The following is a 70,215-nucleotide window of genomic DNA, read 5'->3' as shown; positions in this document are numbered from 1 at the left end:
TAAAGCCCTGTGAAGTGGTATATAAGTCTAAGTGCTATTGCTGTTGCTCTTGATGGTGGGGTGAAAGCAATTCAGAGGCTCCAAGAGGGTTCATTCCTTCTTCAGCTCTCTTCCCTGCTGCTCCCTTGCCCTGTCTTTCCTGCCATTGGTGGGTAGATTGTCAGCGTTCTTCAAAGGGATCTTCCCAACCAATTACCTCCGACAGGGTAAAGCATTTTCAGCCCCGCATTTTCACACACACAAAAATCAGGGGGGCTGGACTACAGCATCTTCTTGTTGATGGCATCTGTTATCACAGAAAACTTTCTGAACAAGGGGTCACCCTTGAAGTGTCCCTGGAACTTCGAAAGATACATACACCAGCACTTCTGTATACACACATATAGATGCTGGAATCCAGTTCAGTCCTTTTCTGAGTAGCATCTGACTTCTGAAAGTATCATCTGAGCCCTGCTCACTTCGACTGTGTTTACGCAACACTAAATCCCAATGTCTGATGAAAAAGCACACCTGTCTTCCCACTGTGCATAGTCAGTCATCAGCTTAATGCAGGGTTTCTAACCTTCACCATTTTTAGATCTCTGGACTTCAACTCCCACAATTCCTCAACCAGCATGGGGAATTTTGGGAGTTGAAGTCCAGACATCTTAATATTGCTAAGACTGAAAAACGACAACCTACTGTGTGGTAATCTGGAACAGAAATAGTCACCATTTGAGGTTTATTGAAAATGGACTTTGTAGCCAAGGCAGGTTACAGGTTTATGTATTCCGTAACCTCCAATGGTGCAGCTTTTTTTCTGAATGTGGAAAACACTTTAAAACTCTGTTAACAAATGGTATATAGCTATTGAGAGAATGGGTAAAGTGCTAACGTTTGTTCTCGTTCACCAGGCATTTCGTTTGGTGTGCCAGGCAAACCAAGATAATTTAGTACATAATGCTCCAAATGGTGCTTTTTAGGGAATGTTGTATCTGGGTGCAGTCAAGGTGGTTCCATTTGGGTTTTATTTTTTTAAACCCTGTGCAGCATGCCATGTGTGCCACATGGGAGACTCTCACATCAGCCTCGTGGATAACAGCAGCTGGGCCTTGCCTTCCCACAAAGAAGCTGTATTGTCCACTATAAAGTGAAGTTTCACTGCCAATCTTGGCCTCTTAAGCCCTTCAAATATACTGCCAGGGGCAGGGAGGGGGCATTAAATCTGCCCCCTCCTGGAGAGGGGGTTATGTGTCTGTCAGCTCTGTGTTCCCTTTCCCCAAAAACCTGGGAGACCCAGGTATCAGACCCTCTCCCTTTTTTACCCTTCTCCCATTAAAATTGGGGGAGGGAGGGAGGGAGGGGCGGTCTCTTTCCTTCATTTTTTGTAGATCTGTTCAGTATTAATAATCCAGTGTGTTTGCAGTTCCAGAAAAAAAAGAAAAAAAATGCCAGGGCTTATTTATTAGGAAGTGAAATAAAGACCGTGGATCGGAGTTTGCAGTGCCTTCGTGTGTGTCTTTTTGGGGAGGAATGCATTTTTAAAAATGTTTTGTCTAAATATGTTTGACTTGCTTTTTTTCCATTGTTCCTACATTTCTCTCTTGTCTGGCTTGCAAAATGGATGTCAGCCTTTCGAAGTAGGCCAGTTTGGGGATCAGACGCCACAAGAATTACTGGAAATTCACTTTATTGTTGCAGTGGGTAATAACAGAATCTTGAAAAGATATGAAGATAACTGGGGTTATCTCATCCCCTCTTGTTTTCCAAAACTTAGCAGACTTTTGTTTAACTGTTTTTGCATTCCGTGTCCCTGAGATGGACAAAAGCATGATTGAAATGCATGCCCCACTCCTTTTGCACATGTGCCGTGATGTCACAAGGCTATACAAAAGGGATGCAGCTCACAAAGGGATGTAAGAATGATATTGGAAGGCAGGAGGAAGACAGGCAAGACACTAATTAGACAAGGGATGTCTCAGCTCACAGAAGGGAGTGTAGAAAGCATCTCAAAAGGGACTGCCCCTCATTCTCTGGAAAATAAAAATAAGAGGGGAGAAATGCTTTCAGACTTGCAAGATTTTGTTATTATAAGCTTACAATAAAGGTAGTGTTAGTTGCAGGATCCAATTAGATCCAGGATCTATTGGAGAAAAATTCCCTGAGGGTGGACTCCAGCATAAGTCTGAAAGCTTGGAAGATTAAATCTCTGGTCCTGGTGACCAACCCAGATTGGAAAACATCCTGGGACACATAAATTTGCCTTCATTCATAGTGTTAGTACTCATCATTTTGGTTCCCTGTCTGGACTTGTTTGAAAGGCTGGTTACTTGATGATACGGCCCTGCTTTTATCTTGACGAAGGCAGCAAGAAAATCAAATGCGTTTATGTATATCTATACTACTGGTCCTATAGGGGAGATGATGGGAGCATGCAGTTCTTCTGCCCCGCTCCAGTTTTCCTACTTAAAACAATCCTACAATTAGATCAAGGTGAAAGACAACTGCCCAAGTTCTTCCTTTTTTTTTTTTGTTTGAGCTCTGCCCTTGTGCTTTAGTGAAAGAAATGTATTTATTTTTCAGTGGATCCCGTGCAAGGCCAAAATAGCTCCTTTGGTTTATTGTCATACGACAATACTGAATTATTTCTCTAAAGCCAGAACTGCATAAAAAATAAACATTGACTCATTACATTCTAAGTTAGTATCAGAAGGCTTCTCAAGAGAGCAGTCTGATGAATTATAACGGTTAAGGCAGTGATGGCGAACCTTTTATAGACCGAGTGCCCAAACTACAACTCAAAACCCACTTATGTTTCCTCGAATGCTAGGTGAGTGTGGCCCATTGGCTGGGTGTTGCCAATTGGGTGGGCGTGGCTGCGGTGGTAATGGCAGACTGGGTGGGACTAAAAAGTTAAATCAATCAGTTCCACCTTTGCAAGACCTTTTTTTTCCTGCGAGAAGTTGAAATTGACTGATTGATTGAACCTTTTTTTTTTTTTTGCACCCGGCAGTGGAGGCCTAAAGCGAAAAGGTTTTATAAAACCCAGCTGAAGGCCTAGAACTGGGGCGATGGCACATGTGCCCACAGAGAAGGCTGAGTGCCGCCTCTGGCACCCGTGCCATAGGTTCGCCACCACTGGGTTAAGGGATTAGGTTAGAAACCAGGAGACAGTGAGTTCTAATCCTGCCATAGGCATGAAATCTGGCTGGGTGACCTTGGATGGGGCACTCTCTCCCAGCCCTAGGAAGAAGGCAAAGGCACTTTTGAAAGATATTGCCAAGGAAACTGCAAGGATTAGTCTAGGGCTAGACAATCACTAGGAGTCAACAATACCACTTGGACACACACACAAACATACACCCAAATTTCTCTAGGTTTTCAGGATTGCCATCACTCATGGGACTTGTGCAGGCAAAGACAGACACAAAGCCTTTTAGACTGACCCCCCTCTCTGTCTGGAGCTAATTCTAAACACGCTGCAATCCCCTTCTAAGTTATCATAACTCTCCAGGGGTTCCTAACCAATAGGCTGAAAAGCTCTGCCATTTAGGATTTTTTTTTAAAAGCATGGTTTATTTATTTATGAGACTTATATACCGCTTTAAGTGCAAGCACTCTCTAAGCCAGTGGTTCTCAACCTGTGGGTCGGGACCCCATTTGGGGTCGAACGACCATTTCACGGGGTCGCCAAACCACGCTGTCCGCCATTTTTTTCCCTTTTCCCTAGCTGACCACTCCCTCTTATTGGTGGCCACACCCACTTGGGGGTCATCACAACATGGGGAACTGTATTATGGGGTCACGGCATTAGAAAGGTTGAGAACCACTGCTCTAAGCGGTGTACACCAGTAAGCAATGTATATATATATTTACATTGCCCCCAACAATCTGGGTCCTCATTTTACCACCCTGGAAGGATGGAAGGCTGAGTCAATCTTGAGCCGGTGAGATTTGAACCACTGACCTGCTGAACACAGTCAGCTAAAGTGGCATGCAGTACTGCACCCTAACTGCTGCGCCACCTCGGCTGGTTGGTAGAGGAGGCGGCCGGCTGCTGGGGGTAGAATTTGTGCCTCTGGTTGGTAGAATTTGTTCCATCTACGCACATAATCCCCATAATGGTACTTGCGCATTTTTGTCCAGCAGATGTGATCAAGTCAAGCCTTTATGGTCAAAGCCCAAGACCAGCATTCATGCAAAACTAAGACTAAACTAAAACTGTAATGGGGCAAAGAGCAATAGCAGCTTTGTTACTACTGAATGCCATTGCAACAGATAGCTGACCTTGGTTGATGGTGACAAAAACCTGCTCCTGCTTTATGGCCCATTACAAGGGTTCCTTGATAGGTAAAAGACGCAGAAAACATTTGCCAATGCTAATCTAGATTCTTGTCTTCGCCCCGCTACAGGTAGTCCTTGATTTACTATCATTCATTTACTGACCATTCAAAGTTCCAAGATTATTTACTCCAGAAGCTTTGAGCTGGCCATTCAAAGTATTTCCCCTAATAATTTGGAAAGTAGAATTTCATCCAGAGTTGGTCACATTACAGAAAAGATGTTGAGACTTTGGAAGAAGTGCAGAGAAGAGCAATTAGGATGATTATAGGCCTGGAAATTAAAACATATGAAGAATTATTGTAGGGTTTGGGTTTGGCTAGTCTAGAAAAAAGAAGGACTAGGAGTGACACGATAGCAGTATTCCAGTATTTGAGAGGCTGCCACAAAGAAGAAGGGGTCAAATTATTCTCCAAACCATCAGAAGTCAAGATAAGAAACAATGGATGTAAACTAATCAAGGAGAGAAGCAACCTGGAATTAAGGAGAAACTTCCTAACTGTGAGAACAATTAACCAGTGGAACAGCTTGCCTTCAGAAGTTGTAAGTACTCCATCACTGGAGGTTTTTAAAAAGAGACTGGACAGCCATTTGTCTGAAATGGCATAGGGTCTCCTGCTTGAGCAGGGGGTTGGACTAGAACACCCTCAAGGTCCCTTCCAGCTCTGTTCTGATTGATTGATTGATTGATTGATTGATTGATTGATTGAATTAATCTACAGTCAGGAGCTTAACTTTGCCCATGTGCAGTCATTCTCTCCAACTAGGCTAGGACTAGGATTTTGTCAACTTTGCAATTCAACCAAGAAAAAGTAGCAAAACCAAAAGGACAATATTGGGCTGGAGTGAGCATAAAGGAAGAGATCAGGAATTTAATCTCCCATGCAAGTTAAGCTACCGGAATTCCTTCCAGCCTTCTGGACCACCTCAATAACCAGGAGGCTCTCTGGGGATGTGCAAAGTGTTTTTCATACTCCTCACCCAGTCCTCAACAACTAGCAGTTTGGAAAACTTTCCTTCTGGTCAACTGGACCTCCACCCTCGTATTTTACCAGAAAAACTTCTCTAGGCCGAACCGAGGATTAGAACAGGGAGCAGAGCTGGGACTCAACGCTGGGGGGGGGGTGCCTCGGGACGGGCTCCGCAGCCACTGCGGAGAGTGACGCATCCCTCCTCCGCCTATGGTCGTGTTTCCATCCCCCCGCCTCCCCCCCCCGCGGCCCACGCTGCCTCTTCCTCGCTCACGTTCCGATGATCGCCAGATTTCGGAGGCGGGCGGGTGAAGCCACTGCGGGCCCAGCCCGGCTCGCCCGGCTTCCTACCTTTATTCCCCTTCCACCCTGCGTGGCTTCCCCCCGGTTACGCCGCCACCGCCGCCGCTGCTGCAATGCATCAAGTTTGGCGGCGCCCGCCTCCTCCGCCTGGCGCACGCTTTGATTCATCCTTCCTCGCCCTGTCCAGCAGCGAGTCAGAGCAGTTCCCGGGCGGCTCAGCCTCTGCCGCAGCGGTGCGCGCCGCCGGAGAAGGCTAAGGGAAGGGGGAGAGGGGTAGGTCGCCGCAGGGGCGAAGGAAAGAGGAGAAGGGGTGTGGGGGGGAGGAAGCGAGGAGTCGTCCAGCTCCCGGGCGGGCCCGATCCTTCCCTTCCGCATCAAGCGCAGGAGCTCCAACCGATCCTTCTTCTTTTAGCGGAGCCAGGCTTCGCGAGATCTGAAGGCGGGGACCGCAGTGGCTCCGACCCCCGTTGCGGCGCGACAAGGTTTCAGCCAGTCGGCCAGCCAGCCGGCGAAGAAGCTATGGATCCGGCCCTCTTGAGTCCCGCGGAGGCACCTGTCCGAGGAGGCGGCTGATCTCGGGCTCCTCCTGGGCGCCAGCGGAGAGCTTGCCTTTTGCAAAGGGCTTGCTTGGAAAAGTGGTCTTTTTTCTTTCTTTTTAAGAGGAGGCGCCTCATTTGGAGAGAAGCGACACCCTCCCCCGCCCCAATTGAGAAAAGGCTTCGGGAAGATCGCCCGGGGGCTTCCTCGCGGGCCGGGGGAGCCGCGACCTTTCAGCCGAGCAGGGCCGCAAGCCTCCACCTTGTCGGCCCGGGCGCACCTTGAAGCGAAAAGGACGCGGGAGCGCGGGTGGCCGAGCCTTGGGCGGCGCGATCGGGAGCAGCAGCCGCCGCCTTGCCCATGGCTGGCTGAAGAAGGGGACCCGCTTCCCACCGCGCCGCCGCTCGCCTTTCCTCGGGCCCATCCCAACTTTTATGGCTCCCCCAGCAGCCGGCCGCCTCCTCTGCTTCTTCGTGCCATCTCGCTCCCCGACTTGGGTCCCTCGCAGACCCGGGGCGACGGGAGCAGCAGCAGCAGCCGTCGTCGTCGGGGTCAGGAGCGGCGGAGCGCCTCGTGCGGCCGACGTCCGTACAGATCCCGGGGAGGAGGATCGGGTGTCCAAGGCAAGGGCAGTGGATCCGGCTGGGACATTCCGAGCCGCGGCGGGGTTTCCTTGGGGCGGCCGCTGAGCAAGCTATAAATACCCTCCCGGGAAGGTTCTTGCCCAGGATCGTCTGACTGTTGACCGCAAGAGGTTGCTTGGAAAGGGCGGGACGAGCCCACCGGAGCGGCCCACCTCCCGGCCGAGAAGGGAGCGCACCCTGGATCCGATCTCCCAGCATGGCCGCCCCGCGACCCCTCTCGCTGCTGCTCTGCCTGGCCCTGGGTGAGTTGGATGAACAGGGCGAGCATGGGGGGGGGGGCGTGGGGAGAAGGAGAAGAACACGCGGGAAGGGGAGGCGGTTGGAGAAGGTCCGAGCAGATGGCGTGGGACCCCGGAAGGTGCACGGGGAGCCCGGCATAATGGCGAGTCTTCTTTCCCCATTGAAGTTTCGCCCCTCGGGGTGCGCGTGGACGCCGGCGGGCGCAGGCCTCGCTGGGATAGGAGGAAGCCTTTGCCCCCCTCCCCAGCCCCGACCCAGCCCGTCTTTACTCCTCAAAAAGGCCTCTCGGCACGTGATTTGGAGGTTTTCTGAACGCGGTAAGCCTCTTGCCGCTTTGCGTTTTTTCGTGCCAAGAGAAGGAAGAGTTCAGTCCGGGATGTTCTCAGTTTTCTTGCTGGTTTTCTCCAGCCCAGGTTAGGCCTGGACTTTTAGGTCTATGTGATGTGTGGGCTTGGATGGAGCTAATGCAATTGCTTCCCCCCACCCCCCCAAAAAAACTTTTGCATCTTTTTTTTCCCTTTTACTTTTGGAGGGGGGGGGTTGTCCCCTAAAGCTCCTGATGCCTTAATCCAGGCCAGGGTCTCCTCTTCACTGGAGACAACCTGGAATTTCTTGCAAATGAATGAAATGAAATCACAGTGGGTGGCTGGAGGAAGAAAAGAGAAACTTAAAAAGATGCCTGGAGGTTTGAAGGGGGCTTCAAGGAGGAGCCCTACTGGAGACAGGGGACTTACACCATGTAGAACCGAGCAGAGTTCAGAGCAGGGACCTCCAAACACAGATTTCTTTCTGACTCAACAGAGGGAATTGTGTTTTGTAACCTTGGATTTCCAGAGATGGTGGATGGCAAGGTCCCTCTCCTAGCTGTGCAGGGATAGAGGTGTGCAGGGGTGGCAACCATGCTGCAGTCAGATTGGCAAAGTGATTGAAGAAAGTATGAACAGCAAACAGGGTGAACTAGAAATTTAGGTTAATGAGGGCAGATATGATATTGTTGCCATTACAGAATCATGGTGGGATAAAACCCACAAATGGAACACACAGCTAGAGGGATTTAAATTATTTAAAAGAAACAGACCAAATAAAAGAGGAGGTGGAGTTGCTCTATCTATAAGACATAACTACAACTCTACAGAAATAGAGCACAACAATGATGAAAACTGTCTTGAATGCATTTGGGTCAATATAAAAGGGGGGAGGGAAATGACATTGCCATAGGTGTATACTACAGGCCAACCAACCAAACAGGAAATAGATGAACTTTTTGCTAGCTAACTAAGGTATGTAGGAAGCACATCACGATAGTAATGGGGGACTTTAATTACCCTGACATCAACTGGGAGGCAAACTCTGCACCAAGTGGAAGATCAAACAGATTCCTGACAAACCTAGCAGACAACTTTGTCTCCCAAAAAGTAGAGAAGGGAACTAGGGGATTAGCCATATTGGATCTAATTCTCACTAACAGAGATGAAATGATAGAAGGTGTTGAAGCCACAGGAACCTTGGGGGGAAGTGATCATGCAGTATTAGAATTCAACATTATGGAAGCCCAAGCAATAGAACACAGTCAAGCTAGAGTCTTGGACTTTAAGAGAGCTAATTTCAATAAACATAGAGCGGGCTTGGAAAGGATTCCATGGATGAGAATCCTCAAGGGGAAAACAACTCAAGAAGCTTGGGAAGTTTTGAAAAGTGAGATAATAAAAGCCCAGCCTAGCACAATACCAACAAAGAAGAAAAATAACAGCTCTCAAAAGAAACCAGCATGGCTGCATAAAGAACTCTCTGATAAATTGAAATATAAAAAGGACAAGTATAAAAAGTGGAAAGAGGGGCACGTAACTAAGGCAGAATATCAGCAAATAGCCCGAGCCTGCAAAGATGAAATGAGGAAAGCTAAGGCTCAAATGAAGTAAGGCTTGCAACCAAAGTCAAAAATAACAAAAAAGCTGCTTTCAACATGTAAAAAACAAGAAAAAAGTGAAGGAAATGATTGGTCCATTAGTGGGGGAAGAAGGTGTCAAGCAACAGGGAGAAAACAGAACTATTTCATTCATTTTTTTTGCACCTGTCTTTACACAAAGGAAAAAAATTAGTTCAACTTATCAAAAACAGTACCATAAAAATAGATTAGAAACACAAGTTAAGATGGGCAAGAAAATGGTAAGTGAGCACTTGTCCAGCCTGGATGAGTTCAGGTCACCAGGACCAGATAGATTACACCCCAAGGTTCTCAAAGAACTGGCTGATATGATCTCAGAACTATTGAACTATATTTTTCAAAGGTCCTGGAGCACTGGGGAACTACCTGAGGACTGGAAAAGAGCTGATGTAGTTCCCATCTTCAAAAAAGGGAAAAAAATGGATCCAGGAAATTACAGACCTATCAGCCAAACCTCAATACCTGGGAAGATTCTGGAAAAGATAAACAACGAATCAGCGAACACCTAGAGGCAAACACCTAAAAGCCAACATGGCTTTGTCAAAAACAGATCATGCCAGACAAATCTTATTGCATTCTTTGACCAAGTGACAAAATTAGTGGATCAGAGGAATGCTGTGGATATAATTTACGTGGATTTCAGTAAGGCATTTGATAAAATAGATCACAACCTACTACTTGATAAGATAGAAAAATGTGGGTTAGAGTAGACAGCATCACCACCAGATGGATTCGTGGCTGGCTGACCGCCATACTCAACGTGTGGTCTTCAGTGGAACTGCATCTACATGGATGGAAGTGTCTAGTGGGGTGCCCCAGGGTTCTGTTCTCAGCCCCGTGCTCTTCAACATCTTCATCAACGATTTGGATGAGGGGATAGATGGGGAACTCATCAAATTTACAGATGACACCAAGCTGGCAGGAATAGCCAACACTCCAGAAGACAGGCTTAAGATACAGGAGGATCTGGACAGACTTGAACACTGGGCGCTATCTAACAAAATGAAATTCAGTGGTGAAAAAAGTAAGATTCTACATTTAGGCAAGAAAAACCAAATGTACAGGTATAGTATAGGGGGTACCTTGCTCAATAGTAGTAACTGTGAGAGGGACCTCGGAGTCCTAGTGGACAATCATTTAAATATGAGGCAGCAGTGTGCTGCAGCTGCCAGAAAAGCCAACACAGTGCATTAACAGAGGGATAAAATCAAGAACACGTGAAATATTAATACCACTTTACAATGCCTTGGTAAGGCCACACTTGGAATACTGCATCCAGTTTTGGTCACCATGATGTAAAAAAGATGCTGAGACTCTAGAAAGAGTACAGAGAAGAGCAACAAAGATGATTAGGGGACCGGAGGCTAAAACATATAAGGAATGGTTGCTGGAATTGGATATGTCTAGTTTAATGAAGAGAAGGACAAGGGGGGGACATAATAGCAGTCTTCCAATATCTCAGGGGCTGCCCCAAAGAAGAGGGAGTCAAGCTATTCTCCAAAGCGCCTGAAGGCAGGACAAGAAGCAACAGATGGAAACTGATCAAGGAGAAAAGCAACCTAGAACGAAGGAGAAATTTCCTGACAGAACAATTAACCAGTGGAACAACCTGCCTCCAGAAGCGGTGAATGCTCCAACACTGGAAGTTTTTAAGAAGAAACTGGACAGCCATTGTCTGAAATGGTATAGGATTTCCTGCCTGAGCAGGGTGTTTCACTAGATGACCTCCAAGGTCCCTTCCAACTTTATTATTATTATTATTATTATTATTATTATTATTATTATAGAAATTTCCAATGAAGGAGAATATTTGTAGCTCAGGGTTGAAATGAGGGGTCCTGGGTGTTCTCTGAGCCTGCTTGTTTTCCTGCAGACTCTTCATTACCTTAACTAGGTAACACCATCAGTGCTTAAGAAAACATAAGTTTTATTAATTCTGGAGGCAACATATAATTGAAATATATATAATTGGAAAATACAATTTTCACTAACTCTCATCTAAGGTTTTTTTAAAACTGTTTAAAGAAAATGATAAATAATCTGCATCGTTCCTGTTGCCTTGGCCTTGCAATTTCAGGTCTTCCCCCCTCCCCACTCAAATAATGTACACCGAGGGCCATCTCTTGCATCAGTAGAACCTGTTTTGCTAGCAAACTCTTAATGCATTTAAAGGTAGCTTTCATTTTCTTGCTTTTTTATGGAGCATGTATGGCGACAGGAGGCCATGCTTCCAATTTCTTTCCTCATTTTCTGCAGCTTCCAATCTCAGATATCCTTGCCGGTTTCAAAGGCTGCTTGGAACCTTCGTCTCATCAGCCCCCTGGAGAGATAAAAGTTATTTTCTGGTCCAGAGAAACATACTTTTCATTCAATGTCCTACAATGAAATTCAGCCTTCAGATGCCCAAGCCCTGTAGCACACAATCACAGGACCTTTGAGGCATTCTATAAAAGGGTGTGAAACTTTCCTTCATCTGTTGGGGGGGGGGGGAGAAGAATCTGGTTTTCCAATTAACAATTTTTATTAAAAGGCATATATTCCATGACGTCAGATGCATCTGATGCTACCATATCTGATCAGATGCTATTAGACTCTTGATTTTTTTTTGTCACCATAGATAAACACAGCTGTCCTCCTACAATGTCATCATCCTCCAAGAGTTGAAAAATAATTAACAACTTGAACAACATAACCTTCTCTTTCTCTCATCCAGGAATAGAATGGAAAATATATATAGTACCGTCACTTCCCAACCTGCTAGGCAAAAACAATTTTCAGCATCAATTTTTATTTATTTCCAGTTGTTCCTACTTTTTACAACCTACAAGATAAACCAATTCGTAGACAAAGAAACAGAATGAGGATATTACAGTAGCAGAGTAAATACAGTGGTATTTTGGCACTCAACTGTTTTGAAACACAACTCAATTTGGTACTCAACGCATTTTGATGCGAAAATTTTGTCCCAGTGTTCATTGTTTCTTTGGTACTCAAAGCACAGACTAGAACTTGTCATTCTCGGCTACCTTGTGAGTCACTACATTATTTCCCATGGGAAAAAAAATTGTTTGGTACTCATTGTGCTCCTGGAACCAGTTAAGATTAGATTAGATTAGATAACCGTTATTGTCATTTTTTCCTGTGGGCACAATGGCACGCATTAAAAATGAAATTTAGTTGCTTCCTCTCAAAGTGTACATGATGAGTACTGGAGGTGCCATTGTAGATAGATAGATAGATAGATAGATAGATAGATAGATAGATAGACAGACAGACAGACAGACAGACAGACAGACAGACAGACAGACAGACAGACAGACAGACAGATAATGACATAGCATAGGACTTTAAAAATAAACCCTCTTCAATTTAATTCAATTTTGTCTTCAAGACAAAAACGAGACCAGCAACAGCAAATAAAGAAGTGAATTAAAATAAAGCATGTCATCATCAGAAGATATGAAAGTAATTTGGCTAAAAGTTCTTGTACAACAGTACTTTTCAAACTTGGCAACTTTAAAATGTGGGGACTTCAACTCCCAGAATTCCATGCTGGTTGGGGAATTCTGGGAATTAAAGTCCACACATTTTAAAGTTGCTAAGTTTGAAAAACACTGCTTGAAGAGGCCTTTGAAAAGTCACAGCAAGAGCTATGTAGTTTGTTTTATGCTGCCCTTTTCTGAGAGGTTAAACGTGGTTCATTTGTCTGTTTCCTTGCATAACAACTCCTGAAAAGTAGGTTCATCTGAGAGATCATCATTTCCTTCATTTCCACTTCATTGTGGCTAAATATGAATTTGACACTTGGCTATTCTCAGTCCTAGTTCATACCAGTATCCCCTTTGCCTCCTAGATGTTCTTAATCAGCCCCCGGTATTTGGCAATTGTTCTTCCAATTTCATTCTGATTTTCAAACTTCCCTATCTGGTACCTGCAATTGTTTGTTTTTTTTCCTATTAGATGAGTCACCGTATATAAGAAACTCCTTCAGCTGAAGGACCTGGGTGTTTGGTAGAAGGAAAGAAGGAAAATTATATTGAACTCTTTTCTGGAAAGTACTAGAGTAATCTGGTTTTCTTTGACTTCAAGTGGTTTATCAATGAATAAACCAAATCAATGTTGGTATATTCCAGGGATCTTCAAACTTGGCCCTTTTATGACTTGTGGACTTCAACTCCCAGAATTCCTCAGCCAGGCTGAGGAATTCTGGGAGTTGAAGTCCACAAGTCATAAAAGGGCCAAGTTTGAAGACCCCTGGAATATTCTGTCAGGTCACCAGGATCTCCAAAGTGGAGTGAATGGCTTCTGTAAGCGTGGTTGAGCTTTTTGTCAGAAATTCAGAATGTGTTTCATTAAAAGTGAGATTCTTTACACTTGGTTGTTCAGAACTCGGCTTATGAAACCTGGCAACAAGGAAAGTGGACAGGCTCACATTAATTAGGCTTACAAAATCATATCGTATCATTAAACTAATTCATTAGAGCTATCTATCATCTGTCCTCTGTCTTCTATTTACTTCTATCTATCCTCCACCAAGTCTCATCCATCTATCTTCAGATTTTTATAGCTGCCCAACTCGCAGATGTGATTCTAGGCAACGTATAATAAAACAACCAGTTAAAATAAATTTAAAAAAACTATTAAAAACTGTTTACACACAAATATAAATACCGTAAGACTGTATGAGAATGGGCCAGCATCTTGCATGCACTGTAACCATCTTGCAGGCTCCCTGTTTCTGTGGGATCCCCAAGCCCGTTAGAGGAAGCAGGGATTTGAGGGATTTCCTAAATGCCAATAGGATCAGGACTAATGTCACTTGGGTGGAGGGATGTTGTTCCAAAGGGTGAGAGGCCACAGTTGAAAAGGCCTTGCTCCTGAATCCCATCCGAAAGAACTCCTTAGTGGATGGGACTTGGAACATGCCGTTCCTGCTGAACCTGATGGGATGGGAAGACGTAATTAGGGAGGGTGAGATTGTCCCTCAATTTGAGTTCATGTCATTTTAAATTAGAAGCTGAGTTGTGAAATGGGATAAAAGGTGTAATGGCTTAAAGCAGTGGTGGGATTCAGCCGGTTCGCACCACTTCGGCAGAACCGGTAGTTATTTTGTTGTTGGCCAGGCCCAGAATGGACTTCTGGAAGCGGCATCCACACAGAGAACTGGTTGTTCACTTATTTGAATCCTACCGCTGGCTTAAAGCCAGAAAGGCAACATGAAGCCATTTGCTGATCTCTGCACCAGATGTAAAAAGCTCCAATCCCTGTGCAGCATGTTGTACCTCCAAAATATGCAGTGTGTATTTTATGTAACAAGAATTTAAGATTACGTAGTCAATCGAGGCCTGATGGGATGAGTTCCAGTTACATGCCCCAGTTCCTGCTTAGCAGTTCGAAAGCGTTGCAAATGCAAGTAGATAAACAGGTACCACTTAGGTGAGAAAGTAATAGTGTTCCATGCACCTTTGGTGTATCGCCATGCTGGCCACATGACCATGGAAATATCTTTGGATATTAGCTCCCTCGGCTAAGAAACTGAGATGAGCACCACCCCTTAGATTTGGACAGGACTGGATAGTTGATTTATTTATTTTATTCTTATCCTGCCTTTTTTATTTTGTGTAAGTAACTCAAGGTGGAAAACATACTTAATACTCCTTCATCCTCCTGTTTTTCCCACAACAAGAGGAGAGGATGCCTGACCCAAGGTCACCCAGTTGACTTTCATGCTAAAGGCTGAACTAGAACTCACAATCTCCTGGTGATTAGCCCAAAGTTACCCAATTGGCTTTCATGCCTAAGATGGAACTAGAACTTATGGCCTCCTGGTTTCTAGGCCTGTACTTTAACCAGTATACCAAACTGACTCTCTAATGCAATCCTGTGTGCTACTTTTCTTTCTGAAAGGCAGTGTTCAATGGAGCCTCCACATCTGGTGGCAATATATCTTTAAATACCAGGTGCCCTGGAGAGACAATAGAAATATCCTGGAATATCTTGCTAATATTTCTTGACAAAAAGCTACTAGATTAGATGCATGGTAATACTAGCTAGGCTCTTGTGTTTTTCTGTGTTGGCCTCCATACAAAGTTGTCTCCTCAGAAGGCACAGAATTGTAATTGCTTGTCTGAAAGTGTTTCCTGTCCCTGGAATATTGTGTGTTCTTGCTTTGAATGACATAGCAAATTATTTCTTAGAATTGATAGGGTGTTCAGTATTCAATCTAGAACAGAGTGTCCAACCTTGGCGACTTTCAGACTTGTGGATTTCAACCCCCAGAGTTCCACAGACAGCATGGCTGCTTAGGGAATTCTGGGAGTTGAAGTCCACACATCTTCAAGTTGCCAACGTTGGGCAACCCTGATCTAGAATGTTTTCTCTCCTAATTTAAATCTAAATTCTAACTCTGAATATTGGGGCAATCTGAAATTACTTAATGGTTCATAAAATATCCTTTGCATATATTCAAACATACAATGCAGCTTCCATTCAGTTCCAGTTTCTGCTGCAGCTGTTTGGCTCTGGGCCTGCCTCCAGCTGATTTTCTGGAAAGCCTTTGGAATTAGAAGTTCCAAAGCAATTCCATTACTGAGCAAATCAATGGCCTCACTTTAGATTGTGTGATGCTCTTTGCAAATGACACACAAATAATATCCTCTAAAAAAACAGTAACCAAATTTGTAGGTGCATGTTTATATCAGGTGTGGCCCTCTCTGGCTCTTGTGCGCATTGAATGGAGGGGCAGTCTTCTGTTGTACAAACCAATGTGGCTGGAGTCTTTTGCTTAGGTGGCAGGATTGTAACTGTGCTGTAATGGGTTATAACAATAATTAATCTGTTATGAATGTTTCCAGCAGCTTAGAGCCATTGGCTTTCTTATCCTAGGTTTGCCCTATGTGGATTTATTGACGTAAGTTTGTTTCCTCTAAACATTGGACAGCTTTGTGCAGAAATTAATTTTCAGTGGGGCTTATTGCTAGATGCCCAGGAATTGCAGCTTTAAAGATCTAGAATCTAATAATAAATTCTAACTGGTTCAGTATTGAAATTACAGAGAAAATAACATCTTAATAGGAAATTGATTACCTTATTAGAGATGGGAAAAAGGGTCACAATTGTTTAAAAATCCCAGCAAAGTAGGCTGTTAGCATTAAGCAAGTTGAACATTGGTGGAAATGTTTGGTTTTGGATGCTGTTTAAAATGAATGCTCAACCCATTTTCCAATCATTAAATTTGCAGAGCTCTCGCTCAAGTGCTGTTTGACAGCTTGTGGGTTGAGGCCAAATGGTGCTTAGAAAGAAGGTACATTGCATCTCAAAATCTCCCAAGTTGACAATTCTATAAAATTCCCAAAGCGGTAAATGTTCCCCAGGCTCCTGAATATTGTGTTTCTCTGTCACCTTTGCAACTTCTGAGAAACCAAAATGGGGAGGAGCCTAGATTTTTATATATGCTTAGAGTTTTCAGTTTGGTGGGTATCTGTTGCCAAATTAAGCAATGAGTTACAGGTCATTCTCGATTTACAACCACAATGGAGAGCAGAATTTCTGAGGCTAAGCAAAGCAGTGGTTCACTGAGTTATGCCTACTATTACTTTTTCTTTTGACATGGTGGCAAAGTGGATCATTGCAGTTGTTAATTGAATAACATGGTCATTAAGCAAATCTAGCTTTCTCCATTGACTTTGCTGGCTGGGAAGATCACAAACAGTGATCATGTGACCTCAGGATACTGCAACTGTTGTAAATACATATCAGTTGCCAAGCACTCAAAAATTTTATCACATGACTGCAGTGGTCATAAGTACAAGGACTGGTCAAGTCAGTTTTTTCAGTGCTGTTGTAACTTCAGTCTCTAAACAAATTGTTGTAAGTCAAGGACTATCTATACATTATTGTAGCTTTAGTTACACACTTTCATCTTCCTATTTCAATGCATAATCTGTCCTTCTCCAGAAGCTGGAGTAATTTATCTGATTACAATTTTGGCAGCTACGGGAATGAACTTCGCTGAACTCTGTGAGGTTTGCTTTGGAATAAACATGCATCAGATTACACTATCTGGAATTGCTTCCTCTTGAGATTGTTCTTCCTTAGGCATGTAACTCTCTCTCCTTTTATATTTATTTTATTTTATTTTATTTTCAAAAAGGAAAACAAAGAGCATGCCAAAACATCCTTTCTCCACCTCCCTGCTTGCAGTTCAATTTCTATGATCAACGTCAAATGAATGGGCAGGTTAAAGTGTTTGCTGAGACCCCAAATGTCTAAAAAGGAGGCTATCAGCATATTCACCTGCCACTCTGTCTCCGCTTGGGAGATAAAGCGGAGTGGGATCTCCATAACAGAAGCCTATTTGAAGCAAGGGATTTTCAAAGAGGTGCTTCAACATGACATTCTGCTACTTGGTGCTTCACAGCTGAGTTTGTCTGGGTATCCAGGATGGCTGGAGATATATTTAAATAGTCAGAAGCATTTTTGAAGCTTTGTATAAACTGCTTTATCACTTTTTGAAGGAAAAAAAATCATCCTTATTCAGATTTAAACTAAGAATGCCTGGTTCACAAGCTATATATCATTAACTAGGTTATGGTGAAGTAAATCAACTCCAGTCAATCAGAATAGAGTTGAAAGGGACCTTGGAGGTCTTCTAGTCCAACCCCCTACTCAAGCAGGAAGCCCTATATCATTTTAGACAAGTGACTGTCTAGTCTTTTCTTAAAAGCCTCCAGTGATGAAGCACCACAACTTCTGATGGCAATTTGTTCTGCTGGTTAATTGTCCTCATTGTTAGGAAGTTCTTCCTTCATTCCAGGTTGCTTCTCTCCTTGATTAGGAATGATGACCAATAATGGTGATATCCATATAAGTATTAAGGTTTAGAGCAGGGGTCCTCAACCTTGGCAACTTTAAGACTTGTGGACTTCAATTCCCAGAATTCCTCAGCCAGCAAAGCTGGCTGAGGAATTCTGGGAGTTGAAGTCCACAAGTCTTAAAGTTGCCAAGGTTGAGGACCCCTGGTTTAGAGTATTGTCGCAATTTACTGTATGCTACTTCCTAAGATGATATAAGGAATCTACTTTTATATATTCCATTAATTATTTAACCATTGAAGTAATAAATGTTATATTTTATATTTTATTTTGTTCCTTAAAGGTTTTAAAATAAAATCTTAAAACAAAAAAAAAAAAACGGAGGATGTAAAAGCTGGAAACAGATCAGGAAGGGTTTTTTTTATATCTGTCTGTAATTTTTCTGATCTCTTCTCTTTCAGTGACCCTGTGCCAAGGTGGCTGCGTGGAGGTGGATGCAGACACGGAGGCCGTAGTTGGCGAGACTTTCAAGATCCGTTGCATCTCGTGCAAAAGGCGCAGTGAAACAGAGGCAGAAGCTTTTACTGAATGGTACTTCAAAGAAGAGGGGACAACCGACCTGGTCAAGGTGAGTGCTGGAGCAAAGCAGGAAGATTTTAGGAGAGCACTACCTGCTCTTCAGCTGTTTGTTAACTGAGGCATTTGTTAAGTCAGTTTTACCCCATTTCTTGCCCCAGTTGTTAAGTTAAATCGGTGCAGTTGATAAACTAGTAACCTGGTTGTTAAGTAAATCTGGCTTCTCCATTGACTGTGCAAAGGTTGCAAAAGGTGATCACATGACCCCAGGATGCCGTAATGGTCCTAAGTATGAACCAGCATCTGAATTTTGATCACACGATCATGGGGATGTTACAATGGTCGTAGCTGTGAAAAAACCCCTCATCAGTCACTTTTTTTTCAGTGCTGTTGTAACTTTGAACAGTCACTAGATGAACTGTTGTAAATCGAGGACTACCTGTATTACTGAAGGGCTGTAGTTTTCTGTGTGCAATATTGTTTCTCCTGGTTCCGATAGGATCCTCTCCGTCTTTTCTCCAGATTCTTCACTATGATTTCTATGAAAAGCTCGTTGTGTATGATCCTCGCTTTGAAAATCTAGTGGTTTGGAATGGTACCAAGAAAATTGCAGATTTGCAGGATGTCTCCATTTTCATCCTGAACGTGACTTTCGAACACGCAGGGGAATACATCTGCAGTGTCAACCGCACACTCCATTTTGCCAATGAGTTCTCCTACAACATCATGGTCAACAAAACCATCCATCTTGATGTGGTTGAAAAAGGTAAGCACAAAGCTGGAGTTCAAAGACTGTGGAGCAGGCAAGGGTACCTTAGCATGCTGTAGACGATTGGAGAGTTTAAACCTCAGATTACTTATGGATCAGAGCATCTTTTTAACCATCTTATTTTCCACGGCGTCCAATCTGGCAGTTTCAGAACCTATCCTAGTTCTCAAAGCTGACACTCCTACAGCAGGTAAAAGTAAGTCCAATGTGAATGGAGTCAGAAGGAAGGGGTGGGTTCTTGCCTGCATTCCACCAACGAGCATAACCAGAAGTAAGGATGGATATAGCCAGAATCAAAAGAGATAGAGCCACAGATAGACTAGGTATAATAGTTTGTTCTTAGATTGAGCAAAAAATGTTATGTAGGCAGCCAGTTGCAAACTTCTCCATTGTCATTGAGAAGATCCAGTTCCTTGGTGGATCATAGAAAGTTGTTAAAAAGAGAAAATCCACACTTTAGAGAAATATCCTTGAAATGCTGGCATTCTTGTGGCTCCATTCTGCTCATCCAAGTAAATCAGGCTAAAGAGAACTCTGAGAATAGTTACTGGAAAGAATCCCGTTGAGTTTTAGGAATGTGCCAGAGAGCCCCAGAGTAAGTGTGTTCACCTCCAGATGAAACAAGGTCATTCTTTGCCTGTGGTCCATGAGCCACAGTTTCTCAAAACCTCAGTATCCATTTCCATTCTAGCAAAAAGGGGCCCAGAGTAACCAATTTTAGCTAAACCTGGATGCCTGTACTTCACATAGCCCTATCTCTGTCTTCCCTTTTCATCCATAGCCAATCGGGATATGGCATCTATTGTCTCCGAAATCATGATGTATGTCCTCATTGTTGTCCTGACGATCTGGCTGGTAGCTGAGATGATCTATTGCTACAAGAAAATTGCTGCAGCAACAGAAGCAGCTGCTCAAGAAAATGCGTAAGGAGAGTGGGTTAGGGCAGAAGAAGAACAATATGGGGGTTCCAAGTTCTAACTGTATTGAGTGGCTATTAGCTACCCAGTGTTGTATAGTAACCCATGATGCTCTGGGATGAAGCTACCAATTGTGTATTTTGAGTACTGATGAGCAGTTCATACAGAAACCAGAATGCCCAAGTTGACGTTGACATCAAACATTGCTCCTGGCAGCTTCTATGGCACTAGGCATCAACCCAGCAAGGTAGACCAGACAAAGAAACCGATGTCATATAGGTCATTGTAGTTGTTATTGTAACAAAAATAGTAACAGGTTCTTGCAAAATTGAATGTGCTTTCCTCTTCACTTTATCTTTGAGTAACTAGATAATTACTCAAACTAGTTTCTTGATCCAGGCTCAAGCCCCTCTTAACTGACTATTACTTGGCAGTGGCTTGTCCTCCTATTTTTCAAGGCCATTCCCTATGTCCTGTCCACTAAGGTTCTACACTGGATAAGGCTGGGATGGGACAGTGGATAGTTAAGTAGGTATATACATTAGCAAAGGAAAATCTCTGGAGCACGTGTGGGAGGAGGATTGAACTTGTCCAGTGGGAGAGAGAGAAAGTATACTTGCTTGCTTTCCTAAGCTGTTGACAAAGCCAAGATGTATATTTTTTGTTTCATCATTATCACACTTAGCTGATTGATTCACTCTTTTCAAGGACAGACCTTTTCCTTTGTCTCTTGTGATTGCAAAAAGCATGTGATTTGAAAAAGCACGAGGTTCACTTCTCTTAAAATCGTTGGGTCTCAAGCAGCTTCTGCATGCTCACAAGGAAGTTAAAGGAGCTTTGGTAGGCCTAAAACGTCTAGAAGGAATGGAGTCAAACTCTACTCCTGGAGACTTGATGGATCATGAATCCTGGCTTGACCATAAGCCCCACTCATTTTGCATCCTTGCCCTCTCTGTTGGGCTCTCCAGCTTTCCATAAATCAAGATGTCCTGCAACTATTACTCATCCTTCTATAAGGCTTATTCTGCTGCTTACAACCCTGATTCCCCCTCTTTTCATTCTTCTACCTTGGCATCATGCAAGGAACTGGCTTGTCACTAGCTTTGTCTCCCTCCCAGGGAGAAGGGGGTGTTCTGGGTCTCCTAACTGAGTCACTTGATTTTATTGGGGTACCAAAGCACATCACGTCTTGAAAAAATACTGAAGGCTGGCTTAGCATTTGGTAGTGATGAAACCTCCAGCAGTTACTGGAGTTCATATTGCGTAAGGGAGGAGTGGGGGAACGTGAGCTCAGCTCCATTTCTGAAGTATGCTCACATCTTTCTGTATCCTAACAGTTCTGAATACTTGGCCATCACGTCGGAAAGTAAAGAAAACTGCACAGGGGTGCAGGTAGCTGAATAGCCCAGGCCAGGCCATTGGCGGGCACTGGGATTCCTGGTTTTTATAAGGTATGTTCATTATTGTTATTATCATCATCATCATCATCTAAAATAAATGAATATCATACAGACAATCCTCAACTGTACAACTGTTCAAAGTTAGGATGGAGTTTTAAAAAGCTATTTACAATCCACCCCCACTGGTTGAACAGCAGGAAGGCGAAGTTTGACTTTACTTCCTTTCTTCTCCAGAAGAGGAAATTGCAACAGGTAAGAGAAGATACACCAGGCTAGGACAAGCAGCAGAGATGTCATTTGTGCCGTGATGTCATAGTGTGTCAATGACGTTATATCAGCAACTCTTTCCATGTTAATTCCACGAGGATATCATGACACTTGTGATGATCCTCCCCTTCAGAGGGCAAGGGGATAGAAGATTTTAGCAGCTGGTCCCCAATGACCCATGCCCCTTAGCAAGCGGTCCACTAATAACGACTCGTAGCACCAATATTGCAAAACTCCCCACTCCCAGGCCTCGGAGAGACTTCAGGTTTAATCTTAGGTTACCTTTTGCCATCAAGGTGATCTAATGCTGCATTATGCACAATTTTCCAGGGATGAGGCTTTGACAAGAAGTGGAGAAGAGGCAAAGTGACTCAGCAGAGCCATCAGCAGCCCAGAGAAGAAGTGAGCTGGAGCCAAGCAGCCCCTCCCCCCACTGCACGGTCCTTTTCCTTAATGAAAGCATGCTATTTTTAATACCAGAGCTCTGTATCTAAGCCAGCCACTCAGAGACAGTCATGCATATTTTTCGGGGAAGGGTGGGTTTCTCCTGACAGGGCTTTCGCTCTTTCAGTCCCAGGTTATCACCTTCCGGAGTGAGAATTGCCCCTGCCATTAGCATGATGAGAACATAGCATGGTGGCTTGCTCACGTAATGCAAAGCTTGAGGTTCTCTCCCACGGTGGCCCCCCCAGGCCGGCCAGAGGCCTCTTTCCTTTATGAGCACTTGCGCTTTCTGATGTTTTGCACATTTCTCGCGCTTCGAGTTCTTTCGGTTACTTCGCAACCAGCACTTTCGATGGGTCTGTGGAGAGGACCCCATCTTTCTCTTCTATGCCTCAAGATGGATCTGGACTTCTGAGTGGCCGCAGCCAGCAATGGGTTGAGTGAAGACTGGGTAGAAGACAACTACCTAATGGTTCCTAAGCCATGGAGGGAATGCTCGGATGCCAACCCTGTCCTAACTGATGCAGAGCGAACTCTCTGGGGCAGGTACGGATTGTGCCACCCAAAGGCCCATTGCTAGCACAGGCGCCACCGTTCACTTAATTTTCTACCAAGGTTTCCTTCCAAGCTGGCTGGCTGGCAGGCAATGCAGGTATTGACGGTCTTTGCAAAGGAGAGACGCCTTGGAATAGAAATCTGATGGAGGAGGAGACTTTTGCTTCTCTCCCTCTGTCCCAGAGATGTGGGTTGTCACGGTGCCCTGTGTTGGGCTTTGGTGGCTGAGCTTGGCCTTGGAATTGGTGCAGACCAACCGTCACAGCAATGCCATCACCCCGTTGTCCTCCTCCACATTTTCCCTTCCCAGATCCATGATTACCTTGCCAGGCCATTTTGGCTGTTTGGAGAATACTCTGACCTCTCCCCCCTGCTCAGATCCCCTCCCTCTGGGGCTGGTCCTAAGAACCAGCTGCCATCACAATAGAATAGGGTTTGTTCATAAATAAAGACGATTGAATTTCACCTGCTCTGGCTTGCCGGTGTCATTCCTATGATCAATATGATGTGTGTCTAGAACATCTGGATGGGTCTAAGCAGGGGATGAAGAGATGCAGATTTTCAGTGGAAAGAGTGGGGAAGACAGGCCTTTCTTGATAGAGAAGCTCTTTGAATTCAACCCACCATAATTGACAGTTAAAAATTGGATCCTTGCTTTAAATAATTTAACTCTTGCTCCATACCAATAAATAAATAAATAAATCCTTGCCTTCTGGCAATAAAAAAGACAATGGGAATAAGTAGCAGTTTTTCACCCTGCCAAGCATTCTTAGCCTGTTCTGTTTCAAAGGATTGTCGGCATTTTAATGTGGGAGGGTGAGACCCATTCACAAAAATAAAATTCAGGAGGGGGCTGGCAATTACTATCGCTAGTTTGGTTCTTGAGTTTTTGTAGCAGCATAGTGTAGTTCTGGCCCAGACAGATCAATAAAGTGGCTCAGCATCAAATACCTTTACAGACTCGGCAGAAGTTGATTATTAGAAGTTCTGGAAGTTGGCAGTGCTGACTCTGTAGATATTGGGTATGGCTCAGTACAAAGTACCTTCATCCATTCTGTAGAAGTTGGCTGTTCCTGTTTTTAGATAGGAAAGGAAGGCTACAGTATTTCTACTGTCAGTTCTATTTTCTGCTAAAATTAGGATTCTCCAAAGAGGCCAGATTGCAACCAAATAAACCCACGAGAATCCAAGAACTTCTAATTAATAAACTGAAGAAAAGTTATGTAGCTATCATGAAAGAATTATAGCAATTGCACTGTTTCAAGACAAGCCTTGTTTCCAGAATCAGTATTTTGGCTCTCTATATGGGATAGGGCCCTGTCTAGCCCCCTATATAGCAAGAGAGGATCAACTTCCATCTGTCCCTGGTTTTTGTAATGATCCGATTTGCTGTCACACTTTTCATAGATTACTGTGTATGAGAATTGCTCTTACAGCTTTGTAGAACATTGGTCAATGGATCTCAGAGACCTATTTTGGTGTAGTGGTTAAGGCATCAAGTTAGGAACCAGGAGAGTAGTACTGCCTTAGGCACAAAGCCAGCTCTCTCAGCCCTAGGAAGGAGGTAATGGGAAACCACTTCTGGAAAACCTTGACAAGAAAACTGCGGGGACTTGTCCGGACAATTGCCCAGAATCACAAATATTCTCATTCTCTCTTTCTCTCCCTCCCTCCCTCCCCTCCCCTCCCTCCTCTCTCCCTCCCTCTTCCTCCTCTCTCCCTCCCCCCCCCTCTCTCACACACACAAACAGAGAAATCTTAAGGTAGATCTTGAAGAATGATGTTTTCTGACACCATCTGGTGGCAATTGCTCAAAGCACACTTGTGAGTCAAACAAATGAAGCTATAAAGCGGGGAAACTGCTGGCCCGCAGACCAGATGCATCATAGCAAAACTGCACCCACCCCATTGCCAGCAATGGCAAAAAAGTCATGATACATCGTGATACGTCACCTGACGTTGGGAGTTTGACACTCCTGCTATAAAGCAATATCTTTAAAAAAAAACATAATTTGCTATCCTCAAAATCCATTAAATGACTTCATAAACTTTCCCAATAAATAACTTTGCATAACACTCTAAGACGGTACAATTGTATACCCTTTACTAAGCTGAGTTTTAGATTTGGGTGTTCTTTGGAGAATGATTTGGTATTTGAATGCACACCTTTTGATTACAAAATGGCTTTGGTTATTGTGCAATCAAAGTAATTCATCATCAAATCAAAATTTATTTCTGGTCCAAGATGAATCATAATACAAGACCAGCATAGAATGTAGTAACTGTGAGAGGAGATTTTAAAATTGCAAGAAAACCCTAAAGCAATTAGCAACTACAATAATCCGGTAACTGGTTTAAACATACTGTGAACTTATCTATTGTATACTGTAGGTAGGATTATATTGGATTTTTTCTTAAATCCCTGTGGTTCCCTTCAAATTTAATGTTGAAGCTAGATAAATCAGATTAGATTGCAATTCACCAGCCAATATGAAATGCCATTGATTTTCTTTATGCAAACTCCCATCTATTTTATTTAGCTTCAGCCTGCATCACCCACCTGATGGGAATTTTCTTTGAAAATTATTTGGCTGCTAAAGAAAACCCGGTGTTTCTTCAGCCAGGGAGAAGTTGGTTGTACTGCATAGGAAACAGTTTTCATCTGACTGAGATACATGTACCAACCAAAGGGAATAAAAATAAAAATATTTATTATGTTTTAAAGTAATTTTAATTCTTACTGAGGAACTAGAGATAATTATAGGCCAAATCAGCACTAATTATATCCGTACCTTAGTCAAACTGATCAAGAAAAGTAGAAAATGAGCTAAATTTATCATCATTACTTAAAAGGAGCTTTGCTATTTGTAATTTCCTTAGCAATGGAATACAGTGATCAATTTATTAACTTTGAAATGTACAGCTAATAAGTAGATATCACCATAGCAGCAGATGTAATTCTTGTAGAAAACAAGTGCATAAAACTGAAGAGTTTAGTATGTAGAAATAGTCATTCAGACGATACATCCAAGTGGAAAAGTAATTGTTTATATAGTTCAACAATAAATAAAAGGTATACAAAACAAGAGAGCAGGGCACCTGATCTCATTTGTATATAACAAACTGATTGCAACATCATATTAATAAATCTTTGCAGGAGGTATGATCTCTGGGTCCAGGGAGATCCTCCTGGAGTGGTTAGTGAACTTTTTTGGGCAACTTTGTTAATATGGCAAGATTAGGTTTGCAAATATATTACATAAAACTGTTCTTAAAACACAAGGTTCCATACCAAGTGGAACCAGAAGTGCTTTTTCCAAAAGGCAACTGGACTTTCTTTTTTTTCCTTTGAAAACATTTATTATCCAAGAAGCCTCTTTAATTGAATTTCCTTCCTTCGCTTCTTGGATGTGAAGTGAAATGTTTTTTTTAAAAAAAACCCAAGAAAGTACAATTTTCTTTTGGAAAAGGCACCCATGGGACAACCATAGATGTACCAAGTAGAAAAAAAAGAATAATATTTTGGATAATGAGCTATATAAGGTAGCCAACCACAATTGGGATATGTTAGATCTAAAACATGGCTCATCATTATTGGTCAGGAAAGGCTTCCTCTTACCATATTTTGCCATTATTTTGTCAGCACACTTTGTAGCAGACCCTTATGCTCTACAGCAGGAGTCCCCAACCCCCGGTGTGTGGACCAGTACCAGGCCATGGCATGCCAGCAACCAGTCCGCACAAACGAGCAAAGCCCCGTTCTGCAGGATGCAGGCAGCACACAAAATCACGCCCCCTCCAGTCCACAGAGAAACCTCTCTCCACATATCTGGTCCCTGGTGCCCCAAAAGTTGAGGCCCTCTGCTCTACAGGCCTGTTCTCCATTCACTCAGCTATGCCTTATTTTGTGACCTATCCCAGCCAGCCCATGGAGACATCTCATGAGAACCACCGTTAGCATCTCCCTAGCCAAATGCTAATTGAACCCATTTCTCAGCAATGAGGCAAATGCATTATGTTAGACAGAAAGAGCCTGGCCACGGGAAGGGCATTGCTAGTTAATATTAAGCACTCTGTGCAGCTTGTTTTAATTACACGGCCTACTAATTGTGGAAATGCCTCCTGGGTGCTAAGTAGCTCTAAAGTGTAAGCAACTTCTGCTTCTTTTCTCCCCTCCCTGCATCTCCATGTTTCCAAGCTGTGATGCTATTTTCTTTCATCCTTGGCATTTTCTCAAGTGCCTCCCACCTCTGGGCAGGTGAATTGCCCATTCATGAGGCCCTCCACAGCCATTAAAACAACCCTAACATTCTTTGGATCACATTCCAGACTCTAAGTAGATTGCATAGCACAAACTAAACTAGAGCGACAGCCGTTGCTAGCAGTACCATTCAGGGAATTGCATGGTTATTGTGCATTTTTTAAAAATCAAGATAACCTGACTATCAATTAAAAGATTTTTTAAAAAAAATTGGTTCTTTGATTCAAAATGTATTCTCTGTTCCTGAATTTATCATTGCACGTGGATCTATCTAGCTACATCTATAATGTACATCTACATCTATCAATGGAAACTTGGTTTAACTGTAGAAGAATCCACAAGGAATTAAAAAAGTCAAAATGGAGTTGGTGATTGACATGGAATTTAATTGCGGTGGGAAAAGCAATACTTGGACCAAAATTGGGGTTCAGTCTTGCTGTTAAAAAGATCAAATATCTACTGTAGGAATCTGTTTGACAAGTAATGATAAAGATTTATTTCAAGATAATTGTTCACAGATTTGGAAAAATACAGTCGCAGATATTTTAATGTGGAGAAAGTTTAAATTGTCATAGTGAAAATGACTGTAGTCTACAAAAACTTAATTTTCTGCTCCAGATTATTCCATTAAAAATTGAAAGTAAATATTAGGTAACTGTCAGAAATTCAAAATACAGGACAATACTACAACAATAAATATATTTCATTAAATAATATATAGTTAAAAATATGTTTGAAGCCCTGCCTCTTTTTTATAGGTGTCACAGGGTAGGGCTTTGATCACATAACCACAGACACCATTTTAACTTTTTTTTCTAAGCCCTCTGCAAAATGCTCTGTCAGCCTCCATCCCATAACAGAAACTAACTTTAACATTCTTGTAATGCATCATTCTTCTTCGTCAAAATATAACCTGTCCATTCTCCAGAGACCTATCGTTTTGACCATATTTTCTTAATCTCCATATGGTTGTTTGGAGTAATTTGATGTCCCAGGAGTATTTGGTGCTGTGTAAAATCATCCCCCAAACTCTAAAGCAATAGAGACCCCTTACTGCAGCTCTTTTATGCTTTTTTATGCTTCAGTTCTTCTATTGATATAAACTGCTTGCCTGCATGAAAAATAATTCACATCGACAACAGAAGAGATGCAAGCAGAGTTGGTGGAACACTCTGGTTAATAGAAATATGTCGGGGGGGGGGTTAACTTCCCTCTTCCAAAATATCTCAGTGAGCACACAGCAACAGTTATGACTGATTGTTGGGCCATTTTTGTAATGAAGTTGGAATAAAGCTAATTCTCTAAAACTATCAAATTATCCCACTTCGGGCATATTATGTGAAGACCCAACTCTAATCTAAGAGAAGGACCAGCAACAAGCTGGATAGCCTCACTTATAGTGGTAATAGTTGTATTATGGGAGGATTTGAAGGACCAGTTGGGGACAGATCATCACAGAGAAAAATTACCTGTAGTAGGCGGTAATTTTTGTGTGCAGAGTTGCTAAGACTCCAAGTAACATACAGAGAGAGAAGGTCAGTGATCCTGAAGCAGATCAGAAATGTCATCCTTTATTGCCCTGGTGCATATAGTCTTAGGAGGATGGAATAAAGATAGTTTTCTTTTGGGATTTCCGACACCTTCGTACAGTGACAGTAACAGGAGATGGATCCAGGGGCATGCCTGGGACTGGATGCATCGTGCAAAACTGCAAGAATCGACATTAAAGGTTTATTGTAATATTCTGCCCATTTTTGCTGAAGTGGTGTCCTCACTAAATTTAGGAAGAATAGAAGTCAGATGTATAAGGGCTCATATATTGCAATGGGAATGCTTGTGGAGTTGCCTATTTTCCATTTCTGTAAGATACCATGAACTCTGGAAGATTCAGGAGCATAGAACTCTAATCCCATGCATTCATCCATCCAAGCTGATTTCCCCCTTTCCATTGCACTATTGCACATTGACTGAATATATTTCTTTCATTGTGGCTTCAGGTATGGGTTGACTCCAATAATTATGGGTTGAAACCCATGGCCTAGCACAGGGGTAGGCAATCTTGGCTCTTTTATGACTCGTGGACGTCAACTCCCAGAATTCCTCAGCCAGCATGGCTGGCTCAGGAATTCTGGGAATTGAAGCCCACAAGTCATAAAAGAGCCAAAGTTGCCTACCCCTGGCCTAGCACATTTGAGTAAATCAAAGGCTTATTAAGTAAGGTATTGTTAATCACACATGGTTTAGTGCAGTACTTCTTCTTCAGATGTGTGGACTTCAACTCCCAGCTTTGAAGTTCACACATCTTAAAATGGTCAAGGTTGAGATAAACTGATTTAGTGTAATGTGTAAGCCCCATCACTGAATACAACCTGAACTATTGTGTTAAAGCTGGCTGGGAAGGGACTATCTACTCAGTCCTTAAACCTTTTGGGTGACTTTGGATCAATCGTGTCTTAATCAAATGTACCTCACAGAATTATTGGAGTATGAAATACAAGTTGGGGAGAGAATCATGTATACTGCCTTGACATCCTACTAAGCAGGACAAGTCAGAAATATGATTGAATATATTTCCTGTCCCAAGCATTTGAGGACATATCTCAGTAGTAGACAACGTTAGGTTTATCCACCAGATTTGCTCTCAGTAGTGTATTTCTGACTTTTGGGAGACCCAACATTATACCAAGTATATTCACTGAGCCCCAGAGCAGTATGTACCTTGTAAGGTGGACTCCACTTCCCTGTGCCTGCCACGTTGAGAGCCCTGACACGGAACACGTACACGGTGCCAGGAGTCAGGTTTTCCAAGTTCTCTTCGGTCTGTGAGCAGAACCAGTGGATATCTTTCCCTTGGCCTTCTAGCTTAGCCTCCTGCAGTTGCAGTTCATAGAAGGAAATCAACTCACCGTTTTGCGGGCCTGCCCAAGAGACCTGCATAGGAGAGACAACTGGAATTTGTACCGGAACTCACAAGCAGGGATCAACTTGTCTGCGAACCTAATTGCTTCCCGAAAACTTGGGTTAACATTCCTTTTATGCTGGAGGGGGATAAGCTGGAGCATTGCTGACGAAAATGGGCTTATTTCTCCTCAGTATGAGTGAAAAAAATGGAAGAACAAAATCAGGAATTGGACAGGCCTGTGACTTTCCTCATTGTAAATTTGACTAACTGGATTCACATTTCATCCTAAGCCATCCTGGAGTTGTTAGCTGGTTCCTGCTGCACACTGTTATAATCTGTCAATCATTATTTATCGCTTAAACTGTAATTTGGAGCAAATCACAATTAAAAGACAATATGGCTTAGTGCATTGTAGTATGCACCATGGCTTAGGACTGTTTTTTTAAAAATAATGTTTATTGAAATTTAGAAGAAGAAAAAAACCTAAGGAATATATATATATAAAATAAAAAGTGCAGGAAGCAGAAACGTGGCAGGGGGACAGGAAAAAAAATATAAAGAAAGAAGAAATATAAAGAAATTATTTCCCCCTTCATCAAAATAAGTACAAACAGTTTGAGTAACTTATCACTTTCTCTAACAATTTCAACCAAAGTTTTCTTCATTCCATATCTCATCTTTTAAAACTATGGCTTAGGGCAAGGCTCTTCAAACTTGGCAACTTTAAGACTTGTGGACTTCAACTCCCAGAATTCCTCAGCCAGCCACGGCTGCCTGAGGAATTCTGGGAGTTGAAGTCCACAAGTCTTAAAGTTGCCAAGTTTGAAGACCTCTGGCTTAAGAGCTTGAGGTTACATAAGGAACAAGCTGTAATGGCTTGCTCAACAAACAAAGGTTAGCAAAAATCCGGTTTCACCCCATGCCCAATGACGAAGTTTGTTCGTTCATGCTCAGGAGGCTCACCTTAGCATTGATGGTGCTGACCGTGTGCTCCTGGATGGTGGGCTGTGGCGGCAACTGCACATACACAGGGGACTCCGATCCACTGTCCGAGACACTGGTCTCTCCATCGCTGATGTCCAAATTGATGAGGACGCTTTTGTTCCTGGTGCTGCCCTTAGAGCGGGCTGGTGGAGGCTGGCGGGCTTCTTTCTGTGGGACCTTCATGCCAGCCAGCAGGTCATCCAAGGTGTGAGGCAGACTGCTGGTGGAGTAGAGGATGTTCTTGGAGGCCTCCCCAGTGTTGATCAGACCATAGCTGGAGGTGTCGCTGCTGTCACTGGTGGGCATTGAATCATTTCTGTATAGCTGAAACTGAAGAAGAAAAAGAAGAAACAATTCTCCACTAAGAAGCAGACCTGACTTCTCCTATCTTCCTGAGGTATCTGCAGGGAGAACAAAAATAGCAAGATGGTGGATCCACTTTTTTTTTTACATGTCTAATATTTTGATTTCAGGATCCCAACTGTCATTTTGATTATTTTGATTCCCCTTTCTTTCTTTCTTTCTTTCTTTCTTTCTTTCTTTCTTTCTTTCTTTCTTTCTTCCTTCCTTCCTTCCTTCCTTCCTTCCTTCCTTCTTTCCTCCCTCCCTTCCTCCCTCCCTTCCTCCTTTCTTTCTTTATTTCTTTCTTCCTTTCCTCCCTCCCTCCCTCTTTCTTTCCTTCCTTTCCTTCCTTCCTCCCCCCTCCCTCCCTCCCTCCTTTCTTTCTTTCTTTCTTTCTTTCTTTCTTTCTTTCTTCCTTCCTTCCTTCCTTCCTTCCTTTCCTCCCTCCTTCCCTCCCTCCCTGCTTTCTTTATTTCTTTCTTTCCTTCTTTCCTTCCTTCCTTTCCTCTCTCCCTCTGTCTTTCCTTCCTTCCTTCCTCCCTCCCTCTTTTCTTTCTTTCTTTCTTCTTTCTTTCTTTCTTTCTTTCTTTCTTTCTTTCTTTCTTTCTTTCTTTCTTTCTTTCTTTCTTTCTTTCTCCACACAAGTTTTCCCAAGTCAAGGAGCTCAGCTTGACTTTATATCCCTCCTAAGGGCCACATTTAAGGGAACAAGCAATGACACCATATGCAAAATAGTCATGGCCAAATTAAAAACTGAGTTTTGATCCATGTATGCTGAGCCATAGCATGCCTTAAGTCTACATTAGAAAGCCACCTTATGGTCCAGTGAGAGTTCTAGGAAGGCCAGTGTAGTGAAATGGTGAAGACACTGAAGTGGGACTGTGAAGATACAGGTTGAAGGGCCTTAGGATTCCATGGCTGATTTGGAGTCAGCCATTCCCTCTGAGGCTAATCTATCTCACAGGCATGTTGTGGAATTAAAATAAAGGAGTCTTGCCCCATCTAATTATACCCCAGGTAGGATGTAATTATAATTGTAAATAAAATATAATTCTCTTTTTTCCCTATGAGCTTTACAATTCATCACTTACCATTTTCTAGAGGGGTGAGGTCATGCCTTTAAGGAAAAAAAGATTTGATAAAAGTTCTTTATTGCAAGATATGATGACCAGCTCTGAATATGTTTGGACCTTTAAGGTTGCATCTGGTCACTGAAACGAGACAATATGAACCCTTCAGATCATTACAATGCTAAGAGACTTTTCAAACTTTAAATATGTTAATGCCCAAGTCTACAGAATTCAATTTTAGGACATAAGTCCAGTTCACACCCAGAAGGGTTGTAACAAATGATGCCAATGACACATGACACACACACATTATCATGTTAATACTACTCTTACATCATTGTGTCGCCAAAACTCACATCAGTATTAAGTCATGGTATTCATGTGATGATGTCACCACACACATGCTCCACCTCCATGAAAAAGGAGGAGGAGGAGGAGGAGGAGGAGGAGGAAGAGGCCAAGGATTATGGGGTCCTTGGTGCTCTCTGAGCATTGGCTGTTTTATTGCACATGTTTCATGATCCAACTAGGGAACCTCATCAATGCTAGAAGGGAGTGGTGTTTGTGAAGAGGAGGAGGAGGAAAAGGCGGAGGGGGAGGGAAGGGGAAAGGGAAGTAGAGTAGAATAGAATAGAATAGAATAGAATAGAATAGAATAGAATAGAATAGAATAGAATAGAATAGAATAACAGAGTTGGAAGGGATCTTATAGGTCATCTAGTCCAACCTCTGCTTAAGCAGGAGACCCTATACCATTTCTGAGAGATGGCTGTCCTGTCTCTTCTTGAAAGCTTCCAGTGTGAAGCACCCACAATATCCAAAGGCAAACTGTTCCACTGGCTGATTGTTCTCACTGTCAGAAAATTTCTTCTTATTTCTAGGTTGGCTCAGTTTCCATCCATTGTTCCTTGTCTGGTGCTTTGGAAAACAGGTTGACTCCTTCCTCTCTGTGGCATTTCCTCAAATACTGGAACACTACTATCATGTCATCCCTGGTCCTTCTCCACTAGACTAGCCGTGCCCAGTTCCTGTAACCATTCTTCATATGTTTTAGCCTCCAGTCTCTTAATCATCTTTGTTGCTCTAGATTTGTAAGTCTACCATATGTTCACCCCAGCAACACTATTAGAATCCAGAATTGTTCTCTGTCTCCTCTGCCCTGATAAAAAGGGCTCATCAAAACACCAACCCTGCTTTCCAAAACATCTCCTCTTCTTCAAGTCACAGAGCTAGAGCTGACTTACCCCCACCAGAGGCTTCAGAACTAATAGAAACAGCATCACCTTGGGTGGCTGTGGCTCTGGAGACCTGGCCCAGAAAGGTCACCATTTGCTTATCTCTCATTATGCCACAGTGATGCCCTTTCCCATTATGACCAGGTGTGCCCATAAGGACAGGTGTGCCCTCCAAAGTCTAAGACCCAGAGTCCTTTTTTTATGTACACAGAGGGGGCAAGCAAAGTCAGGCATTCGCACACACTCCATTGGAAATAAAACATGCACACTTTTGGTATACACAGCTGTTCCCCTCAGGAGGTGCATTTTCTACCAGTATGCTCCAGGGTGGAGATCTGTGCATCTGAAGAGTTGATGTGGCACAACCATAGGACAATCAGGGTGGGGGATCCATGCTCCTTCAGAGGCTGCTGAACTCTGCTTCTTACAGTCACAGAGAGTAAAAGAAGCAATTTGGTAAGCTATAGAAGACAACAAGCTGATCATCCAGAATCCAATAGCTACAGTATTAACCCCTTTTTAGTTTAGCCCAGTGAGTCATATGCTACTTTATTCATGTACACCAATAATGCCCAATTACTTTCTTTTCTTGAGAATGGATGTCATGGTTCCGACAGATGAAACTCTTCAAAGAACTTCGAGGTATTGCTTACCTTAAAAAATCTTTATTGGAGTAGCATAGCTTTGGCACTAACATAGTTGAAGCCAAAATTTGAATTCCCCTCCCCTGAGCACATAGTATCAAAGCACAATTCCCTCCTCTAATTAACTGTCATAAATCACATTCTCCAATTAGTTTGAAATGCCGGCTTTCCCTCCAATTCTTCAACCCGGCCATTTCTTATTTCAAAAGCACTGAATTCACACACTATTACAATATTGTTATGTCTAACTAACTCCCATCACATTTCTCCTCCATCCCCAGTATCATCTAATTCTAAGAGTAAAGCATAAGAAAGAATAAGACTGCATCTCCATATGTTGTCAAAGCAAGAACATCCAATGTTAGCAGCACTGACATGCCGTATGCAACCTGCCTTTTGCTTGGGAGTGCCATTCCTTATTCTCAGTTGCTTTTTTTTCCTCTGGCACCATTTGGGACTCAGCTTTGCTTTGCTTTTTCAACTGATGGCAAATATTCCAGTTTCATTCCATGAATAGTATGCTGTATTTTTTACTTTCCGACTCAGAAGAATGGCTCAGCTAAAAAGAAACAGTTCCAAACATCAAGAAAACAGCAGGGATTATTTGCTTATTACATTTATACAGATGCTCACCTCGCGTAGGTGGCTCTGGGTGACACACAGCATTAAAATGAGAACACTGTCAAAATACAATGAAAACAGTTAAACTGCCTCCAATACTGAGTCCAGGAAGGCTGGTTTTTGCCCTGTGAACTGATATTTGGGAACTGGCATTTTCTGGATTCATACTGATAATAGGCTTCATTTTGCCCTAGTTCTCCGTTTCTTTGCACAGAAAAGAATGTTCCAATCAATAAAAACAACTAGTGCTAACTGGTCTTTTATGGACCTCAAACCCTCAAAAGCCAGTGATTTCCTGATCTATTTTCCCTGGTGAAAACTTCAAATGCTGCTCCAATATATAAGTTGAAAATTGAAGCAGGGGATGGGAGATACCCTATGTTTGGCTCAGATGTTCTTACTCTATGCAAGGGGCAAGTTCAGGGTTGCTGCTGTTTTCTTGGCTTTCCCTGATTGAACTTGCTTTCTCCCATCCCCTGGGCCAGCTTCCAATAGCAGCCCAGGCTGGTTGCCCAGGTAATTAGTAACCGAACATTAGAATCTCTTCTTCCCCTTTACCTTTGAAGCACTTTTGCTGAGCCCGCACCTGTTTTTGCAGCAGTGAGTCATCCACGGACCTCTCCCCTCCCCTTTCCCCCATTCCTGCTACAAATGGTTCATTTACTTTGGTGAAATGTCTCCTGAATGCTCCATATCCCACCACTGGCGAAAGGCCTTCTGGATTCTCTAGTGTGGAAAATCTCACAGACCCAAGAGAAATCAATGGGCTTCCCTGATGTGCTCACCTTTGAGTAGCTGAACCACGTTTCACTCAGTTAATCTGATTTTCTGGATTTGCAGGACAATTCTATGGTGTTCACATGGCAGGTTTAAGCAGGTTCATTCAGCTGTGTTTACACCACACATTAAGCTAGGTTAGTATTTAACTTACTATGGGTCTGGGAGCTTAGGTCATAGTACAAAGTGAACTGGCATGACTATGCTGTGATGGCATCATTTACAGAACTGCTTAACTTGATCATTGAGTCAACCTACTTCCTGCGACATCCTAAAAAAACAATTGGATAGTTTGCGGTCCTGTCCAAACTCAGCTAATCTTCCTTTCCTTCCCTTCCCTTTCCCCTCTCCTCCCTTTCATACACAGTGTTGTTTATTATTATTAGTATGGATCATCGCACAGTCAGCCAGATGTTCAGACTGGATTTGGCATTTTGTCTACCTATTGAGTCCTTACCCAGGACCTGGGATAGGCAGATGTGGATGTTTGATGGTATTACAGATATTGTCGCAGGATGGAAGTAGTTCCTAGTAGGGCCGCCTTTTTCAATTGACTAATAGCGAATTTGTCAATGCCAATGATGTTCAAGTGGTGCTCCAGTTGTTTTGGGATTGCACCCAAGGAGCCTATCACTATTGGTACTACCCTTGCTTGCTTTTGCCACAATCTTTCTATTTCTATTTGTAGGTCTTTATATTTTGTTATCTTCTCCAGTTCTTTCTCATTTATTCTGCTGTCTCCAGGCACTGCCATGTCCACTATCCACACTTTTTTGTCTTTCTTATTGACAATTGTTAAGTCTGGGGTGTTATGTTGCAAGTGCTTGTCTGTTTGAATTCTGAAGTCCCAGAGCAGTTTAATTTTATCATTTTCTATGACTGTCTCTATTTTATGATCCCACCAGTTTTTGCTTACAGGCAAATGATATTTTTTGCAGATCTTCCAATGCACCATTGTTGCTACTTTGTCATGCCGCTGCTTGTAGTCAGTCTGTGCAATCTTCTTGCAACAGCTTACCAGGTGGTCCACTGTTTCTTCATCTTCTTTGCATAGGCGGCACTTACTGTCTGTTGCTGTCTTCTCAATTTTGACTTTATATGCATTTGTCCTTAAGGCTTGGTCTTGTGCAGCCAGAATTAGTCCCTCGGTCTCTTTCTTCAATTTTCCTGCTCTTAGCCATTGCCAGGTCTTGTTATCATCTGCTTTCCCAGCTATTTTTTTAACGTATTGGCCATGTAGTGCTTTGTCTTCCCATGCCTCTATTCTGTTCTTTATTTGGTCTTTCTTGTAGGTCAGTTTGGTCTCTCCAGTAGTTAGTAAGCCTTCCTGATATACTAATTTCAGTGCATCTTCATCATTGTTCTTCAGATATTCTTCCAAAGCCATTTTTTCTTCTTCAACCATCTGATGTACTTGTGTATCTGCGATGGGTAAACACCTTTTCTTCCAGTAGTTCTGCAGCTGCTGGCCCTGGTTGCTCAGTCAACAGTCCTGAGTCCTGTAACCCATTTTTCACCAGATATCCAGGAACTCCAATATCTAGCGCGGACCTTGTTAACCCGGGCGACATCTGAGCAGGTATGGCATTCTGAAATTTACGTCTCACCATATTTTTTATGGGAGAGACACTCTTTGTCTGACTCCTCTGATGGGACCTGTCCAGTATGGTTGAACCTCTGGCATAGCTCTCATCTTTCTCAGAGTGCTCTGACTCTTATCTTTGTAGCATTTTCAAAAAATCTGCAGTGTTTTTTTAGTTCAGTACAAACAGTGGCTGAATATTTTATTTGATTCCAATCTGCATGAGAGTTAATGCCTCTTTTATTTAATCATACCCAGTCTGGTTTCGTGGTCAAGCAGTTCTGCTGCCAGTCGGGGAGGATCCTCACTAAGCAGGATGGGACACCACGAAGAAATCCCAGGAGGGTAGGGTAGACCAGAAAGTCCCCCCCTGCAGGAAACCCCACTATCTTGGGAAAAGACGACTCAATTACTTCTGTACATGAGCTTATTCATAAAGGAGATGAAAACTCCAAGCAGACTCCTCGCCTGCTGGGAAGAAACCTGAATGTATGTCCTGCTTGGAGGGGGAACCGCAGCTTGTTTGGGGGGGGGGGGGTTAAAAACAGGTAGGAGTCAGTCTCTCTCTCTTTCCTTCTCCCTCTCTCCCCCTCCCCCTCTGTTTGTGCGTGCGTGAGTGTGCAGCGCTGCGATCAGCCCCTCCTCTTTCGCTGGTGCAAGTTTCTTGGCTCCTAGATGCGTCCTCAGGTGGGCCAGACAATGGGCTCTTTCAGAAAGCAGTGGGGCTGAGTGGGGGGGGGGCGGCGGAAGAGATGGAGCTGCTCCGGCCCTTTCCTCGCCAAGCGACGCGTCTCGAAGAAGGCGCGCTTCCAGACGGCGGCGGTGGCTCCTCAGCCCTCTCGCGGGTGGCTGTGTTTGACAGGCGAGATCCCTGAGAGGTGCCTTGCCGGGCTGGGGAAGGGGCCCCACGCCCCGAAGCATTCGGATCCCAAATCCAGGCTCCCCGGCCCGCTGGCACCCTCTCATTGCTGCCCCCTAACTTGGCCAGCGGAACTCGCTGCCACTCCGAGGTCCGGCTCCGCCTGGAAGGTGTCAGACGTAGCGCCGCTGCTGATCCGAACGGCTTTGCTTGCAAGCTCTTCCCGCGCTGCTCGGCTGAGATGCGCATTGGCTCCCTAATTTAGGAACCCTACAAACCACCAAACCAACCAACCAAAATCTCTCTCCATCTGCCAAGGAAAGGCCAGGATCCGAGCCTTGGAGTTTTCCCATTTGGGATCAAGTCCCGACGTTCCAGCTGGACACGCAACCTCGGGGATTGGGCGTCGCCTTGCCTCCCCCCAGCCCCGCTTGCTCGCCCTTCGCTTTAGAGAGGGAATATTGAAAAAAGCCAAAGCCCCGCCCACCGCCGCCTAGCCCCGCCCGCCCGCTTGCTCCCCTTTCGCGTTGATCCCTTCTCCGCTCCTCTGGCTCTCTCTCCACAGGTACCTGCCCGGTCGCCGCTTCTGCGATCTCCCGGCTCTCCTGCAGCCTTTGCGATCGGCCCAGGAGGATCAAGGCAAGAAGCGCCTCTCAGCCAGCAGCGCCTCCGGTCCCGGCGATGAAGAGCGCGCCTCCCTGGGCTGGAAGAAGGCGAGTTCCCCTCGGCTGGGCGGATTTGCCCCGCAGTGATTGAGGCGGTGGAGAGCGAGGTGAGGGTCCTAAATCGCCCGGCAGTTGGGGCTGCAGCCTCCCTTCTCCCGAAAACCCGGTTTTTTGGAAAGCAAATTTTGCCCTGTCTTGATAACCAAAGTCTGTCAGTCTGTCTGTCTGTCTGTCTTTGGAATGATCAGATTTGCTGTCACACGTTTCATATTCATATGTAAGAATTGCTCTTACAGCTTTGTACAACATTGGTAAATGGATCTCAGAGACCCAGTTTGATGCAGTGGTTAAGGTATCAAGCTAGGAACCAGGAGACTCTGAACTCTACTTCTGCCATAGGCACAAAGCCAGCTGGAGTAGCCTTGGGCCAGTCACTCTCTCTCAGCCCTAGGAAAGAGGTAATGGCAAACCACTTCTGAAACATCTTCGCAAGAAAACTGCATGGACTTGTCCAGGCAGTTGCCCAGAGTCACAAATTCTCATTCTCTCTCCCTCTCTCTCTCCCTCTCTCTCTCTCTCTCTCTCTCTCTCTCTCTCTCTCTCTCTCTCTCTCTCTCTCTCTCTCTCTCTCTCTCTCTCTCTCTCTCTCCCTCCCTCTCTCCTCCCCTCCCTCCCTCTCTTTCCCCTGTCCCCCTCTCTCTTAATTAGTTAATTTGTGGGAACAAGTTGCCAGCTACTTTTTCTACACCCCACCTTAGGGTCAGAAATAAAGCCACCAAGGCTTATAGATACTTCTAACACTTTTAAAAGTTATTTAATTTTTGAATTAATTTTCTGAATTAACCCTTTTTCCATCACTGAACGATAGACAAAGTAGCCAAGGTGTCCCACCACACCAAATCTCATCAGAAATGAACTACGTTAAAAACAGCTGGCTCACTGATCTGTTATTGGTCAACTTTCCTGAAACTCAGCCGCTTTCCTCAGATAGGCAAGAGAATCAGTTTGTTCCATTAACAGTCCAGTTGTTTGCTTGTCCCAAAGCTGGATTAACCCTTGGCTGTTCTGTTACACCTCAGTTAACCTTTGCTGTATTTCATTAGAGCCAAATGTTTCTTTATAAGGCGAGGCAGGTCACTCAAAACTGATTTGGTGTAATCGGACCCAAATGAGAACTATCTAAATGTTTAAATGTCTCTGTATGTGGTGCTTGTGTAGGGGGAGAATTCAGAGCAAGTTTATCTCCTGATAAGTATCCATAGTTATTTCATCACGATAAAGTAACTATTAGATTCCATGGCATTGATTTGTCCATGTCATTGTAATGCCACTAGAATAAATATTGCTTGTGGCTTTCTAAATTAATTCACGCTTAACTGGTTAGTTCAATAAGCCTTTTGCCTAGATCCCAAAAGCCATTCATATCTAGTCTTTAGTCCGGTGGTTCTCAACCTTTTTAATGCCGCGACCCCCAACCGGTCGTAAGTCGAGGACTACTCAACTGGTACAGCACCGTTTGCAGAATGAGACTTTTGGTGGGCTCAGCAGGGCAGAGACAGCCTGGACAATTCCTATTGGCTTTTGAAAGCCAATAGAATTAGACTCTATTCAAGAGAGTCTATTCTATTGACTTCAAAAGCCAATAGAATAAAAGGGAGTAGCACAGCTAAGGAAAAGGGGAAAAAAATGGTGGACTGCGTTGTTTGGTGACCCCCATGAAATGGTCGTTCGACCCCAAATGGGGTCCCGACCCACAGGTTGAGAACCACTGCTTTAGTCAGAGGCACTCTATATGAGTTGTAATATTTCATGGGGCCTCTAAGTGGTCACCAAGAGCCACAGAAAACCCTAGCTCTTTGCTACCCTCTAGTGACCATCTATATTTAATAGCCCTACCTTGGTGATGACCAAAATTTGACTCCAGAAGGGATGGGCAAAATCCCTTCTGCGGTGCCCCTTATTCTGCAGGTGGTTCCTAGCAGGATTATCTGATGTTGGGTCAGTTCTGATAGCACCCTAAACCTGAAACCCAAGTGATCAAAGTACAAATGCTGCATTCATTTATCAAGCTATGTTCAAACAAGTAAACTACACTATAGTTTAATAGAATATCCTGGTTCACTCTGCTTGCTTAAACAATGTCTGGGTTCTCTGAGCATAAGGACAGAATACAGAGTTGGAAGGGACCTTGGAGGTCTTCTAGTCCAACCCCCTGCTCAAGGAGGAGACCCTATACTATATCAGACTAGTGCCATTGGTTTGTGTGTTTGTGTGGCATTTTAGACTCTGCAGACAGTGAGCTTGGTAATTTTGTAATTTAAATACCTGGGGCTAAGGAGGATTCTCAAACATTTTGGAAAGATGATCTGAGTCCATAGCAATAAATGATTCATCCTATTTTAAACTTCACCTTTTCACCAAATGATACGCTGTTTGCTCTGATTCCCTTCAGTCACTACTCCAGAGTATTCTATGAATGTAGCTAAGGCAGGGGTGGATAATGGCATTTCTAATCTTAATGTCTTCTTTCCTTTTGGATATTTTTCTGAAAAGAATTTTAATATACAACTATGTCTGTTCTACCCAGTAAAACAGCTTTCACTAGCAGAGATTGTTATATGTTCTCTGATATACAATCTTTTTGCTCAAGTACGATATTGTGCCAGACATTCTGGGTGGGTTCACATCAGTTCCTTGATTTGGGGAATCTAGTTTTACATCATGCACTGAACAAAAGAACCCAAAAGGGGTTGGGATCCCACAAAATGCTGAGTCGTTAACGCAACGGCAGCACCCTTACCCCCAATGCAAACTCAGCAGTCTTAGCATTTTATGCAAGGGTTGCATGAACAGAACCACGGACATATTTTAGGATAAAGGTTTAGAGAGGAGAACTACTTTTCCAGCTGTTGTTGGCTGGGCAATTGAACTGCCCTTTAAAATTTGGCATCTTTGTTTGAAAAGTGTCTCGTTTGATTGAGCGAAAGGTGACAAAAATGGGCATGTTTCCCTAACAAGTTAAACAGGTAAGAGGAACTGAGTGGGATCAAGCCAGGGGCCATATTGTTCTGCCGTTTGTTTCTCACAATGGCACATAAGATGAAACAGGATACATGCTGCAACGATAGAGGCCCCATTCTGATCCGCACACTGATTAAACTCCAAATTGTTGAGCTACGATTTATTCAATTATTCACAACGTGCTAAACTGCAAACTTTGCTTTCTAAACTGTGAAGCCTGATTCCCTTATTTTAATCAAAAGCAAGCAAAGCCACACTGTGGCCTATTGGAATCATGAATAGGCAAACCAAGCTATCAATAACAATTAAAAACCAGCCATTTTTAAGTCCATCTTAAATTGTATGGAGGAAGAATTGATGGTGAGTTCAAGTTACACCTTGGACATGAAAGCCGGCTGGGGGATCCTGGGCCAGTTCCTCTCTCTCAGCCCAACCCACCTCACAGGGTTGTGGTTGTGGGGAAAATAGGAGGAGGGAGGCATGTTGGATACGTTTGCCTCGAGTTATTTATAAAATATAATAAAGGCGGGATACAAATAATTAAATAATGCCCCATATCTATAATGTGGCATGTGCATGTGATTGCTGCATTTCTTAAGTGCCACAAAAGGAGATGCAATTTGAGTCTGCAATTTCAGTCATAAGTCGTGATGGTTGTTAAGCAGGCATGGTCATGTGATGGCCTGCTTAACAACCATCATGCCTTATGACCAAAATTGCAGGCTCGGTTACGGTTGTAAATTGAGGACTACCTGTACACATTGGGAGAAAATGTGCATCATGCAAATGGAATGTATAGCCATGCTGCAATATGGAGTGTTTGTAAATAAAGTTCCATAGCCAGACTGATGCCCTAGCCAGGCTGAGGAATTCTGGGAGTTGAAGTCCACAAGTCATAAAAGGGCCAGGTTTGAAGACCCCTGCCCTAAGCACAGCTCAAGAACGGAAGTGAAATTGCCATGAGATGGAAACATATATGTGACCTCATGATGTCCGCAACCCAAACTTCAATCATTCATTAAACAATGCAGATTAAAGTCAAGCGCAGCGGATAAGGACAACTACCGTAATCAAAACATTTGATTAAACTCAATTACGGCAGTGGAAGAGTTAAGGATACAGTAGGTAAGAGGGGAAAAACTGTGGTGTTTCCTTCCCCCCTTCCCTTGGCGCCTGTGCTTATTTTGCTTAATGGTTAATCCAGAGCTGAAGTGAGACAAGCTGTGTTCCGGGAAATTCCATTCCCCCTTAACTGTGCTTTCCGGTCTTGTGTATATTGTATGTGTGGGAGAGAATGAGAATAAGCACCGTGATTTGTCTGCAAATCTGGAGAGTCCTTCAAGCTTGCTGACCGCTTCTTCTTGTGCCTAAGTGGGGTTACTTTGGCCACAGAGCAGTAATGTGTTTTGCTAGATTAATCTAGGATGCTCAAGGCAAGCCAGGTTTTAGTTTCCTGTCATTAGGACCGCACATGTTCAAAAATGATATGGAAGAAGGTGTTGATCTTTGCGCAAGCAGATCACCCCTCTGACAATAACTGAGCCAGCCTGACGTTTTTTAGGCTTCAATGGAAACCTGGAAGGCCAAACTATTCCTTGGTGAATGAATGAATGAATGAATGAATGAATGAATGAATGAATGAATGAATGAATGAATCCCAAAGCAGGCCAGATTTCAGACTTCAAGGATAGTTGTACATTTCTCTTCCTCAGAAATTCACCCAATGAAATCTAACAAAATGAAATTCAACGGTGAAAAAAGTAAGGTTCTACATTTAGGCAAGAAAAACCAAATGTACAGGTATAGTATGGGGGGGGGGGTACCTTGCTCAATAGTAGTAACTGTGAGAGGGATCTCAGAGTCCTAGTGGACAATTACCTAAATATGAGCCAGCAGTGTGCTGCAGCTGCCAAAAAAGCCAACACAGTGCTAGGATGCATTAACAGAGGGATAGAATCAAGATCACATGAAGTATTAATACCACTTTACAATGCCTTGGTAAGGCTACACTTGGAATACTGCATCCAGATGCTGAGACTCTAGAAAGAGTACAGAGAAGAGCAACAAAGATGATTAGGGGAGTGGAGGCTAAAACATATAAGGAACGGTTGCTGGAATTGGGTATGTCTAGTTTAACGAAGAGAAGGACAAGGGGGGACATGATAGCAGTGTTCCAATATCTCAGGGGCTGCCATAAAGAAGAGGGAGTCAAGCTATTTTCCAAAGCACCTGAAGGCAGGACAAGAAGCAATGGATGGAAACTAATCAAGGAGAGAAGCAACCTAGAACTAAGGAGAAACTTCTTGACAGTTAGAACAATTAACCAGTGGAACAACCTGCCTCCAGAAGCGGTGAATGCTCCAACACTGGAAGTTTTTAAGAAGAAACTGGACAGCCATTTGTCCGAAATGGTGTAGGATTTCCTGCCTGAGCAGGAATTGGACTCAATGACCTCTAAGGTCCCTTCTAACTTTATTATCATCATTATCATTATTATTATTATTATTATTATTATTATTATTATTATTATTATTATTATTATTATTATATCGCTAAATATGAACATGAATTTGAGCAAACTCTGGGAGATTGTGGAGGCCAGGGGAGCCTGGCATGCTATGGCCCATGGAGTCATAAGAGTTGGGCACGACTTAGAGACTGAATAACAACAAAATAACTATAAAAGTAGAAGCTAAATAATGCTTCAACGCTAGCAGGAAATTCCAGGTAGAATTTTGTGAGCTCTAAGAGGAACACAGATCAACTTCTGAGCTGCGCTGGTCTGCTCTGCCAAGTGCTAAGAAAAAAAAAAATTGTAACATGAGCTGTGGTGGTGCAGTGGTTAAAATGCAGTATTGCAGGCAAACTCTGCTCATTGCCAGGTGTTCAGTCTTGGGCAAGGTTGACTCAACCTTCCATCCTTCCAAGGTTGGTAAAATAAGAGCCCAGATTGTTGGGGCAATAAGCTGACTCTGTAAACCACTTAGACAGGTATGTAAGTCTAAGCCCTATTGCTATTGTTCTTCCTTTCTGATCTTAGGACTTGGGATTGGAGCCAAAGGCCCCTGGGCCTGAAGAGCTTGATTTCCAAGCAGACAGCCGAGCAGCTTTGATGATTGATTGCTTTTGAAATGGCGAAAAAAGATGGTGAGTTGAACTGTAGAAAAAGAGAAGGGAAGGAAACCCCCCAAATCTTACTTTCCTCCTCTAAATCCTCAACCCTCCCGCCATCTTTCTTGGACTTAAAGATGAACATTTTCCAGCATTCAGGAGAATGCAAAGCTGTCTGCTCAGAAGGGAGACCTCTGTCACCTTCTCTCTAATCTGATAATTATAATAATAAGCTTCCCCCCCTTGTTTTTGCTTTAGGTTCAAAGGTGGAATTTCTGAAGAATATCTAGAAAATGAATTATTGTAATAATACTGTATAGTATAGACCTGGTTCACACATACAAAACCATGCCATATAGCTTGTTGGCTTTGGCTTAGCGTGAAATATACAGTGGTACCTTGGTACTCAACTGCTTTGAAACTCATTGAATTTGGTACTGAATGCATTCTGATGTGAACATTTTGTTCCTTATTCATCGTTTGTTTGGTACTCAACTTGTCGGTGTCGGCTGCCTTGTAACTCACTACATTATTCCTTATGGGAAAAATTTGTTAGATATTCATCATTTTTGGTACTCATCGTGCCTGCTGGAACTAATTAACGATGAGTACCGAGGTACCACTGTATACCCATCCTCATGGCCTTCATATTAGGATGGTGACAAACATCCTAGGTTGGCATTATGTACAAAGGCCGGTCCTGGTCCTCTTGGATGATCGCTCTGTTTCTCCCTTTCTTCTCCTTATTTTTGGGAAAACTTTTGCTCTATTATTAATGGCATCTGGGAGTTGTTTTTCAACACCTGCTTCTGCCTGATGGGCACAACTCTGAGCTTTGCTGTCTGATGATCTCTCTGCCTTTCAGAAGAACTTAAAGCATGCAGCTGGACTCTGCCTAAAGCCATGGCAGTGGGAGTCAGCACCTTCCTGCTGTTGGCTGGAATCGGAGCTGGGATTTGGGCAATAGGTAAGAGCCCTTGTGAGTCAGAGATGATTTATTTATTTAAAACATTTATATATTGCTCCATCTTACACCAAACACTGGCTGGGCCCCAGTCAAGAAATTGGGGTTGTGTGTGATGTACAATAAAACCAGTAATTCTCAGCTGTGGCTTGGCAGGAATGGGGATAGGCATGGAAGTGCATACAACAATAGGCTAGTAAAGCATGAAAGCTGGCTGGGTGATTTTGGGCCAAGCACCAGGAGACAGTGAGTTCTAGTCCCACCTTAGGCAAGAAAGCTAAGTGGGTGACATTGGGCCAATCATCAGTTGACTGTCAGTTCTAGTCCCACCTTAAGCATGAAAGCTGGGCTTTAGGTCAATCACTAGGAGACAGTGAGTTCTAGTCCTGCCTTAGGCATGAAAGCTGGATGGATGACTTTGAGCCAGTCACTCTCTCTCAGTCTACCCACCCTATTTCCATTGTGAAGAGCAAGCATTAACGTCTGTAGAATATGGATTTTGCTTCTCTTGTCCTTGTCTTCCTGCTGACCAATGTTCTAATCAATCTTATTATCTCCCACTACAGTGGTGTCTGTGCTTGGGAGTGAAAAGGAAAGCTTATATGCGGGTGAGTATGTGTCAAAGGGCTGTGAGCTCTCCCACCACCTGTGACGTGGCCTCACCTTTTCCAGTCTGATGTCTTCAGGAATGGTGGGAAGGCAGCTTCTCCAATTCCCACCCAGTCCTGATTAAAAAGCAGTTGTCAAATATGGTAGCTCAGCAACAGATGGGATCAGCCAGCCTACCGGGGAGCAACTAAGGGGAAGGGGCAGGGATGGTCCTGGTGAAAAAAGTAAGGTTCTACATTTAGGCAAGAAAAACCAAATGTACAGTTATAGTATGGGGGGGTACCTTGCTCAATAGTAGTAACTGTGAGAGGGATCTCAGAGTCCTAGTGGACAATTACCTAAATATGAGCCAGCAGTGTGCTGCAATTGCCAAAAAAGCCAGCACAGTGCTAGGATGCATTAACAGAGAGATAGAATCAAGATCACGTGAAGTGTTAATACCACTTTACAATGCCTTGGTAAGGCCACACTTGGAATACTGCATCCAGTTTTGGTCACCACGATGTAAAAAAGATGTTGAGACTCTAGAAAGAGTACAGAGAAGAGCAACAAAGATGATTAGGGGACTGGAGGCTAAAGCATATAAGGAAAGGCTGCTGGAATTGGGTATGTCTAGTTTAACGAAGAGAAGGACGAGGGGGGACATGATAGCAGTCAGGGGCTGCCACAAAGAAGAGGGAGTCAAGCTATTTTCCAAAACACCTGAAGGCAGGACAAGAAGCAATGGGTGGAAACTAATCAAGGAGAGAAGCAACCTAGAACCAAGGAGAAACTTCCTGACAGTTAGAACAATTAACCCGTGGAACAACCTGCCTCCAGAAGTGGTGAATGCTCCAACACTGGAAGTTTTTAAGAAGAGACTGGATAGCCATTTGTCCGAAATGGTATAGGGTTTCCTCCCTGAGCAGGGGGTTGGACTAGATGACCTCCAAGGTCCCTTCCAACTTTACTACTACTACTACTACTATCATCATCATCATCATCATCATCATCATCATCATCATCATCACTACCTTTGTTCTGTTCAGTTCAGGTGAATACCGAGGACCTGCGCCTGACCGTGTATGATGAGACTGAAGGGAAGTGGAGACTCCTTTGTTCTTCTTCATCTGATGCCCAGGTGGCAGCTCTTAGTTGTGAGGAGATGGGATTTGTCAGGTACACCAGAAACCTGGGCTGTGATGACAATGTCTAGAGGGCTTTGAGAGGGGGACGTGAGAGGCAGAGGCAAAGATAGACTGGTATAAGTCAACCAGTCTTGTTAACTTGGGCTTGTAGAGTTGCTCATGTTGATTCGGTCATCTTGGTTCAGCGTGATTCCAGCTCTCCTAAGCTGTAATGCTCGGATCTTTTCATGCCATTGTAAGACTGTCCCCAGAGAATAGGTGGAGTCCAGTGGCACCTGAATCTACTTGTTATCAATTTGTTAAATAAAATTGGATCTGTGCTATAGAAACAGATTGTTATCTCAAAAATAAAAAAAGAACACCCGCTCATACACATTCATCTCTCTTTTTGATGGAATCCCATAAACATGCACCAGGAATAGTGGGTCAGAAATTAGGGGAGACACCACCTAAGTAAAGATTTCCCCAAAGCAACAGCTGCTTTGGGCTCAGTGCTACTGCTTCCCAAAGCATGGAAAACGCCATACTCTAGCAGGGCTTTTCAACCTTTTCACCTATTGTACCACTTTTAGGATATGGCAATATCCGAGTACCACCAATCACCTAGCAAAGTGTCAAAAACTTGATGTCCCCCCCCAAAAAAAGGGGTAAAGTGATAATGTACTGGTAGTCCTCGACTTACAACAATTTGCTTAATGACTGTTCAAAGTTAAAATGGCACTGAAAAAAGTGCCCCCTAAGCCACAGCCAAGCGAGACACCTGCCTGCCTGCCCGGCGGCGCTCTTCCTCCTGTTCGAGGTTTTCATTGTTGTGAGCATTTCTGTTGACGATTGGCAGCGGGGGTGGGGTGGGGTGGGGTGGGGTGGGGTGTTTGGTTTTTATTCCCCCCCGTATGCTGGGTGGTTGCAGCAGGTTTTGGTCATTTCACATGACCTTGGGACACTGTGACCGTCATAAATATGAATCAGTTGGTAAGCATCTGAATGTAAATCACAAGACCCTGGTGAGGCTGCAACATTCCAGCTGATCGGCGCTTCTTCTGGGCTCAGCAGAAGCGCCAGGATCAGCGCCAAGCTCCAGCTGGAGCCGGGTGCTGATCTTGGCACTTCCGCTGAGCCCTGACAGCCCTGCAGCTCCAGCCGTCTCTCGCTCAGACTTGTGCGGTGCTGCCATCGGTTCAGCTCACTCCCCTCCCCTACTACCACTTTTCTAGGATGGTCACGTACCACCTGCCAGGTGCCAATGTACCACAGGTGGTACCCATACCATTAGTTGAAAAGCCCTGCTCTAATGAAAACTTACCAAGTCATTGGTTGGATGCTGATTTTGTTGGGATTTGTCTCTCTGTTCCAGATCTCTCTCCCATTCAGTCCTGGATGCAGACACTGTAGGTGCCAACGGAACATCAGGCTATTTCTGCGTGGATGACTCTCGCCTGCCTTTTGTGAGAAAGCTTAGAGAGGCCATCGGGGTGTGGTAAGGACCACTTGCTTCCTCCTACCTTTCCTTGGCTTAAATACTTAGACCTTCCCAGCCTTGAATGTAAGGTAACACCGAGTATTTCTAGCTAGCATGGCCAGAGGGCAAGAATGATGGGAACTGATGCTGCCTAATACACCTAGCAACTCCTAATGACAGAAACTTGAGCACCTGAGCAGGGGGTTGGACTAGATGAGCTCCAAGGTCCCTTCCAACTTTATTATTATTGTTATTATTATTATTATTAGTAGTAGTGGTGGTATTTTTATTTTTATTATCAATTCTGAGTTAAGGAATGCATTTATTGATTGATTTAGGAAATTTATATATCGGCCCATCTCATTAGGCTGCATATAGCCAAGAGTAACAAATAAAACAATGTAACCAATTACAATAATTAAACTTAAATAAAACATTTAACCCAGGGTTGTGGGAGAAAAAGTCACCTAAACAGAGTACTGTACAGCTACCTCAGAGGCTCTCCAGGAGATCCTGCAAAAGGTTATGTTTTTAAGGGCTTTCTAGAAGGTTAGGAAGGATGGGGCTAACCTCCCCTTGGGGTGAATGGCTCAGGGAGATGGTATTCCACAGGATGAGAATCAGAGCAGAAAAGGCATGTGTTCTGGGTTCCATCCGATGGGCTTTCCTGGAGGACAGGACTTGCAACATCCCCCCTCCCCTTGTTGGCCCCGATGGGATGGATAGATGTAATTGGGAAAAGATGATGTCACCCTTGCCAGGTAAACAGATAGTGATCACCACCGGATGAGCCAATCCATTTTATTGTAAAGCCAAGTTGACAAATTTTGCAAGTCTGAAAGTACAATTCTCCCCCCGTCTTCTTTACAGCCTGAGAAAGAGAAAGATGTTTTTTCCTAAGCCTCTTGCCTCACCCATTATCCACCTATGGGCTCTACTGTCTTATATCTAACCATTCTCTTGGTGGAGTCTCTTCGCCCATTCTCCCAAATTCTTGCCTACTTGCCATTACAGCTGGTCTCTCGATAGCTGGTTCCTATTGCCCATTTCCTGCTTTATCAGCCCAGAAATAAAGCATGATGCATGTCACATGTTTTGAATCAAGATGGATATGACCAAGGATTGTGAGATTTCAAAGCATCTTGAGAGCACGAGGTTGTTTTGGCGCATAGGCATGGAGAATAATTTTTGGTCCAGGACTTGCTTAGAAGTAACGTGATATATAGTAGCTACTTTTCCTAAATTATCTTGTCTTTGCATGGGAGACCAATTGGTGAACTTGAAGTCTATAATGAAAGATCCCTGGGAACTGAATGTAGTCAGTCCATCATCATTTAAGAAAATCAAAACTGGTGATATTCTGTGTCCCACAGAAAATTCAAACTGCAAAAATTGGGAGTTCACACTTTTCTTGACAATACCTCTTACTTCTCCTTCCATAGACTTGAGTTTTCTTGTCTTTCTCACAGTGATTGTCTGACAGGCCGGTTCCTGGCAACTCTCTGTCAAGGTATGGAAATCATAAACTATTTCCAGGGTATTTTTAGCCATCTTTCTCTGCCCCCTTCCTATCCAATCGATGCCTTTCTTTCTCACCTTGACCCTTCTCCAAATCTTCCTCAGATCTTCTCTTATTCACATGCTACATCCAACTTTCCTGTCTTCCGATTTGCTCAAAGCTAGATTCTCCTCTGGATCTTGTTGGTTTCGTCACAAGCGCCCAGCTGGGTTATTCTGATATCCTTGGTTCTCATGAATTTCATTCATGAAGGTATGTGGGATACAAAGTTGCATCAGAATGAATATTAACTATGGTATGCTTTGCAGACTGTGGACGTAGGAAGTTATCCGTAGACCGGATTGTAGGTGGCCAAGATGCCAGTTTGGGTAAATGGCCCTGGCAAGTCAGCCTACGCTACGATGGGACACATCTTTGTGGCGGCTCCATCATCTCAAAGGAATGGGTAGTTACAGCAGCTCATTGCTTTCCAGAGTAAGTCCCGGACTAGATATGTGCATAGAATGAGATCCAGATTTGTAATATTGATTGTTCTTAAGAGTTGACCAGATGTTTCTGAGTGCTCACTAGGGAGGAATGTCAACTGTTGATGAGCAGTTTCAGAGTTCAGAAGTGCCCTCCAGATGTTCCACTGGGCTTAGAATCCCTAGAATTCTAAGCCCACAGCCATGCCAGCTGGGGAATTCAAGGAAGCCCTCTAAAAGGCGCCCTGATTTATTGCTAATTGTAGATTTTACTCAAAAAGCATTTACGCTGGTCTGTAAGGCAGTGGTGGCGAACCTATGGCATGGGTGCCAGAGGCGGCACTCAGAGCCCTCTCTGTGGGCATGCGCACCGTCTCCCCAGTCCTAGGCCTTCAGCTGGGTTTTATAAAACCTTTTCACTTTAGGCCTCCGCCACCATGTGCAAAAAAAAAAAAAAAAGTTCAATCAGTCAATTTCAACTTCTCGCGGGGAAAAAAAAATCTTGCAAAGTTGGAATTGATTGATTGAACTTTTTAGTCCCACCCAGTCTGCTGTTACCACCACAGCCATGACCATCCAATGGGCCACGACCACCCAATTGGCCACCCCCAGCCAATGGGCCACACCCATCTGGCACTCGACAATGCATAAGTGAGTTTTGGGTTGCAGTTCGGGCACTCAGTCTCTAAAAGGTTCACCATCACTGCTCTAAGGCCATGAAGATTCCTGAGCTTGTTAAGATTGTGACCTTAGGAAGGGGTCCTAAGTCAAAATACAGTTGGTTAGTTCAAGCTAAGCAGACTGTGAACTCAGACAATTGTGGCTTATTTCTTAGGTTTCGATGGAATAAATGAACATTTTGGGCAATGTGTAAATCTAGCCACAAGGCTGCTCATAATATCAAAGTGCTACTGAAAAAGAGACACTCCCCCCCAAACACCACAGGGCTGTTATTTTTGCATTTTGAAGCAAATGAAATAATACATCTGGGCAGGGTTAGCACTATGTGCTCTGCTTGGCCATAAAAGCCATTTTCTGCCTTTGACAAGCCATGCCAAAATAAATAAATAAATACCAACCGTAACCAAGATGACCACGAGTCAAGTTCAGCTTGTGATGTGAATGCAACCACTATATCTTTAATCAATTCAAGTAAACCTGTTAGATCTCTTTGGAATCTGCTTTGCAGGAGGAATCGTGTGGTGAGCCGCTGGCAAGTGTTCATGGGTGCCATATCTCAACAATCCACTAGGGGGCTGCAGATGGATGTGGCCGGCATTGTGTATCATGGTGGGTACAGGCCCTTTGTGGATCCCAATAGTGAGGAGAACAGCAATGACATTGCCTTGTTGCGCTTGGCCACACCACTCTCCTTCAATGGTGAGAATATTGTGGGGCAGGAATTGTTGGGTCATGACATCACAATGCAAAGTCTCCCCATCCTCTATTTGTGTGCAACATCACATTTATATGAATGAATGGAGAAGAAAGAAGTATTAGGTATATTTGCTGCCTTATTTATAAAATAATAAAGGCAGGATAAAAAAAATATATTTTAAAAATGGCCTGAGATGTCCAGGTTGCCCCATGGCCATTTTCTCCCTAAAGTTGTGGAAGACCAGCACCATCTAGTGGGAATTGCATTGAAAGTCACTTTTCCTTTGAGCAATTTCTCCAATTCACAAATTCTTTCTTCCAGCAGGTTAAAAAAAAAAAAAAAAAAGTCAGGAGAAATTTTTGGCACACTATTCACAGAAGCGACTTGCCACTCCTGACCATGAGCCAGGGGAAGACGAATCCTTCCTGAGATAGCAATGCATTTTGGTTTTTTTTTATTTACAGAAATTATTCAGCCCATCTGCCTCCCAGCATTGGGGCAAACTTTGGTGGATGGCAAGATCTGTACTGTGACAGGATGGGGCAACACACAATACTATGGTAAGGGCCTCTTGCTGCCACGAGATGGCAGTAATGTTTGAACCGTTGGAGGTTTTTTTTTTTTTTTTTTAATTTTTTTCAAAAATTTTACAAATAAACATCCACCCCCCCCTCCCAAACCACCCGCCCCTCCCCCCCCTGACTTCCCAGAACTGAATATAGGATTATTGAACAAATTTTAAAAAATAACGTATACAATTTATAAGATAATTAATAATAATAATAAAAATCATAATAATAATATATATAATAATAATATACGTAACATAAACTTTAAAGTAAATAATATATATTAAAAAAAAGGAAGAAGAAAAAAGGGAAAGAGAAAAGAGAGAGAGAAAGAAAAAAGAAAGAGATAGGCGAAAAATAAAACATATATAGAAAAGTATATAAATAATAATACAGAAGAAGAAAGAAAGAAAGAAAAAAAAACAATCATTACAAATTATAAAAAGGCTAAATAATATTTTTCCATATCCAAATTATGTTGCATAAAATTTATCCATTTTTCCCATACCGCAAAAAATTTCTCTTGAGATTGCTCCTTTAAAAAAGCCGAAATCTTTGCCATTTCTGCCAAATACGAAACTTTATAAAACCACTCTTGTAAATTAGGCAAGGATTCCTTCTTCCAATATTGTCCTATTAACAGCCTAGCGGCTGTAATCAAATTTAGCATCAATATAACCTCCCTAGCATCACAATCAGTAACAATACCTAATAAAAATAATTGCGGAGTAAATTTTACCCTCCTTCTAAAAATTCTCTGAATATTCCACCATATCTTAATCCAAAAAGCTTTTATATGCTTACACGTCCACCAGATATGATAATAAGTAGCATCCAAGTGTCCACATCTCCAGCATTTCGGCTGTAAATTAGAGTACATAATGGACATTTTCTTTGGATCAAGGTGCCATCTATAAAACATCTTATAAAAATTCTCTCTTAAATTTTGCGCTTGTGTGAATTTAACATTTCTTATCCAAATAAGTTCCCAAGTATCCATTGAAATCGATTCACCAATATTCTGTGCCCATTTAATCATACAATCTTTAACTAATTCAGATTCTGAATCCAATTCCACTAAAACCCCATAAACTCTCTTAATATGGGTTGGCCTTTGATCTCTTACTTGTTTTAGGAGAGTTTCATCTTCTCTAAGCCAGCCCATTTTACAATCCATCTTCCATCTGTCCACTATTTGTCTATATTGGAACCATGAATAAGTTAGATTTTCATGTATTAGTTCTTCCAAAGATTTTAACTGCCAGTCTTGGCCATCCCATCTAAGTAACTGTGCATAAGAAACCATATCCATATTAACCCCTTTCCTTATACCTTCTATGGCATGCCGAGGTATAGCCCATAATGGTATTTTAAAATCAAATTTATAATACTTCCTCCACACTCTAAGCAAAGAGATTCTTATAATATGAGACTTAAAAACCCAATCCACTTTTTTATTAAATATTAAATAGGCATGCCATCCAAAAAGTAAATCCCAACCTTCCAAATGAAGTATTTCTATATTTGTTAAATTCACCCAATCGCTGATCAATGTTAGTACTACAGCATCATAATACAATTTCATATTTGGTACCTTGAGTCCACCTCTCTCACGAAAATCCTGCATTATTTTAAGTTTCACCCTTGGTTTTTTCCCTGCCCAAACAAATTTATTAATACCTTTTTGCCATTCATCTAAATTACGATCACTCTTTAAAATAGGTAACATTTGAAACAGAAAAATAAACTTTGGCAGGACATTCATTTTAATAACTGCAATTCTACCCATAAGGGATAACTGTAAATTGTTCCAATTTTTTAAATCCTTCTGTATCTCCGTCCACAACTTTTCATAATTATTTTTATACAGTTTTGCGTTGGAAGCAGATAATGTAACCCCCAAATATTTTACCTTATCAACAATTTCAAAGTCTGTTAACTTAACTAGAACCTGTTTATCACCATTAGTCATATTTTTAGCTAATATTTTGGTCTTATTATTATTAATTTTAAAACCAGAAACACGTCCATATTGTTGGATCAATTGTAATAATTTTACCACCGAACAAATAGGTTGAGACAAAGTAACAACCAAGTCATCTGCAAAGGCTCTTAATTTATATTCTTTTTTATTAATTTCTATTCCTTTTATTTCTTGAGACTCCCGAATTTTAATCAACAATATTTCCAATGTTAAAACAAACAATAACGGGGATAACGGGCATCCCTGTCTTGTACCTTTTTCTATTACAAAAGCCTCTGACAAACCCCCATTTACAATAAGTTGAGCAGTCTGTTTTTGATATATATTAGATAGTACTTGTAATATATTTTGTCCAAAATTCATCTCCTTAATTAAACATAACATAAACTGCCAGTTCACTTGGTCAAAGGCTTTTTCAGCATCCAAAAATATCAAGCCTGCAGAGACTTGGTTATTCTTTTCTAAATACTCTAATAAATTAATAATTTGTCTAACATTATTTTTCATATACCTTCCAGTTATAAAACCCGATTGATCCTTATGTATAATCTGCTGCAAAATCCCCATAAACCTATTAGCTAAAATTTTTGCAAAAATTTTATAATCCACATTTAAAAGAGATATAGGCCTATAATTTTTAGGCAATGTAAGATCTTGATTGTCTTTTGGAATCAGTGATATAAATGCATTACGCCAAGATGGAGGGATCTCTAACCCCTGTAATAAGTTATTAAACAATTCACACAACGGTTGAGTCATCTCTTCTACTAGAGTTTTATAATAAATAGATGTCAACCCATCCGTACCCGGCGCTTTGCCCAATTTCAATTGTTTAATAGCTGTAACAATTTCTTCCTTAGTAATTAAACCATTAATCTCTTTTTCCTGATCTTCTGTTAATTTAGGAAAATTAACTTTACCTAAATAATTGTTTATATCTGTAGTTTGAATATTAGTACTCTTGTATAATTTTTGGTAGTATTCTAAAAAAGATTTCTTAATCAATTCTTTCTGATAAACCAATTTACCATTATAATTTATTTTATCTATATTCCTCTGTTTCTGTTTCTTTCTTAACTGATAAGCCAACCATCTCCCTGGTTTATTAGCATTACAAAATGTATTTTGTTTCATAAATAGTAAATTGGTTGCAACTTGATCAGCCATCAACATGTTAAATTGTGTTTTTAACAGTTTTATAGCTCCTTTCACCTTTTCATCTAAAGGATTTAAAATTAGAAGTTTCTCTTTTAATTTAATCTCCTCTTCTAAATCTTTACGTTTCTGAATCTGTTTCTGTCTATGCAAGTTATTCATTTTTATCAAAATACCACGCATAAAAGCTTTACTTGCATCCCACACCATTGACATTGATGTTCCCTTATTCATATTTAAAGCAAAATATTCCTTTAAACATTCCTTTAGTTTATGGAACATTTTTTTCTTGTTTAAATAAATTCTCATTCACCCTCCAGGATCTCCTGTCTTCTTTCTCAGCAAACAGTTCCATCCAAACTGGACTATGATCAGACAATGTCCTAGGAAAAATTTTTACATTCTTCACCCTGTTGTATAAATCTGTTGTAATAAAAAAAAAATCAATTCTTGAGAAAGATTGGTGTCTATCTGAGAAGAAAGTAAAGTCCCTTTCTTCCTGGTTACGTTCACGCCAATAGTCTCTCAATTCCCAATCTTCTTTCATGTCAAAGAAGGCTTTAGGTAGCTTAGCCTGTTTAAAAAAAGTAGAAAAGCCTTTTTTATCCTTTTGTATATCTAAGACGCCATTCCAGTCTCCCATTAAAATCACAGATCTATAGTCCAACAAGGTTATTTTCTGATGTAACAACCTGTAGAATTGCTCCTGTTGCTGGTTTGGTGCATACAGCCCCACAATAAGAATTTTCTTGCCATATAAACCAAGTTCAAGCATAACATATCTTCCATGAGGATCTGATTCTAACAGGATAGCAGATAAATTCTTCTTAACATAGATTACCACACCCCCTTTTTTCCCAGGGGCGGGAGATACAAAATGAGATCCCAAACGAGGATTGTTTAAGTATTTTTGGTCTTTAGATGTAATATGAGTTTCTTGCAAACAGATAATATCATTGTTATGTTGCTTTAAATAATGGTAGATTTTTTTTCTCTTTTGAGGAATATTTAATCCATTAACATTCCAGGTCAGGAGCTTTGCCATCTCCCTTGGCCTTGAGCCTGGAGAAGATCCCCTCAAATTCTGCTACTGAAGAGTATGTTGCAGAGCTTTTGGGTCTTGCTCCTCCCACCGGCATTGAGACAATTTGCTGAGTAGATTCTTTAATTTCTTTTTCTTTTTTCTGTTGTTCTTTTTCTTTGCGTTTATGTGCTGCACGGGTCATTCTCTGTTCTTTAACCTCTGCTTGAGACATCCATACCACCTGTCCAGCAGTCATCACACCTGTACCTTCAGGTTTCTGTTCCATCTCTTTATCACTCAAGACTTTGTGCATCATGGGCAGAGGTGAGCCTGCACCCAGGACCGTTTTGTAAAAATCCTTAGCTTTAGCAACTGTATTAAGTCTGTAACGTGTCCCCGCATGGCTCAGGACAATACCCATCGGAATCTCCCATCTAAATGGCATCAGTCTTGCTTTAAGTTCATTTGCTAAAAAAGCAAAATCTTTTCTGCTTCTTAAAATTTTAGGTGGAATTTCCTTTAATATAATAATATCTTGGGCAGCAATCTGGAATCTTTTGTTGTAGAAAATTTGCAAAATCTGGTTTCGCAAAGACTTCTTAGCAAAATATATCACCACATCTCTAGGCAGATTCTTCTGTTTTGCAATCCAAGAATTAACTCTATAAATTCTTTCCACTTCCCCACGTAACTCATCTTTATCTATGTTCAAAATAACAGCCAAGTCATTAATCACCATTTCCATCAAGTCTTGGTTTTATCTTCTTTCAGGCCTCTTATTCTCAAAGCATATTCCATCTGTCTATACTGGAACATAAGAATATCATCTTGTGAAGCTTCCACTTTTTTCTCCATATCTTGGAATTTATAATCCAAAAGTTCTACTGTTTCTTCAATTTCCTCCACTCTAGAGTCCAGCTTCACGACCACTGAGGCCACTCCAGATAAAGCTAAAAGTATATCATCCCTCAAAATAGCATTATTCTGTTCTAAAAGTTCCTTCATCTCTTGCTTCATTTCTTCCTTACTTTCAGATTTATTCTGTTCCAACAATTGCTTCATTTCCTCCCTAAACTGTGACACAGCATTTACCATTATTTCTTTAATGTCTTGTGCTGATGTACCAGATGGGGGAGGTGAAGGTGGAGTAGTTTTAGGTTGCTGCACTGAGGGTATTATTTTAAGTTGTTGTTGCCCAGTAGAAGTACCAGGAGAAGAGATTACCTTAGGAGCTGTAGTAGCTGGTTGTCGTTTTGAAGCCATTTTAATTTATCTTCCTTTCTTCATAAAAATACCAGTAAAAAATAAAAAATCCAAAAGATTAAAAATAAAATAGAATAAAATAGAATCAATTTAGAAAACTCCCAGAAGATAAAATAAACTTAAAAAAGAAAACAGTATTAAGCAATAATTCAGCCAGTCCGTCTTTCAAAAGAAAAACTTTCAAAACGCCATTTTACTTTCACTCTCACTTTTCCGCCCGCGAGAAAAAAAAGAAAGCTCAAAAAATAAAAAAAAATCAGCACATACTAAATAAACTAAGTAAACTAAAAAAAAATAAAATAAAGCTAAACTATAAATAAAGTCCTTTAAACAGTTCTGTCCGGTTTAAAATTACTCACGGTTACTTTAAATACGGAGATGGTAGCGGCGTTTCGCTTTGTTTCCGAAGAAACAAAGACAGCTGAGAGGCGGAGAAGGCAATGAACTCCGAGGGAGCACTCTTTCTACCCCCCTAAAATAAAAATCCAGGGAAGGTTAAGAGGTTCTACCTCTATTCATGCGATCTCTACCCCTTCCCTTCGCCCGGGAAGAGGATTGCGAGCCGCGGGCCAGCTGATGAACGCTGTGCTCCGCGGATCTAACACCATCTCAGGAGGACGGCTACAAAGTAGCCGCCATCTCCACCGCCTTAACCACCGGAAGTCCCCCGAACCGTTGGAGTTTTCAGTCAAGTTGTGTGAGCTTAATTGAGTTGAAAAGTTCTGCATTTTGGGGAAGGGAAAGGAAAGGAAAGGAAGGAAGAAAAGGAAGCAAGGAGAAAGAAAGAAAGAAAGAAAGAAAGAAAGAAAGAAAGAAAGAAAGAAAGGAAGGAAGGAAGGAAGGAAGGAAGGAAGGAAGGAAGGAAGGAAGGAAGGAAGGAAGGAAGGAAGGAGAGGGAGGGAGGGAGGGGGAGGGAGGGATGCAGGCAGGCAGGCCTGGCCAAAAGGAAGAAAATACACACAAAATAAAGAGAGTATTTATAATTGCCCTGCATAGACCTATATCTACTCATGAATGTAAGCCTCACAACTGCCATAAAACTAGCAGAGAAATGTTTTCTTTCCCTGCTTCCCCTAACATTTTATATAGGCTACAGAATTTATAATACTATTCATTTATCATGTATCATTACATTCTTGCGCCTAGGACACACAATGAGATTCCAGTTTTTGCTTCTTGCTTCTCTTTGAAGATACTGGAGTTTGCAGACCTCTTTGTGTAATAACAGTAGGCCCCCTATAAGCTCACATAAATTGGCCTTAGTGGATTGGAAGAGAAATGAGCCAGTCTCTGTTCTGAAGTTGGAGCCAAAGTAGCTCAGGAAAAAGTGAAACTGAAGATCCTTGCTTTACTTGAGGCTTCATCAAAGCTGCCTGGTTACCCGTGCTGCTTTTCAGTGGAGAGGAAGACATAACTCTTTTCTCTAGATGTTTGGCTTTTAGTCCAGAGGTCCTTCTTCTCTGCTTAAGGAAAATGTAAAAAAAAAAAAAACTTTTGGAAAGACTGTGGGTTGTTAATAGAACATCTCAGATCCGAAGTCCAACTAAGTGGATCTGAAAACAAGTCTGAGGTCCTGTTTAGAGAACCTCTGACTCTCTAGATCAGTGGTTCTCAACCTTTTCAATGCCACGACCCCCAACCGGTCGTAAGTCGAGGACTACCCAACCGGTCATAATCGAGGACTACCCAACCGGTCATAAGTCGAGAACTTTCCCTGCCCGGGAGAGCCGCACATGCGTGGTGCCTCCCCCTGCGCCGGCCAAGGCGTAGCTGGCAAGGGGCAGCGATGTCGCAGGGCGGCCACTGGCTGGGCCACCAGCTGGCCCAGCCCAAGGGAGGTAAGGCACCCGTCGGGCCCCACGTACGCCAGCAACCCTCCCTGCGCCCGCCGGCCTCCCACCTCCCACCCCTGGCCTTCTTTTACTTACATTTTTAGTAGTTGCTCAGCAGGGAGGGGTGAAAGCTTCCAGACAGCTCGCCTTTGCTGCAGACAACTTGCAACACCGTTTGCAGAATGGGACTTTTGGCGGGCTCAGGAGGGCAGAGACAGCCTGGACAATTCCTATTGGCTTTTGAAAGCCAATAGAATTAGACTCTATTCAAGAGAGTCTATTCTATTGGCTTTCAAAAGCCAATAGAATAAAAGGGAGTAGCACAGCTAAGGAAAAGGGGGAAAAAATGGCGGACTGCGGTGTTTGGCGACCCCCGTGAAATGGTCGTTCGACCCCAAATGGAGTCGTGACCCAAAGGTTGAGAACCGCTGCTCTAGATGTTGATGAACTACAACTGCCAGCATCCTTTGTGGCCCAGCACTTCTGAATCATAATTCAGGAAGGGGAAAGGACTCCCTACCCATGCCCTATACCCATTAAAGCTGGATAAGGTAGATGCCAGCGGTTTCCACAATAGAAAGAACAAGTATGCGCTGCAGATTAGCTCCCTCCCGAGGCTATTAAGAGAATGGGCAAGGGTCTACTGATCATGGACGAAGGAAAAAGACTAACTTTTAAATCCAGAACTGTAGGTTTATATAAGGGTTTGATTTCTAAGTACTGCAGTGGTCTATCTTTTCTGCCTATGTGGCTTTATTATTTTCTGCAAGAAAGAGTCTAATCTTGCTGAGTTATATTCAGATACTTCCTAGAGAAGGTGATAAGTAGCTGAAGAAGGTTTACATTGGGGCCTGGGGGAAGCCTGGCATCAAGAGAGAACTTGCCAACCACTGCAAAACTGTACTGAGCTAATGGAAGCACCCAGGCTGCCTTCTATAAACGCAGCTTCTCACTTCTCCCTCCTTGTAGGCCAACAGTCTGATGTCCTTCAAGAGGCCAGTGTCCCCATCATCAGCACCAGTGTCTGCAATGGCCCCGATTACTATGGCAGTCAGATAAGGCCCAGGATGTTCTGTGCTGGTTTTGCAGCTGGAGGCACAGATGCTTGCCAGGTAGGGTCAGTTTGGCACGGTGAAGAAGGAGTTGGGTATTGTAGATAGATACAAAAAGGGGTGCATTAAGAGAACTTCTGATCTGCCAAGCATAGTGAGGGGAACGTGTGGCCAATTTTCTTTGATGCAAGAAGTAATCCAGGAAAAATACACTAAGCTTGTGTTGGATTCAGTTAAAAAATATTAAGACCAAACAGGGTGGTTTGGATTCTACAGGGTGGTTTGGATTCTTTTCTTTGCCCACTGTGAACAACCTAATCTCTGTTACAGTGAATCCATTCACCCAGTTTTGCATTAAGCTCTTAGAATTGGATTTGGTGCCCTGTAGAACCGGGTTTCTCAACTTTGGCTACTTGAAGATGGGAGGACTTCAACTCCCAGAACTCCCCAGCCAGCCATGGCAAAGCCACACCCATAGCAAGCAATTGGTTCACTTAATGACCATGATGCTCACTTAATGACTGCCACAAAAGAGGTCATTTTACATCTTTTATGACACACAACCATGATGGGTACGCTTATGGTCATAAGTTGAGGCCTACTTGTAATATTCTAAACCTAAAAACCTAAACTCTCTTTTGTGATCTTGTTTCGGTCCGGCATAATAGCTTTCCTTGACTTGATGTGATGGATTAAAACTCCCAGCATCCCCAGACATCCAGGCCATGTGGCCTTTGAATTCTGGGATAGCCGTGCAGCGAATATGGAAGTGAAGATGATACATACATGCAGGTTTTCGTTTTAACCTTGGTTTCTTCCACATGACAGGGTGACAGTGGTGGCCCTTTTATGTGTGAAGACAGTATTTCACAAGTGTCACGTTGGCGGCTGTGTGGCATTGTCAGCTGGGGCACAGGCTGTGCCCTGGCCAATAAGCCTGGTGTCTACACCAAGGTTAACGATTTCCATGGGTGGATCCACCGCACAATGAAGGTAAATAGCACATGAATGGGGGATGCTCCAGAGAAGTTGCTGGGGGAATCTGTGGTTGTGCTCACACAAAATGTTTAATTAACGTGCTAAGTTTGGTTTAAACTTTGGTTAATTGGCAGGAGGACACAAAATGTTGGGCAAACTCAGCCTGTTCTATGAGTTTGTTTCTGTGTATGCACAAACCATCAAAATCAGTGGTTCTCAACCTGTGGGTCAGGACCCCATTTGGGGTCGAACGACCATTTCACAGGGGTCGCCAAACACTGCAGTCCGCCATTTTCCCCCCCTTTTCCTTAGCTGTGCTACTCCCTTTTATTCTATTGGCTTTTGAAAGCCAATAGAATAGACTCTCTTGAATAGAGTCTAATTCTATTGGCTTTCAAAAGCCACTAGGAATTGTCCAGGCTGTCTCTGCCCTGCTGAGCCCGCCAAAAGTCCCATTCTGCAAACGCTGCTGCACCAGTTGAGTAGTCCTTGACTTACAACCGGTTGAGTAGTCCTCGACTTACGACCGGTTGGGGGTCGCGGCATTAAAAAAGTTGAGAACCACTGATCAAAATGAATTAATTCAATTGCAACATGAAGTATTTTATAGCAACACAATCAGTAAATGAGGTTGTTTTATTTCTCTCCCTACCCCCCATGTGATTCCAACGTGATCTAACCTTCCTCTTGGCTCCTTTATCCCAACACCGAAATTTTAGGGGAACAATTGCTGAAAATCAGTAACACAATTTATTTCCAGATTTGAGTTAGGAAGTAAGAAAACCTGTATTGTAAGCCCTAACATAGTAAAACAAAATACAGCTTAATGAACCTATAATGTCCCCAATCACCAAACCAGACACCTCTACAATAAGGTGGAGAGAACAACAGTCTGAAAGTTTCTGTCTTAAACACAAACAGAAATCCCAAAGCTGCTTTTTTTTTGTTTTTTTAAAGGCAACTGGACTTTCTTTGTTTTTCCTTCAGTCAGAACTGAAGAAGCTTCTTGGATGAGAAGCAAAACGTCTTCAAGGAAAAACAAAGAAGGTCCAATTGCATTTTTTGGAGAAAAGAAAAGCACCTTTGGGACAGCCATGACCTGAATGACTGAGAATCTCCATAGGCATTTACAAACAGATACAGTATATTGCTTACAAATTAAAACTAATCCACTTGCTTGCATATTATTACTGCTTTTGCTTTAATGAAGTTTGTGAAAGAGAAAGTTACAAGATTGAGGCTGGAGAAATAATTTTCAGATTATGCAGCTCTCTAGGAATTGACATCATGTTTACCACAGTCCTTGTCTAATCAAGGGTAGATGGTGGGGCAGTTAACTCAATAGTCAAACCTTCCCTTCTGAATTAGCGATTGACCCCCATTGCTTTAACAGTGGTTCCCCGTCACTGATCTAAGTAACTGGGGAAAGAAATAGAACGTGGACATGGATCAGTCCTTCTTTTAGTTAATTTTCATCACCAGAATTCCATGAGTTGAAAAACCCAATATTCTTTTGATGTGTTTCATATGTTATTCCTATGGAGATGATGGAAGTCAGAAGTTACAATATATGAAGCCTCTCAGGTTGAGGAAGGCTGGACCACTTTCCTGGCAACTGGAGAGCCTTCCTGTACTTTTTTGTTTGTTTGTTTCTTTTCTGCAGACTAACTCCCACATTAGTGGGTTGGTGATTGAGAAATGAAATGCATGGAACTGGCCTCCTCCCTTTCCAGTGAATTGCTGCTTTAAAAAGAAGAATCAAGGAAGAAGAAGAGGGGGGGGGGAGGAGAAATGAACATACCGTACCTTTGGCCTGGCCAAGTGAACAGAATGGGAGAGAAAAGTCTTTGCCAATTGCTAAAGCTGTCATGGCTTACTGGCTCTTTAAGGCTTTTGTTCTGCTACCTTGTCTTCATGGTGCTTCTGCAGCGGCTATCTATGATTGAGTTGAACAATAACAGATTTGGAAGGGACCTTGGAGGTCTTCTAGTCCAACCCTCCCTGCTCAAGCAGGAAACCCTATACCATTTCAGTCAAATGGTTGTCCAATCTCTTCTTTAAAAACCCTACTGTTGGAGCACCCACAACTTCTGGAGGCAAGCCTGATTAATAGTTGTAACTTCTCCTTAGTTCTAGGTTGGTTCTCTCCTTGATTAGTTTCTATCTATTGGAAACTAATATTCTGTGACCAGCTTCCCAACGCATTTGTAATTGGTTAAGGAATGGCTTCGAGATGGGCTCCTGCTACAGAAAAATCACACACAGAGCATTGTGACTTTAATGGATGCACTTGTATTAAAGGGTTATAATAAAAATCCCATATTCCAATAGATCATAAGTTGAAGGCCAAAGCACAAATCTGAAAATTGGTTAGTATAGTGCAAGGGTAGGCAACCTTGGCTCTTTTATGACTTTTGGACTTCAACTCCCAGAATTCCTGAGCCAGCCATGCTGGCTCAGGAATTCTGGGAGTTGAAGTCCAAAAGTCATAAAAGAGTCAAGGTTGCCTACCCCTTGTATAGTGGTTAGTGTGCCATTTCATATCAATTCATTTTCAGTAGGTTGTCATAACAATGTATCCCAATAGACTATTTTATCATTCTTTGAGTTTGGAGGTTTGTTGTCCAAACTTCTTTAGACCAGCCCTTTTCAACTTGATGTTCCTTAGTTGTGTGGATTATTGTTTTCATCATTCCTTGTCACAGGTTGTGCAGTTATATCCTTCAGATGTGTGAGAGTACAAAGATGGTTGGGAAAGCTTGCCCACAGTCCATTGTGTCCACATCACACATTTTAACTATGGTGCCACCACAACTCTTTTAAGTAATTGTTAATGATGATTTATAAGTTATCAGCTAGGTACAATGGACATTTTCTTTTTACAAAGAAACCTTCTCTTTTTTACCTTTGGCCAAGGCGGTATCTTCCAAGACCAGAAAGCATCCAAGAATGTCTGTTTATCATGTCTTCATACATTGTATACAGATGACTCTGTTGACTGTCTTCAGTCTTACCTAATCTTGTTCATTCAGATTGTGTATATTTCATACTTGCAATGATCTCAATAAAGAAAACTGGTTTTGATGGTGGGCAGTTCTTGAACGTTCATGTGGATTTGAATAGATTTCTCTGAGAATCCCCATTGAAAATGGGGTTATTCAAGTCACGTCAATTTAACTAATTCTTATGTCTCATAATTGGTGTATTTTTTTTTCAGTAATAGCTCACCAATATCCTTGCAAGGAAAGAGAAATATTTATTGCATGATTTGAACAGCAGAGGACAGCAAACCGTAACATTTGCTTCAATTTTCCTAGGGTTTTTTTTTTTTTTACATATTTGGGTATTTCACATAAACTGAGTTATATTCTCAGAACTTTCTTGCCTTTGGAGAACAATTCTGTTTAGGCAACCATGCCTTGGTGAGTCCATTTAGAGATTTTTATTCTGGAACGCTCAAAATACATTGAAATTGTCCAGAACAATCATGGTTGCACCCCACACCAGGATCTCCATAAATCTTCTCCATGACAGTCTAATCAGTCTTTGGTCCCTTATGTTCAGCTCTCAATAGTTAGCACCCTTCACTAATTTCAGAATGGCTGGGGAGGTCACTGTGTCTGCTCAAGAAGCTAGTTCTGGGTAAGCAATGCCCTTTTTCTTTCTTTTCCCAGAGTGGCAGGATAATAAGGATTAGCCTGCTCTGAGGCCCCACAGCATGTGGGAACAATGTGAGTGTTGCAGGAGAGAGATTGGACATCCACTTAAGAAAGAGGAACAGAGCACAGAATAGTTAATGACTTGTTAATGGTTAACTGGACTCTTTTTTTCACCCAACATTACTAAACCAGCAGCCAGGAATACCTGGCAGTTAGGATCCAAATGAGGAATTAAATAATTAATCTATTAGTCTATATTAGCTTCTCACCTACAAATCTACTTTCTGTTCATGGCAGTTTCTCATATATTTGATCTTAAACCCATTCCATTTTTGGTGAGTTTTGCTTGCTTCCTTTCATTAAAAAGCAAAGAACATTTGCTTTGCTTTCCCCATGAAATGTATGCATTTCCTCTAATGCGGATAGTAATCGACTTACAACTACAATTGAGCTCAAAATCTCTGTTGCTGAGTGACAAAGTTATTAAGTGAATTTTGCTCCATTTGACACAAGTGTTAAATGAATCAATGCAGTTGTTGTTAAGTTAGTAACATGGCTGTTAAGTGAATCTGGCTTCCACATTGACTTTGCTTGTCAGAAGGTTGCACAAGATGATCACGTGACCCTGGATCACTGCAACCATCTGTGGGAAGTCACCCACCACCATCAGAATACCAGAAAGGCACACTCAGACTCAGGTCAAAGTTCATGCCACAGGAACAACTCCAAACAAAAGGCTCAAGAAGGTATAAAAACCCACTCCCTACATGTGCTCTCTCTTTTCTTCCAGAGCCATCTTTCTGTCTGGCTCTCCTCTTCAATAAACTGCAACCTTCTTTCTAAAGCAGTTGCCATGTTGTTTATTCCCGGCTTGGACTGAACCATGATGAAGACTTTTCCTCCAACACGTCATAAATATGAATTAACTGCCATACATCTGTATTTTGACCATATGACCCTGGGAATACTGCAACAGTCATAAGTGTGAAAAATGGTCATAAATCACTTTTTCCAGTACTGTTGTAACGGTCACTAAATGAACTGCTGTAAATCAAGGACTACCTGTATACTGTCTAGCCATAATTTTTCAAAGGAGGCTGTAACATTTGGGCAAGTTTGTAAATTCATCTCTGTATATTAAGGTGAATTAGGTTAATATGTGGATACTGTCCCTAGCCTAACCCAGACCATAATTTTCAGATTACAACACATTATCATATTGCTACATTGCAGCTGGGTTAACTCCTATCCTACCCTATGATAGATTAATGGGTCCTTTTGCTACATGTAGTACTACTACAACCTTTACCCCCCCACACACACATTATACTCTTCACAAGACTATTCCATCATTGGTTCCTTCACGTTGGAGAACAGGCTTAGATTCCAGTAAGTTTCATGGAAGAGATTTTGCAAATCTCCTAATCTGACCTAATCTTCAGAATAGAAAGAGAATAGAAAGTCTCCTAGAGATAGTCTTCAGTTTATGACCAGATCAGAATTTCCATTGCTAAGCAAGGCTGTTGTTATTAGTTGCACCGGATTTTACAACCTTTTTGGTCACTGTTATTAAATAAGTCACTGTACTTGTTAAGTGAATCATGCGTCATTAAGTGATCTGTCTTCCCCCAATGACTTTTCTTGTCCTAAACTGGCTGGGAAGATCATACATGGAAAGTCACATGACTCCAGGATAGTGCAACCATCATAAATACCGTGTATTTTCTACCCATCTCTTGCCATTGCTAATGCTAGTGAAATCCATTATTTCCATTTGCAGTTTGTGATGTTGGGCTTAGCTACAATAGGAAAACCCTGAAGAATCATTATAGCCTTGTCAAAATGTTTCTACCGATACTGGGTTGACAAATGAACCTATTCTTTCCTACGTGTGCATTCAGAATTAGTTTTCAATTGCACTTTCTGGGAGATGGTATATAACCCCTCCTGAGGTAGAGAAAACGGAGTGTAGTAAAGAACAGGGATCTGAGCCCATTCCAGCACTGCGCTGCAGAGAGCTGATGGGTAAGAACTTTATGGTGGGACCAGAATGAAATGGATGGAAAGTTTCTCCCATTTTGCTTTCCTTTCTGCAAATATTTCTATTCATGTTCCCTTACAGTACTTCACTAATCTTTCAATCATGGTTTAGCATGCAAGCTAAAAGAAGAAAGATCCAGGTTGGAATTCTCATTTTGTCAGGTAAGCTTTGCTGGATCAGTCCCTCTCATTCCCCCCCCCCCCCCCAGCCCTCCTTTTAAGGCAATTCTTGGATGGATAAAATCAGTGGATAAAATGCCGCTGATTGAAAGGGGCGTTTCCCAATTGCAGTAAATCTGCAGGATGTTAAAATGAAAGTGTTGGTGGAAAAGACGAATCAACCTGTCACAGAAGCCCCAACTCTCCCAAATGAGAGTTTTTAACACAGTTACAGTCACTTCATGCTTTAAATGTGAAATAAAAGTTGGGAAGAGGCTGTAAAAACTCTGATGAAAATAAGGGCTATCAGAAGGAGAAAATGAATTGTAACTCATATCAAGAGGGTAAATAGTAGCATTTTTAAAGGCAAAGAATATTTCTGAATACTGCGTTTATGTGAGTTCTTTTTTTCCTTTGCAAGATCCTGAAGGGCTGAGCAGAAATACATTTAAAATGATAGATGTTGGAGAAATATTTGCTTTAATTAAGTAGACTCTTAGCTATAGGTAATTATATGCGTCCCCATTCTATGTTTAGGTGCTCAGATATAAACCCCACAGTGTACAATAAATATGGGTAATATTACTGCCAAAAAATGTATTAAGAACAACATTAAGCCAGAAATAAATTTATTCATTCTTAGGTTTCCTGCATAATTTCTGATATATGAATGGAAAGAACAGTTGGGGATATGAGATCATACCTTCCCTGGCTGATGAAGTTCTTAGCCCTGGGTGAGTTTGTGCCACAGTTCTTTTGAAATGCAATTTATCCATAATAAATTACACAGTATGATTTACTTTATTGTCACTATTATTTCTCTATCCGCCCCCCCCCCCCCCGAAAAAAATGGAACCAATTTCATGGTTTTAGTGGAGGCATCTACATAATGCCTAGGCTGTTTGTGTGCCCCTCCCCATGCTCCGAATTTGCAACTAATTTAATTTATTTCTATTTAATTCTGAATAAGACATTTTAGGATTAGACCTGACTAGCAGCAATTTATAAGAAGGCAGGAGTGAGTTCCCCACCTCAGAGAGGAGGAATTGCTGACTGATAGAGTTCCTCCTACTTCAAAAAGTTTTCCTTGACGGTTAAACAGCAACATATAGTATCCAATGAGAGAATTCTGCTTTAAATTCCCTGCTGTGTTCGAGAATCATGTCAGGGGGAATGTGGGAATTTCATCTGGAATCTTCTATAGCTTTTGCGCTGCAAAACTCAGATTTCCTAGTTATGTTTTGGTGCAGCTGAACTTAATAATAATAATAATAATAATAATAATAATAATAATAATAATAATAATAATAATAGATGCACTGAAATTAGTATATCAGGAAGGCTTACTGACTATTGGAGAGACCAAACTGGCCTACAAGAAAGACCAAATGAAGAACAGAATAGAGGCATGGGAAGACAAAGCACTACATGGCCAATACATTAAAAAAATATCTGGGAAAGCAGATAATAACAAGACCTGGCAATGGCTAAGAGCAGGAAAATTGAAGAAAGAGACCGAGGGACTAATTCTGGCTGCACAAGACCAAGCCTTAAGGACAAATGCATATAAAGTCAAAATTGAGAAGACAGCAACAGACAGTAAGTGCCGCCTATGCAAAGAAGCTGAAGAAACAGTGGACCACCTGGTAAGCTGTTGCAAGAAGATTGCACAGACTGACTACAAGCAGCGGCATGACAAAGTAGCAACAATGGTGCATTGGAAGATCTGCAAAAAATATCATTTGCCTGTAAGCAAAAACTGTGGGATCATAAAATAGAGAAAGTCATAGAAAATGATAAAATTAAACTGCTCTGGGACTTCAGAATTCAAACAGACAAGCACCTGCAACATAACACCCCAGACTTAACAATTGTCGATAAGAAAGACAAAAAAGTCTGGATAGTGGACGTGGCAGTGCCTGGAGACAGCAGAATAGAAGAGAAAGAACTGGAGAAGATAACAAAATACAAAGACCTACAAATAGAAATAGAAAGACTGTGGCAAAAGCAAGCAAGGGTAGTACCAATAGTGATAGGCTCCTTGGGTGCAATCCCAAAACAACTGGAGCACCACTTGAACACCATTGGCATTGACAAATTCGCTATTAGTCAATTGCAAAAGGCGGCCTTACTAGGAACTGCTTCCATCCTGCGACGATATCTGTAATACCATCAAACATCCACATCTGCCTATCCCAGGTCCTG

At 42.4% G+C, this 70,215-nt stretch overlaps 4 protein-coding genes and 1 long non-coding RNA gene across 18 annotated transcripts in view; 3 read left to right on the top strand and 2 right to left on the bottom strand.

Moving 5' to 3' along the window:
- Window positions 1-1,323, top strand: part of GRAMD1A (GRAM domain containing 1A) — a 52,482-nt gene extending 51,159 nt beyond the window's left edge. For all 6 annotated transcript variants that reach the window (XM_039325559.1, XM_039325557.1, XM_039325558.1 and 3 more), the window contains one exon: window positions 1-1,323. This exon is cut by the window's left edge and continues 845 nt beyond it. The gene's annotated coding sequence lies outside the window, so the exon portion shown is untranslated.
- Window positions 1-5,761, bottom strand: part of LOC120300058 — an 18,327-nt gene extending 12,566 nt beyond the window's left edge. Inside the window, exon 1 of the long non-coding RNA XR_005554535.1 lies at window positions 5,643-5,761. This is a non-coding gene — a long non-coding RNA (uncharacterized LOC120300058). The remainder of the gene's footprint in view (window positions 1-5,642) is intronic.
- On the top strand, window positions 5,706-23,166 carry SCN1B (sodium voltage-gated channel beta subunit 1). Of its 2 annotated transcripts, XM_039325567.1 has the most exons (7): window positions 5,706-5,867; window positions 6,007-7,017; window positions 18,235-18,401; window positions 18,872-19,115; window positions 19,900-20,041; window positions 21,373-21,486; window positions 22,033-23,166. In XM_039325567.1, exons 2-6 carry the CDS (start codon window positions 6,972-6,974, stop codon window positions 21,437-21,439), a joined length of 666 nt encoding a protein of 221 aa, XP_039181501.1. In that variant the 5' UTR covers window positions 5,706-5,867; window positions 6,007-6,971; the 3' UTR covers window positions 21,440-21,486; window positions 22,033-23,166. The 2 variants fall into 2 exon arrangements, with proteins under 2 accessions (XP_039181501.1, XP_039181500.1); XM_039325566.1 differs by lacking the exon at window positions 5,706-5,867 and having other exon boundaries at window positions 5,907-7,017.
- A 139-nt stretch (window positions 23,167-23,305) lies between these two features.
- Window positions 23,306-33,853, bottom strand: FNDC8 (fibronectin type III domain containing 8). Of its 4 annotated transcripts, none has more exons than XM_039325564.1 (5): window positions 33,505-33,853; window positions 32,282-32,401; window positions 30,828-31,249; window positions 29,681-29,893; window positions 23,306-23,774 (listed from the first exon to the last, which is right to left on the bottom strand). In XM_039325564.1, the coding sequence occupies exons 3-5, from the start codon at window positions 31,152-31,154 to the stop codon at window positions 23,655-23,657; spliced, it is 660 nt and encodes a 219-aa protein (XP_039181498.1). In that variant the 5' UTR covers window positions 31,155-31,249; window positions 32,282-32,401; window positions 33,505-33,853; the 3' UTR covers window positions 23,306-23,654. The 4 variants fall into 4 exon arrangements, with proteins under 4 accessions (XP_039181498.1, XP_039181496.1, XP_039181495.1 ...); XM_039325562.1 differs by having other exon boundaries at window positions 30,828-31,178; window positions 33,505-33,851; XM_039325561.1 differs by lacking the exon at window positions 33,505-33,853 and having other exon boundaries at window positions 30,828-31,178; window positions 32,282-32,625.
- A 3,934-nt stretch (window positions 33,854-37,787) lies between these two features.
- On the top strand, window positions 37,788-65,241 carry HPN (hepsin). Of its 5 annotated transcripts, none has more exons than XM_039325752.1 (14): window positions 37,788-37,806; window positions 38,544-38,750; window positions 44,705-44,811; window positions 45,641-45,742; window positions 46,306-46,347; window positions 47,377-47,506; window positions 48,830-48,952; window positions 50,404-50,444; window positions 50,762-50,927; window positions 52,107-52,297; window positions 52,760-52,855; window positions 61,092-61,234; window positions 62,003-62,167; window positions 63,816-65,241. In XM_039325752.1, exons 3-14 carry the CDS (start codon window positions 44,796-44,798, stop codon window positions 63,852-63,854), a joined length of 1,254 nt encoding a protein of 417 aa, XP_039181686.1. In that variant the 5' UTR covers window positions 37,788-37,806; window positions 38,544-38,750; window positions 44,705-44,795; the 3' UTR covers window positions 63,855-65,241. The 5 variants fall into 5 exon arrangements, 4 of the variants coding, with proteins under 4 accessions (XP_039181686.1, XP_039181688.1, XP_039181687.1 ...); XR_005554565.1 differs by lacking the exon at window positions 37,788-37,806 and having other exon boundaries at window positions 38,470-38,750; window positions 63,816-64,521; window positions 64,655-65,241; XM_039325754.1 differs by lacking the exon at window positions 37,788-37,806 and having other exon boundaries at window positions 38,465-38,750; window positions 52,107-52,207.
- The last annotated feature ends 4,974 nt before the right edge of the window (window positions 65,242-70,215 follow it).

The sequence above is a fragment of the Crotalus tigris genome, unplaced genomic scaffold (genome assembly GCF_016545835.1).
Source record: "Crotalus tigris isolate CLP2741 ecotype Arizona unplaced genomic scaffold, ASM1654583v1 scf7180000024338.4412243, whole genome shotgun sequence".
Lineage (NCBI taxonomy): Eukaryota > Metazoa > Chordata > Lepidosauria > Squamata > Viperidae > Crotalus > Crotalus tigris.
The sequence above is the reverse complement of the archived record's forward strand: the minus strand, read 5'-3'. Positions and strand labels throughout refer to the sequence as shown.

Coding starts and splice junctions, on each gene's coding strand:
- SCN1B (XM_039325567.1), top strand. CDS start 6,972: ATGGCCGCCCCGCGACCCCTCTCGCTGCTGCTCTGCCTGGCCCTGG. Junction 19,116..19,899: donor TCTTGATGTGGTTGAAAAAG/GTAAGCACAAAG, acceptor TTTCATCCATAG/CCAATCGGGATATGGCATCT. Junction 20,042..21,372: donor GCAGCTGCTCAAGAAAATGC/GTAAGGAGAGTG, acceptor GTATCCTAACAG/TTCTGAATACTTGGCCATCA.
- HPN (XM_039325752.1), top strand. Junction 50,928..52,106: donor GCAGCTCATTGCTTTCCAGA/GTAAGTCCCGGA, acceptor TCTGCTTTGCAG/GAGGAATCGTGTGGTGAGCC. Junction 52,856..61,091: donor GGGCAACACACAATACTATG/GTAAGGGCCTCT, acceptor CCCTCCTTGTAG/GCCAACAGTCTGATGTCCTT.
- FNDC8 (XM_039325562.1), bottom strand. Junction 29,894..30,827: donor TCAGCACCATCAATGCTAAG/GTGAGCCTCCTG, acceptor TCTCCTATGCAG/GTCTCTTGGGCAGGCCCGCA. Junction 23,775..29,680: donor AGTGGAGTCCACCTTACAAG/GTACATACTGCT, acceptor ATCTAAAAACAG/GAACAGCCAACTTCTACAGA.